Source organism: Callospermophilus lateralis, chromosome 1, assembly GCF_048772815.1.
Source record: "Callospermophilus lateralis isolate mCalLat2 chromosome 1, mCalLat2.hap1, whole genome shotgun sequence".
Taxonomy (NCBI): domain Eukaryota; kingdom Metazoa; phylum Chordata; class Mammalia; order Rodentia; family Sciuridae; genus Callospermophilus; species Callospermophilus lateralis.
In genome coordinates this window covers 210,687,420-210,742,725 of record NC_135305.1, presented here as the reverse complement: position 1 = coordinate 210,742,725, position 55,306 = coordinate 210,687,420, and the positions used below count along the sequence as shown (strand labels likewise).

Genomic DNA, 55,306 nt, shown 5'->3' with positions numbered 1-55,306 from the left:
CATTTCGCAGACTGGCAGACCGAAGCCCAGAGGGGAAGCGACTTGTCTCAGGTGACACGGCTAATTGGGGGGCCGTGGCCATAACAGCCAGCTTGGACACCTGTCTCCAGAACACTGCAGAAGTGGGCAGTACTTGGCACGACAAAAGATGCCCAAGGACCGCCCGGATAGACCACTCCCTCAAGCGCCAGTGGAGGAAGAGAAGACTGTTTTCAGCAATATGATCTTACACTAAAGGACTGGTTTATTCCAAAAATCATGTGCTACCAACTTCTTGTCGACGAGGAGTTGGTTCTCTTTTATTTGTTCTTACTTGGCAAGTTAGAAAGTGGCAACCCAACTTAACTCCAAAGCTGGTGGGTGGGTGTCTGAAATTATCGTTGTGTTCTGGAAAGTAGACAATATGTGTACCCTAGGTGTGGTAGTCTCTGCAAGTGGGGTGGGAGTAGTGGCCTGTGCCAAAGCCCAGGTCTGAGAAAAGGAGATGCTGATGGGTCGTCAACCTCTGTACCCTAATATCCTCCAGCTGTGCCTGTGACCTTTGGTCACAGAATAACATCACATTCTAGGGATACCAGAATGTAAGCCGAGCTTAATTAGCTATAGTGGAGGTAGGAAAGTAGCTAGTTACTCCACAGCATAGCTGTGTCACAATTCCACTGCCATATTTCTGGTTTCTTAATTTTATCCTTTTAAGTTTTTAACAATTTAGTCCTCACAACTCTTCATCCTCCAATAGGAACAAGGGCATAAGAATCGAAAAACTGGCTCAGAGCCATGCAGCTGTTAGATGGGAGCAATCTCACACTGCCCTCAAAGTCATGTCTCCCACTGCCCTTTTCTTGGGGTGGGAATATAGGGTGTGTTCTTCACCAAGCCTTTGTCAGAAATCCCTATTGTTCTGAAACTCTAGTTCTGGGTTGTCTGGTCCTGTGGGCTGGAAGGAATGTGCCAGGATCCCTTAATGTACTCCTGTGCACCTACCTCTCTAAAGGGGTAGCTGTTTGCTCATTTATGAAATCGGTAGATGTTCTAGACCCCCCCCCCAGCCAAATTCTTAGTTGATAGTTTCAGGGACAAATGGGATGAACTGTCATTTTATAATCAAAAGTTATTTTTAAAAATACCAGCGCCAGCCAGGCACTGTGGTGCATACCTGTAGCCCCAGTGACTCAAGAGGCTGAGGCATGAGGATGGCAAATTCAAGGCCTGACATGGCAATTTAGCAAGATCCTGTCTGAAAATTTAAAAAAGGGCTAGGGGGCTGGGGTTGTGACTCAGTGGTAAAGCATTTGCCTAGCATGTGTGAGACACTGGGTTTGATCCTTGGCACCATATAAAAGTAAATGTATTGTGTCCATCTACAATTAAAAAAAAAAAAAAAAAGGCGGGGGGCTGGGGATGTGGGTTCAATCCCCAGTACCACCAAAAAAAAAAAAAAAAAAAAAAAAAGGTACTAAGGCAGCCTCATGCATGCATGAGGAGCTGGCAGCCCAGGACTGGGATGCCTGCACCTCTGGGCCATGCCATGTTAAGAATTAAAAATATTGTGGGATAAAATGATAAACTTGAGCTATGGAGCCTGCTGTAGAGGGATTCTCTGAGGGTTGGGTGAAGTCTGGATGAGACAGGGTAACATTCCCTGATGTTTTGTGGACTGTGCCCCAAGCTAGCAGGTAGCTCTGAAAGAAAGACAAGTAAAAGTCCACTAATGCAGCAGAAAGCTAACAGGCAACTTGAAAACTGTAACCTACTTGCCTTATGAGCCTGCAAGTCTAGATGTGGGACTCCCTGGCTAAGCCATAATCCAGGACAGGGCTGATTAGTGGTGAAGATCCAAATGAGAAACGATTTCCAGACTGGTTGTGCAAATGTTTTTTTTTTTTTTTTTTTTTTTTTTTTATTTCCACATTTATATCACAAGGTGTCCACTTACTGGACCAAATAGCAAAGTTGCTCCCTTCTGTGTCCTGAGAACACAGAAGTCTAGGTACTGTACATTCACTAAGGCTCCTTGTTTTTGCAAATCGCGTTTATGACAAATAACCATAAGGCAAACGAATCTAAAGGAATGGTTATGAGTGTTTCCAGCGTACAGACAGGTCTCCCCTCTTGCCCAGCAGTACAGCTTACACACCAGTAGCACCCGCGGTTACTCTAAGTTGGTTGGTTGGGATTTTTTTTTTTTGGGGGGGGGGGACGCTCCAGAAAGGTGAAATTTTTTAGATATGTGTAGGAAGGAAAAAGAAAAGGGAGAAGGAAAGGAAATTTATTTGGCTGGTGGTCAGAAGGAATAAAGGATGAAAATAAACTCAAGAAAACTTAAATTTCTGCAGCATTTCTTTAAGAACTGGGTTTTAACTGAAACCAGATACAAATGGGTGGATGCCCGTGGAGTGTGGGTTAAGCTAGCTGGCCCTTTGGCCGGCCTGCATGTTGCCAGTGGCTCGCCACAGCCAAGAAGCTTCCAGCGCATGATGGAAAACACTGGCTGGCCAGTGGCTGGGTGGGGTGCGAACACAGGCTGAGGTGCAACCCGCTGTCTCACAGACACTGGGCTAAATCAAAGAACAGAAAATACAGAGATGAGATGCATACGTCTGTCGCTGTCGCTGTGTTAAACGTAACCTCTCCTGTGCCTGCCTGCAACTGAGGTCCCAGTGTTCAGGTGCTGGAGAGTGTCTGCACCTCTTCCGGGATAGGGGACTAACGCTTTTTATAGCTGGTTTGCTATAGAGTTCTGAACTCACTTTGCCGTCCTTCCTTCTGCGCGGTCCTTCCTTTTCAATTTTGTTAGTAAACTGGTAGCAGCATTTCACAAAAGGAGGAGTTTGGAGGGAAGAGCGCAGAGACCGCGTGACTCCCGCCCCCTCCCTCCCACCTGGGCTGGACTTCCCGGGTTGCCAACTGCTGGAGGCAGCTGGGCCCAGCCACCCGCCTGCCCTGGCTACTGCAAGGTGGGAATGCACTTTGTGGCCAACGGGCCTGTCAGTCCAAGCAGACATAAGGCAGAACGTTCAACCGCCCGTCGTCACCGTGCGGGTCGAGTGATATGCACTGCGTCCAGTCATACCAGTTACCCTGTGTGTCCTGACACCCGTTCACCCCTGGCCACTGGTGGGCCTGGATTCTGTCAAGATCGTCCTGTGTTACCTCTCGGCTCAGCCCGGGAAGGTCCGTGGGCGGCCCATGAGGCACCAGCACATGTGGTTGCCTGGCCCCTCGCCTGGTGCTCTCCTCCTGCTTCAGGTATTCAGACATAAAGTGGTGAGCCCCTGGGGTCTGTGCGCCTGATGACGAGAGCAGGCTGCTCTGCCTGCTCAGGTAGGACTGTATGATCTCGTTGCGCGACAGCTCCTTCCAGTTCGTCTGCTCAAAGGGGCTTTGGAGGCTAGCCTTGGCCTCCTGCTTATCCAGTTCTGTCCTAGGTGGCTGCTCTGTGTGCACAGGGCTGTCTGCCCGCACTGGCTCTTTCTGGGTCAGAGGTTTGATCTGTCTTGTCATGGGGTCAAAGGTGAGCTTCCGCTCTTTTAACCGGACAGGCTTGACGCCCGCCTCAGCCATTTGCCCGTCCAAGTTAACTGTGTAGTCTCGAGGTCGGTACCTCTTTTTCTTTTTATTGTCCGAGCCACCGGAGGAAGCAGCATCGCTGTCTGCCTTGGAGGAGTCTGGGGAGAAACCCGCCCGTGACAGGAGGGATTCAGCTGGAAGCAGCCCTGCCTTGCAGCCTGGCCCCACCAGCCGCTGGTGGCCCTCAGACTGCTCCAGCCAGCGCACAGGGCTGTCCGTGCTGGGGAGCAGCTCTAGCCTCCGCACAGGCGGTGTGGATGGCTGGGCCAGTGGAAGTGGTGATGGCACCTGTGTAGCATCGAGCGACTGGGGCCGTGGTGAGGGGCTGGGCACAGAGCCCTTGGGTGCATATGGGCTCCGCTGCCGGGCAAAGGAGCCCTCATGCCGTGAGTTCCGGGGGCTGAAAGAGCAGCGAGGGGGAGCCCTGGGATGGGGAGGGCCTGGAGTCTCGTCCACCCTGTCCAGCTGCTGCAGCACTGAAGCCTTTGTCTGCAAGCAGGGTCCAGGGGACTTGCCCAGGCTTGGGGAGCTGGTATGCGGCCGCACGGCGTTGACAGGGATCTTGCTGCTGTGCTTGTCGTTCTCGCTGGGCTCCAGGCGGCTGCCTTCAGAGCCCGAGTGCCCACTGCCATCCAGGGGGCTGGGGAAGCTCTCTGGGCTCCCACTGATCCCATTGGTGGGGAGTGGGGATGAGTTGTGGACTAGGGAGTCATGAGTAGCTTTGGAAACCTTGGGAGGTGGCCCAGGGTGTCCAAGGTCACGCTGGTCCCCCCGGCGCTTGCGGCTGCCCAGCCTGTCCAACCGTTGCCCAGGCAGCCTCTGGATGTCGTTGCGGTTCTTCAGGTCATGGATGCTCTTGGGTGTGCCAGCCGTCCCCGCCTCCGGCCGGCAGTTGTGGGCACCCCCATTGGCTGAGCCAGCGGCCCCAGCCAGCCCCCGCAGCGCTGCCTCATTTTGGTGCACTGGCTCAATGAGCTTCTGCCAGCTGCGTAGCAGCTTCTTTGCCCGCTTGGCGAGCTCCTCGTTCTTGGTTTTTTTACGGACGTCGTTGATGAGCTTCCCAAGTCGTGTTTCCTATAAACAGAGAGAGTGACATACTTTTAGGAGAGGGACTTCCCCATGAAAAGGGAGCTGATCCAGAGAAGTGCCCCCATCTTTGAAATGACTCCTTCTCCATTGACCCCCAAACTGTCAGCTTCTCAGATGCAAATAGGGATTTCTGGTCCTTTATGATGATATAAATTCTCAAAGACAGTCCTCAGACCTTAGTGTCCCAGGGCCGTAGGCAGATTTCTCAGAAGCAATGTCACAGCCTCCTGGTGCCTGGAAACTCAAGGCCACTGCAAGGATACCTGCCAGGTGAGAACATTCCACAGCCAAGGCAATGGCACAGCAAACCTAGTCTTCAAATGGAGGGCCAGAGACAGTGCCACACTCACTGGAGCCTCCCCATGCACAGGCCAAGGTGTGCAGGGTGTGGAAGGAATAGGGTCAAGGATTAGAAACACCTCATTCGTGCAGTGCTGCGTGGGAAGACAGCACATGGGCACATGACCCCCCTCTGTCCTCTGAAGGCATGTAATTATTGAGGAAAGACAGCTGAGGTTGCCCTTGCTTCCCCATTCTGCCCCCTAGGCTTGGGCTGAGGTACTCACCTCCAGTGCCTCTTTGGTAATGGGGTATCTCTCCAGGCTGGAGATGACTTCCAACACCGCCACCATGTTCCGGATCTGTAAAACATGAGTCATGTGTCAGGCCCCTGTCTTCTCTCTCTTCTAGAAGGCTGGGTAGCCCAGGGCCAGCCCATTTCTGAAGCCTCCTACCTGCTCCCGGGACTAGCATGGCACCCAGTGTTCACCTCCACCCAACTGTCCACTCTTCCAGGGCATGGCATACCTCTGGTGTACACATGTTCACACTTGCCTCCCCTCCACCCAGCTGACACTCGGGATGCTATGAAATGAGGCCTGCTCCTGATATATGAGGTGAACTCTACCTCCTCAGGGGTGTTGGGGCTAAAGAACTCAACAAAATGCACAAATTTTCAAATCAAAAGATCAGCACCCCCCAAAATCAATCAATTTAATGACATTAACAAGGCCTTTAGAGTTCATCTGAACACACCATAAAAAGTAAAACATCACAGGGGCTGGGGTTGTAGCTCAGCGGTAGAGCGCTCGCCTAGCATATGTGAGGTTCTGGGTTCGATCCTCAGCACCACATAAAAATAGATAAATAAAATAAAGGTATTGTGTCCAACTACCACTGGGGGGAAATATATATATATATATACATACACATATATACATATATACATAACATACACACATATATATGTGTATGTAAAATATCACAAACTGGGAGGAGACGGGTCACAAAGCCCCAGCCAGAAGGCATGAACTGGCACCTTTGCATACAAAATAGCCGATGTCAGCTCCAGTGATCCACTTTATCAGGAGAATGCAAACTGAATTCATAAAGAGATACATGCAGACCAGCAGTTATGGTAATGCCAGGTAGTCCTGGGTACCGCACACTTTAGGAAGTGTTGGACTTTACCTGGCAGTGTGGAAAATGCACTCCATCCCTTTTATGATCTTGCTATGAGACAGGTCTGTTCTGAGCAATTTCTGTATATAACTTAATATTTACAACAAGCCCATGGAGCCAGTACTATTATTTTTACTTTGCACAGACAGAGATGACACAGAAACCCCACTGTCTCCAGTGTTCCTGCCTGGTTGTTAACAGCGATCTCACATGCTAGGGAAACTCCTGCTTATAGAAGCCGGGGAACTGACCCAACACAGCAGGTCATAGTAGCCAAATGTAACAAGCAGGTGTCCACCAAGAGTTGAAGGAATACACTACTAAAACAAGCTACAAGTTTCTAGAAGACACATAGGAGAATATCTTTGCAAACCGGAGATAGGCAAATGTTTCTTCGTAGGAGCCCCAAACACTAACTGTCCAAGAAAAAATACAGACAAGCTGGACTTCATCGAAATGAAGAACTTCTGGTTTTAAGACAGTTTGGACACATATTGCCAAAACCTATCTGGTGAAGGATCTGGATGCAGGCCAGCCACTCCCTACCAGCAGCTACAAGGTTTCTGACAGGCTGGCTGGAAACAACCCTATAAAGCCCCCATCTTGCATGAGATTCACACAAAGGACATATTACACCAACCTCTCAAGCATGCCGTGACACTGCGCACAATGCAGTCACACAATACAAGTAAAAGCTACATGAAAAAAAGGCAAAGAAAACTACATCCCACCCAGCCACTGGAGTGTCCCTTGTATTTCCTCCCCAAATATACCATTTAGTAGGCACATATATACACTTATCACACATTTAAAAACCAAAGCAAGCCAGCAATGGCTCTATACCTTGCTTTTTTTCCTCACTTAACATCAGAAACATCCAGCATCAAACAGACCTCTTACTTGGTTCATCTGTGCCTTCCAGCAGGGGGAAGGTTGCACTTTAATGCTGGGGCGGGAGTGGGGACCACAGGCCTCATCCTCTGGCCATCACAAACAAGGCTGCAATCAGCATCTGTGGTAGACTCAATTCCAGGCTAATGCACCAGTAGGCAAAGGAGCAGCAGGCCCCAGGTTTGAGAAGGACGTTCATTCAGCCCCCAGGGAGGCTGCATCAATTACATTCTCACTAGGTGCCAGAACAGGGTGGAGAAGAGGATTTCCCACATCCTGCAAGACTGTGGTGTTAGTTTCTATCACCAGTTTAGCTGCTTGGATAGCACACATTTATCATCTCAGGCTCTGGAGGCCAGAAGTTCAGTCCACGTCTCCCTGGACTAGGATCCTGGTGCTTGCAGCTGTACTCCTTTCTGCAGGCTCTTGGGGGAGAATTCGTTTCCTGCTCCTGAGTGTCAGCAGATGACCATTATTATGGCTGTGGAACTCGGGTCCCTGTTTTGTTGCTATTACCCAATGGCTATTCCCAGCTTCTGGAGGGTACTATATCCCTCAGCTCATGGCCCTCCCTCCATCTTCAAAGCCAGCAAGGGCTGAGGCCTCCTCACATCACAGATCCCTGATCTGCAGGGATGATCCAGGATCAACTCCCTTCCTCCAGTCTATAACCTTAGCCATGTCTGCCTGTGAGGTTGCACAGGCCAGGTTCCAGAGTCTAGCATATGGACATCTTGATGGCCTCATGTTTTCCTGGCTTTCCTAATATTTTGCCCATTTCCCGCTGAAGGCAGAGAATCCATGTCTTCTCTGATGTAAAGTTGCACAGTGACCACAGAGCAAGGACAGTGGCTTCCATGCTGCCAACAGTGCTCTTATAAAGCTGTCCCTCTGCCAATGAGCCAATTCACTCCTTGCTTTTGATGTTCTTGTCTGTGAACACATTCAGACTGCTCTAAAACATCCGCTTCAAGCTTTGTCAAGGGGTGGGGTGACCCAACAGGAGACACAGCTGATTCTGTATTATCCCTAACATGCGATGGGCAGAGATTCAATGCAAGAGAAGACTGGGCAGTGAGGAGGTCAGTTGCAAAGGGCCAACTGCTCCCTGACCCTGGTATTCCTGTACCCATGGGGCTCCTGGGCTTGCCACATGGCCTCGTTTCCAACCCAGTGATCTCACCCTGGTATATTTAGAGCCCTGGGTACCCACATACTCCTGAACCAGCAGTCCTCACAAGAGCGGAATGCTGCCCAGGCCCAGCAAGCCTGGCGGCACAGAGTGTCCTTGTCCTTGAGCAGACATCGTCCTGCTACCAGGCAGGAGGGAGGAGGCACAACACCTGGGCAACTCCAGGGTCTGGCAATGAGTTGGTGCCTCAGAACTCTCTGCTGAACCAACAGCCATCCAGAGAGCCTCCTGGAAGCTGCGTGGGAGCTGGGGGCATGGCGTGAAGGTCGGAAGGCCCTGCCCATGTGCTCATGTGTCCCACAGCTTAGGAGTGCACAGAGGGGCCTTCAGCTTCCAGGAAGCCTTGCAGAAAATCCTTTGTTTTCTATGTCCTTCTGTGGACCCCTTTCTGCACCGCCCCCCACATCTTGCATGAAGGCTACTCACCTGAGGAATCCCTGGAGGAGGGTGAGCCCTTGAGAGCTTGAAGGCAGCTGGTAATACCAACTGTGCTGAGGACAAAGGGTGCAAAGCAAAGGGTGGCTGCTACACCCTGTCCTGCTCTTCCCCCTCTTTGGCTGTGGTGGCAGGAGCTCTGAGTCCTGTGTGGGGAGTACCACCTAGGCATTCCAGGGGCAGTCAATCAGGCCCCCAGGGACCAGGAAAAGGATCTAGTGCAATGGAGTGAGGGCTCCCTATGTCCTAGAGTTCCTACCTGGCCTACCAGGGAGGAGAATGCAGACACAAGACTTTAGAAATCTGACAGCCCCACAGAGCTTTTCACAGCTGATCAGTCTGTCCTAGAGAATGCCTGGCACCCAAACCAGCACTGGGTCCCACAGGAGCAAAATGTGAGCAGGTTCCTCACCTTGGTGCTCCTGCTCAGTCTCAGAAAGGCCAGCAGGATCCTCAGGGTAAGGAGTCACAGGGGGAGGGATGGGGACGCTTGTGGCAAGGGCAGCATTCCAGCAAACAAAGGCCATATGGAGGTCAGAAAAGGATGGGACAAACAAGATGTGTCCCCTGGGCCTCCAAGTTGGGAAGCAGGAAAGAGCTGGAAGGATGGGAAGGGAGGTAATGAGACTACACCAAAACCCTATAGAAGGGATGAACCTGAAGATGCCAGCAGGAAAGAGACACTGGGAGGCAGAACAGACCCAGGGACCTGAACTGGCTGACACAATCTGTCTTCTATCAATTTTCACTACTGTTTAAGGGCTGAATCTGCCATTCCCTCAACAGACCACCCATCCTGGTCCTATTCTGGGTCTTTCCTTGTACCTATCTTTTTGGAAATGTACTGGAGCCTAACCACCACAGAAACTGTTCCTTGCTGCCCTCGAAGGGTGGCATTCTGAAAGTTCTATGGGCTCACTCAGGTCCACATCTCAGGGACAGTTGCAGCCTCGTGCTGTTTTGAGTGGCCTGGCACAACCATGGCCCTTTCTCTTCCTTTAGGATTCAGTCCCCAAATAAACTCTCAACCACCATGCCAAATGGCTTTCCCAAAAGAAGCAGGATTCCCAGGTGAGAGGCTGTAGCTTCTCATTAGGGGTCCTTGGGTAGATGCGGATCTACTTATATCTTCTCGATAAGGCGTGGAGCCAGTCGTTGCCTCTCCTTTCACCAACAGTGGCTACTCCTCCTGCACACTTATTTGCATTGATGTGGCCTCTTAATTGGAGGTAAATATTTGCCTGCCCCTGAAGCCCCTAGTGTGGTAGTATTTGCCCCATGCACTCTGATGCTTGAATGTCTATAGGGGAAAGGCAACCTTGGCAATGGAGTCAGCAGGAGGAGCCAGTAGCAATGGTATCCAGAGTGGAGGAGAGTGACTGTAGAGCCAAGGATGCTCTTGGAAGGGCAGGGAGCACTGGGGGAAGTAGGTGGGAACCCCAACGTACCTGTTCCAAACGCAGGGCAGGAAGTTTTAGCAGTGGGCCCACCTGTGTCCCATAGGCACAAACAGGTACTGCCCAGCTGCCTAGAACATGAATTTGATGCAACTGATTCCTTAACCATCACACCAGGCACTTTGGGATTTAGACTGGAGGTCCAAGAGGCACAATCAGGTACATGTGGGACAATAAAAAAGGGAATGTCAATCCCATCTTTTTTGGAATCTGAGACAGACCAAGTGGGAAGAGCTAGTCTTGGACCTTTGGCACACAGGCCCCCACCACCAGAGTGCCCATACTGAGGGCCCAGTGCTGAAGCCTGAATCCCCAGTCTATGGCATTTTTGGGAGGAGGGAACTAGTGAAAAGAAATGAGGGATAAGGTCAGGGGGGCAAGTCTCTGAAGGAGATAATAGGATGTGGCCCCTCTTTCTTTCTTTGCTTCTTAGCTGCCATGAGGTGAGCAGTTTCTGCCACCACATGCTCCTGTTACAATGTACTGCTTGCCACAAGAACAAAAGCAACAGATCCAACTGATCATAGACTAGAACCTCTGAAACTATAAGCAAAAAAACCCAAAAAAAAAAACAAAAAAAAAAACCTCTCCACCCTAAGGTAATCATCTCAGGTATTACAATAATGAGAAGGTGACTAACAACAATTAAGGGATGCTCCAGGGACACATGCTTGGGGGCAGGCATCCCTCTTCACCCAGGACTGCACAGCTCTTATGTGTTTGTCCTACTGTAGAGAGCCAAGGGTACATACAAAGGTCCTCAGAAAGGATTCTAGAAAAGCTGGCACCTTTCTCCCTAGATAGGTCTTTAAGCCTGTGCTGAAATATCCACTGCTTAACCTACAGCCATTCTGAGGAAGGAAAGGCTGGACATGCACAGACAAAAGCCCAAGTGGGGATGGCACCCTCTGAAGCAGCCTGAGTGTTTAAAGCCATGTGAATGAGTACCCCCACTCCTGCTCAGGCCAGAACCCCCACACACTATGGGGCCATGGGCTGCAACAATAAACCTACGCTCAATTCTAAGAAAACCACTGAAGATACACCATGAATCTTCATTGTGACATGGTTTACACTATTTCCTGAATAGATGATGCAATGTGGACTTTGCTACCAATAATCCACTTGGGTGTGGGTGGTAGGAAGGGGACAGAGGAAACAGTGTTGATCGCCTCTAAGTTTCTATCTATAGAAATAAAGTAGTTACCTTATTCTACTTTTTTAAAAATATTTTTTAGTTATACTTGGATGAGTACCTTTATTTTATTTTTACTTTTATGTGGTACTAAGGACAGAACCCAGTGCCTCACACATGCTAGGCAAGTGCTCTAGCGCTGAGCCACACCCCCAGCCACCACCTTATTCTACTTTTATTAAATTTGAAATTTGCCACAAATAAAGCATGTGAAAAAGCATGCCTATTTCGTAACATTTGGATAGAGATTTCACTGGCTCTAGAAGGAACTGACAGATGTGTAGAGGTGAAATGAGCAAATAACTGTTTCTAGCTCATCACAGTGACTTCAAACTCCCACCATCTGGCACCTATGTGGGGAAGGAAAGACTGAGGGTGGGTAGAATACTGACTTCCTCCACAGTGAGCCTGCATGGAGCCTCCTAAACTCTGCTTCAAGATACATGGTCTATTCCATCTGGTAAGACCCCAGGAGCTTCTCACCAAGCCTTCTGCAGGTTACTGAGCTGTGCTCAAAGACCCAGGGCAAAAACTGCACTCTGCATGCATTCTTGGGGATACAAAGGGGAGCTAGCTACCAAAGGCCCCAGCAGCTTCCCACCAGGGGTCAACTCAGAGGTGTGCCTGACACCTCCCTGTGAGAGAGGCCCACACACAGCCTGAACCAGGAGTGAGCAGTACTTCAACAGTTCCTTTGTGCTGGGAGAGGCCTGGCCTACTCTTGGAGAGAGCCCAGGACAGCCACAGCCAGGTTCTCAAGGCCAAGGGGGAGGAGGGAGGAGTCAGTAAGCAGGGGCAGGGAGAAGGGTGCCCCAGGTTTCTGGCATGAGAGAAGAAGCTCTTACCCGCTTCAAGAGGGTTGCTTGAGGACTAAGGACACTATCATGGGGGGGAGGGGGGGCGCAAGGAAGAGACAGAGAAGAGAGGTGTGTCTGAAGCCAGGAAGAGGGTGCTATGGTCTGGGATGTTTTACAGAGGGGTGTAAGCTAGGACATCCTAACCCGGGAGGGCAGAAACATGGGCCAGAGCCAATAGTAATGCAGGGCAGGCACAGACATTGCTGCATGCCCTGCCCAACTCTGCCAGCAAGAACTCCTGGCTCATCTGTGACCTGCCATCCTCTGGCCACAAATGAGCTGCAAGACAGGCTACTCAGAACTTTCTTTTCAGGCTTCCTCCAAATTCTGGCCTGTGACTATCCTCGGGAACTAAATCACTTTCTAACCTCTCCAGGGTGCAGAAGGCCAGATTTCCCAGAAAAAAAGTGCTTCTACAGGGCGTGTGGAATCATCTTTAAACCAAACCTCTATGGGAAAAATATTTTAATTGGGCCTCATCAGATGCCTATGTCTTTCTTCTGTGAAAGGACAGCTGGGTCTGAGTTCGAAGTTGGGGCTGTGTGGTGAGGCAGCCCTCCCTTTGAGCAGCCTCAGCTGGCCCTATTCAGGGTGTGTGGGCAAACCCCTTGTGGGGGATTTCCAGCCTTAATCTGAAAAAGGAAGCAAGACACTGGGTCTTGGAGTATAAGTGTTCCCTCGGTGTATCACTCCCCTCCCTCCACAGCTCAAAGGTTCCTACCCTGCCTGAAATCCCTGATCTCTCAGGATTGAAGCTGCTATGGTAGCAAAGGGGAAACCCTGTGTCCCCAAGGTCTGGGCAAGGATGGGACCCAGGGGTGGCAAGCCAGGACAGGCCTACCCTAGCTCAACTTGCACACAACCACCACTTGCTGGTGTGGTCATGGAGGTCCAGGTGGACCACACAGTTAGAAGGTGGCAGACTGGGACTTCCCACTGGCCTGATGTAGGCTCTGCCAACCATGCATGGCTGGCCCACCTAGTGTTTTATTAGGTGAGGCTGGGGATGTACCAAATTAGTATGCTGGCTCCTGCACACACACTCATCCCAATCTGCCACAGCAGGAAATGCATGGGTTACAAAGGCCACCTCTGGATGGTCTCATTACTGTTTCTGCCTTTCCCCCAAGGGTGCCCAAGAGCCATAGCCAGGGAGCAGGGACCACAGTCCATATACAAAACTTACCTAAGCCAAAGGCCACAATGATGACACTGAAGCCCAATCCCCACTGGGCTGGCCCAGCAGCAGTCCACAACAAGAGTGGCCTCTCAAGGCTGACAAGGCAGTTCTGCATCCCTCCACCCCTCACTCACTGGCTAGTCGGGTTAGCCACTCTGGGCAGTAAGTGGTATTACTCTGGCAGCCTGAGGGCCCACATCCAGGCAATGCAGCCCCCCAAAACCTCCTCCTTAGGCTCAAAGCAGGTCAGGTCAGCAGCACTTAGTAAGGCCCCAACTGCAAAGTCCCAGGAAAAATGGGATCATTTTTAAACCAACAACATGGACACTGTCATCATTTTTTTTTTTTAAACATAAAATGGTCTAGACAAGAATTTACAAAAACTGCTAGCTCAAAAGACTTTGGAAGTGTTCATCAGCAAGCTGTTCTTCTAAACCAAAACATGCCACAGATGGCACCCAGAAGCAAGCAGTCTGTGAGCCTTCAATGTTCTGAGAATTCTAATGTCATACCCAGCTGAGTCACCTAGCACCCCCTCCCCCACCCAGCAGTGTCATGTTGAGGCCACACGGGTGAATAAAATGGGACTGCTGGTGTGTGCACCTGTCTGTGATTTGGTCCTAGCTGTACCATTTTCAGCAAGTCTTCCCGCTTCTGACACATTCCACACATGTCCCCAAGCAGCTTCTTTCTGTTCCCACACAGTCTTTGCTGCAAGTCCATGCAAGATGTGGCCTATATAAGAGTCTAGCCTGTTCCATCCTCCCTTCTCAGGTCTGGAAGGTACAGTCTCCTGGCTCCATTTTGTCTCACCTGGCAGGAGTAAGAGGAACCCTCCCTTGGGCGGAAGTTGCCCAGTGTTCTCTCAGCTCAGTCTCCTGTAGTCATGCAGGCCCCACAGGCTCGGACTGGTGAAAGCACCTTCTTCCACCAGAACCCCATGGGAGCTTCACACCCATTGGGCAAAGTTTCCCATTCACAGCTTTTTAGAGGAAGAATGATATTAAGGCAGGGAACCCCAAAGCCACAACCACCACTTGCAAAAGCACTTCCCATCATCAGGGTTCACCTGCTTCCTTAGGAGTAGCCATTCATCCAAGTGGCCTGTCACTGTCCACATCTCCTTGACTATCCTGCATTCACAGACCCTGCAACAGCCTGTAGAGCCCCAACAGGCAGAGCATGCCATTGCCTGCTACAACTCAGCCCAGGGGATGGGAAATACAACACAGGGTGGGTGCGGGCAGCACACAGAGCCCTGGCTACGCTCACGTTCACCCAGGAGGAGAAACCCCAGGGCCTGGGACAGTGGCAGGAGCTCCCTTGTGACTGCTGAGAAAGGCTGGTAGTCAGAGCAAGGAAGGAGGGGGTCAGCAGCCACTGAGTCCCCAAACTTTCATTCTCTCCTTTCCATTTTATTTCTGAGCAGTTTCTCCTGACCAACCTACCAAACTAAATTCTTCGAACCTTTGCATCAGGCCAATGGGAATTACAATTCTTGTAATATGGCCCTTTTTGAGAGAACAAAAGCTCCCAAAATGTCATCTATAAATCAATTCATTCTTATGCTGATACAACTGGAAAGAGTAAACCAAGCAGAACTTTTCATTTCTGCCATAGAAGCTGACAGAAGGGTCTTGGTGACCCTGGTGTGTCTGAGGACAGCAGGATGGTGGAGGAAGAGTATCATCTATGGAAGACCGGAAATGACCCAATGCCCAGGGGAGAGGACACATTCAGTGCTTTGTCCACCATGGAAGACACTGAGAACAAGCCAGCTTTCCAAGAACTGACAGAGAACAACCTCCAAGCAACTGCTAAGTAGAAGCAGCGAGGCTTCTGACAGTGTTCCTATGCTACCCACCTAGGACAACCAGGGTGGAGCTAGGCAGATAAAGACCAGATGGTGAGGTCTAAAGCTGCAGCAGGGGACCCACCTGGCCTTCTGTGCTGGCTCAAGACTGGATGCAAGACTGAGCACCAACCTGACCCCAGTTCCTCCTCCAGGAGCCTGGAAAAACCACAAGATGGTGTGTGGGGATCATGAATGGCATGCTGACTACTAATCCAGATGACTTGTGCCTACAGGAGCCAGTCCAGAAAGGTCTGAACCCTTGCCACCAGGCAGCTCTGTGGTCTATAAGATCACTGTGGACAGGGCAGTGCCTAGCAAGAAATCTGGAGGCAGCCTTTGAGGTCTATGGAGAGATTTGAGGCCCATGGATAAGAGACCAAAGGAGAGAGGCCTGCCTGCTTGCCCAACTGGAATATAGTGGGATCCTGGGAACCAGGAGATTGCAGTCACCAAGTGTAGCCACTTGCAACCCGTCACCAAGTGCTAGCTTGCTTTCTCCCCCCACCCCCTTTTTTAGTGGTATTGGGGAATGAACCCAGTATTTTACACATTCTAGGCAAGTGTTCCTTCCATTATTGAGCTACAACTCTCACCTTTTAAATTTTGAGACAGGGCCTTGCTAAGTTGCCCAGGCTGGCCTTAATTTGTGAACTTCCGACCTGTCTGTCTCCCAAGTTGATGGGATTATAGATATATGCCCATCTCGCCAAGGGCTTTCTCAGCCCTGACTGCAGACATGTGCTCCACCAACTCTAGGCCTATCTGGATGTGGGGAATGGGCATAATGGTCGGTCCTAAGGTGTGGGTGGAGGCAACCAGTCAAAACAGAAGCAACAAGAGAGAGACCACCATTGGGCCCTCACACAGACTTCTAAGAACCTGGGGCAGGACCCTGGAACTACCAGGAAGACAAGGACCTGTCCTTCACTAGAGGGGCTTAAGCCCAAATCTTAAAGCGACCACAAATGAAGACCACGACACCACTGGCATGCATGTAAAGGTCACTGTGTTCAAGTAAATGACATGCAATGTCTGGTGGTCTTACTTTCCAGGGCACCCCTCATGGGGTAACCAAGTCTGTTCTAAGCTGGGGGACAAGAACATGCAGAAACTGAGTGGGGTCCCACTTTGGTAAGGTTTATGTGTCAAACCTGAGGGTAAGTAGCAAGGACCTCTAGTGCTCATTTTACAGGCCAGGGATTTGAGTCTCCAAGAGATCCACAAACTTACTCAGGTCCTAAAGGTAATTAAATGACTGCATCTGCTTCAACCAGCAGCAGCCATCACACCGCTGAAGCGGGCTGTGTGAACTCTGAAAGGAGTACTCCAGAGCAGGAAGTGGCAGGACAGCTCTTCAGTTGGTGGTCCCAGGCAGCTCTGAGCCCACCTATGCTGCTGTTCCTTCAGTTACTAAGTGCAGACCATTTTTTGAAAGCTTCCTTCAGCGCTCTTGAGAGGGTGACAAAACACATACATGAATATTTAGGGCAGTGTCTGGCACACTACAGGTACTTAGGAAGGACTGCTTTGATGCAGTCCTCAAAGCCTGTCACAGGACTACACTTGGGAAGGGCTCAGGTCAGGCCACCCCACCCCTATCTGCCCAGTAGTTCCTGAGTTCTATATGGAGCTGGAGGGATGGCAGTGGGCACAGGGGCCTTCTCAGCAGGCATTCCTGCAACAGAAGCCACTGTGCAAAGAACCAAGGACATTATCACCCAGGGAACAGAAGAATGGACACTCATACCTTGAAACATGGGCATATGTGCATCGATGGTCAAATCAGTTGTTGCCAGAAAACCCCAACCAAAAACTGTCCGCACAAGTATATCAGATAATCACTTGCCATCAAGCAAATGAAAACAACATTAAAGATAAATTCCCAAAGAGTGTCCTATGAAAAACCAAGTCACAAAAGAACACATTTATATTGGACTGAAAGCTCAAAAGCAAGTTCTCCACAGTGACAACTGTCAGGGAGTGGCTTCTGGAGATAGAGCTGCTCTTGGACCCAGGTGAGGGTTACAAAGGAGGGTGTTCAATTTATAACACTCATTCAAAGGTAAAACACAACTTTTATGCTCTCCTGGATGGAAGCTGGACTTTACTTCACAGATTACTGAGAAAAGGAATGAGGGAAGCGGCAGCTAGGATGACAAGAACCCTCTGAAGACTCCAAAGAAGGAGCTCATAGTAGCTTAGTATTCCCAAGAGAGGAAGTCAGGGCACCAGTCTGCTGGTCACAGGTTTGTGATCTGCTAACCCTGTGCAGTCAGCACATACCTGCCTCTACCCAGTCAAAGGCTGTTAATTTTCTGGTGACAAAAGGAGGGTAATGGAACAATAATCTTAGGATGAGAAAAAATTGCCTGTCTATACAGGGTAAGAAAACAGTAAAGTAAGGGAGACTAGAAATTAAAGTGGGGAAGCAGATAACATCTGGAAAAAAAAAATCAATGTAACTGACCATATTAAGAGGCTTTTAAAAACAAAAATCCATGATCATTCTAACAGATGCAGAAAGAGCATTTACAAAATTGGACATCTATTCCTGATTTAACAAAACAAACAACAACAAAACAACACTTCAGCAAACTAGGATTAAAAGACTTTCCTCATAAAAGTCCTATAATCCCCATAGCTAACATCAAACTTGATGGTGAATGGCTGGATGTTTTCTCCTAAGAACAGGTACAAGATGAGGCCATCCATACTCGTCACTTCTATTCAGTTTTTCACAGGAGGTTCTAGTCAGTGCGATTAGGTAAAAGAAAGAAGGCATTCAGATTAGAAAGGGGCAAAGAAAACTGTCTTTATTCATTTGTGACAGGACAGTCTACTGAAAATTTTTAAGACTCTACACAAAAGCTACTAGAATGAGTTTTACAAAGTTGTGAGATACAAGATCAATATAACTATTTGTACATGCAAGCAACATTCATTCAAAAGTTTAAATTTTAAAAGTCAGTCCCATACATAATAGCAATTAAAAATGAAGTACTTAGGGATACAATTTAACAAAAGGTACATGAGACATCAACAATGAAAACTTTCAAACATGGCTGAGAGAAAATAAAGAGGGACATCAATGGAGAGAGATACCAATTTAATGGAACAGAAAACTCATTATTATTAAAATGTTAACTCTCCCCTAAGTTTAGTCAATGCAATCCCAATAAAAATTTCAGCAAAATCTTTCACAAAAACCAGTTAGTTCTAAAATTTATACGGAAATATAAAGATCTTAAATAGCCAAAAAACTTCATACAGAAGAAAACTGTAAGATTTAAATTTTTCTGATTTCAATAATTATTATATAATCAGGATAGTGTGATACTGGAGCAAAGACAGATTAAGAGAGAGAGTTCATTAACACACATGGGCAACTGATTCTTGACTAAGGCAATTCAACGTTTTGGGAAAAGATAAGCTTCCAGTAGATCGTGCTGGACCAAGTGGAGAACCACATCCAAATAAAACAAAGCTATACAAAGAATATAAAAACAAGCAACCAAACAAAAATCACTTCCCCTACCTCACAACATATACAAACATCAACACAAAATATAAACTTCAGCATAAGAACATCTAAATGAGAATAAATATGGGAGGATAATCTTAGTGACCTAGGATTTAGCAAAGAACTTCAAAACAATCCACAAAAAGCACAAACCATAAAGGAAAAAATAAACTAGATTTCATCAAAATTTAAAAAAAGTCTTTGCTCTTCAAAAGATGACATTGTTATAAAAATGAAAAGGCAAGCTACAGATTGGAAGGAAATATATGAAATCATACATCTAAGAACAAATTTGTATCTAGATTATATAATAATTAGGCAAAGAAACCAAGGGGGAGAAATAGGCAAACGATATGAGTGTCCATTCAAACCTTTGAATGGACAGCAAACAAGCACTTGAGGAGGGCTGGGGATGCAGCTCAGTGTTAGGTGGCTTGCCCAGTGAGCATCAGGCCCTGGGTCTGATCTCTAGCACAGCAAAAAACAAAGACTGCTTGAAGAGACACTTAATAGTTTAGTCATTAGGAAAATGCAAATTAAAACTACTATGAAATATTATCACATACTTCCAGAATGGCCAAAATTAAAAAGACTGGTGGATCAAATACTAGTGCTGACAAGGATGTAGAGCAACTGGAACTTTCACACACTACTAGTGCAAGTATTAAATGGTATAATTACCTTGGAAGACACTTCAGCAGACTTTCAACTCCAACACCTGATCAACATGTGAATGAATATGTAACATAGCTACATAATGGATTACTATTCAGTAAAGAAAAAGGAGCTTTTTTTTGTAGGGAGGGGGTGCTGGGGATTGAACCCAACAGTGCTTTACCACTGAGCTACATCTCCAGCCCTTTTATTTTTTGTTTTGAGACACGGCCTCACTACATTGCTGAGGCTGGCCTTGACATTGTGATCCTCCTGCCTCAGCCTCTGGAGTTGCTGGGATGACAGGTGAATGCCACTGTGCCCAGCAAAAAAGAAATCATTGACCTACACCAGAACAAGCATGAACCTCAAAATCAATATGCTCAAAGAGACCAGGCCAAGGGGTGGGTGGACATTTTAAATGATTCCACAGACTCCTTAAAAAAAAAAAAAAAAAACTAACTAACCTACAGCAACGGAGAGCAGATCTGCCTCATCTCCACGCAGGAGGAAAGGATTACCAAGGGACAAGAGGAAATTTCTGGAAATGATGGACATGTTCATTTAAAAACTTGATTATGGCAATGGTGTCACAGGTATATTTATGGGTCAAAATTTATCCAACTCTACACTTAAATGTGTAGTTTATTTTATGTTAATTATATTTCAATAAAGCTGTAAAAAAAAAAAAAAAGCAACTGTGAAGGCAGGTAACAGATGCAACAAGGTCTGACGAAAAGGAGGGATGGTAGGCAAAGAGAAAGATGCTTCTTTGTTAGAGAAGAATGAGACCCCACCTGAGCTCAGCCCTCCTGGGGAAGGAGGAGGTCTCCTTTGGGGAAGTTTCTTCTCTCCTCAATAAAAAAAGATGACTGTCACACCTAGGATCCCAGGAGTATCATAGAGACTGAAAAATAAATTCAAGAATGCACATAATGCACTCTCCACTCAGATTAGGTTCCAGAAGGTATCAATAAGCAATAGCTTTTCTTTCTGGAGCATTCTGCATGTCCTCCAAAACACCTGTGTACAAGACAGCTTGCTTATTCTAATTGAGGTTTGGAAAAGTTGCTCCTGGCTTCAAGAGTCAGGCCCTAGCCCTAAGGAGACATTCTGTAGCTGAAGCTGGGCAACAGAGTCTCACAGGCTGTGAAATGAAATGACCATGGACTTATGTACCCTTGCCTGCCTGTCTGTGTGGGGGGGTTCCCTGATACTTCAGCTGGAGACCCAGGAGAAGGAGCCAGCTTCCTATCCTCACAGAAAAGGCCAGCAGCTGCAAACATCTGCAGGAAGTCTTGGGCTAAAGACTGTGCTCTCCCCCAAAACCCTCAGTATGCCTGAAGCCACAACCTACATTCACCCTCCTGACAGTAAAAGAGCCTCAGAGCACCTGATGACAGATTCTGTTCCCTCTTAGTTCAGCACATATTTTTTCCTACAGGAACTTAGCTCTTGAATGACTGAAATCCTGACTCCTTCCCACCAGATACAGCTGACCTATAGCCTCATTATTCTCCGGGTCTGGCCCAGGGATCAGCAGCATCACTGAGGAGCTGCCTAGAAATGCACAATCTTAGCTCTGCCCAGACTTCCTGAACCATCAATTGCACCAGAACCAGCCCTTGAAGGGATTCATATCCACAAAAATGACAAGCAGAAGCTCTTTGAAAGACAGTAGGTTCTGCTCAGCACATGTGCTTGGCCACAACCCTAACAACTGCGAGATTCCAAGGCTCCCCAGTAGTAGCACCACCAGCACCACCTGCAGCACTTTCCTTTCCAGAGCCCAGTGCCTCCCAGGTGTGACCTCATCCAATCACCACGACAACCCTAAACCCCAAGGGATGTGATATGCTCAAATTCACATGCAGTCTGCAGGAAGACTACAGATTCCACAGAGCCCACACTGCCACCCTACAGCCCAGCTGTAGGGGCCCTGTTAATCCTATGCCAAACTCAAGAGTGGGCCCCTCCCAGAGGTGATGTGACAAGATCTAAATGAACCTCTATGGGATAGAAAGCCAGGAAAGGGGTGTGAGTGGTGGGGTGCATGCCATGACCAAACAGCAGTGCCTGCTGTCAGACAATGGCACCTGGCAAGCACAGGCTGAAGGGCTCTCAGCAGCCCCTCCTAGCAGACATTAGCAAATCATACCGTAAAAGCCCTTCTGAACAGGAGCCCAGCAGCAGCAAGCCTCACCAGCTCACCCCTGGCAGCCTGTCTCCTCACTCCTGAATTCCACACCCAGTGGCAGCCCTTTCCGTCATCCATTCAGTTCCAGAGCTCCAGGCCCAAAAGGTACCTCCCTTCTTCTAAGCCAGCAAGCCAGTATTTCTAAATATCATTTCGTTTCAGTTCCATCAAAGACTTGAATGGCTTCTGTGGGCTGAACTGACCACTAGCTACAACACTGGGAGCATTTTCTAAAGAGTCAACACTGTGGTGGTCCCATCTAATTGCCTTGGAACACAAACTGTTCAAAAGGTGGCATCTGTTGGGACATCACTAACTCTTCCATTTTAAATACACAAGTCAACTAAAATTGTTGCACATATACCACCACTCACAGCCCTCACCCCCACCCCCCAGAACTTACTCAAAGTCTGCCTGTAAGTGACTGAAGCAAGACTCTGCAGGTGGGTCACATGAGTGACTGGTACCTACCTACTCACACACCAGCACCAGGCATCGTGTAGAGCCACCACCTATGGCCTAAAAGTCCCCCAATAGCCCTCAGGGATGTAACAGATGCAACAACGTGATGCAAAGGAACCTAACCAGAAGTCACAGGAAATTTCACCAGCACCTCCTTCCCCAGACTGCAAAGGCAGGACGACCAGGCCCCCACCTCAATGTTTGCCAGCAGCCAAGAAAGCCCACCCTTTCCAGCAACAGGTGGGAGGGGAACAAGGGCCAAGGGAGCTGCTAGTGGGTGCTCACATAGAACATAGCCCAGCTGACTCATAAACACACTAGCGCTCTCTTTTTGTCCATTCTCTGCCTACAGTCTGACCTATAAGTGCACAAGACCTAGGTTTTGCTCAAGAGCTTGGAACAATGGCATATAGTAAGGACCTGATCAATACTAACTGATAGAAGGATGGAAAGACAGCTCCCTGTTCTCAGAACATGGGTGAGAACATTCAATATTACAAGCATCTTGGGGAGGTCTCCTGCAAGTCAGGATCTGTAGTCACCAAACATGATTCGTCCCCGGGTGTCTAGATGCCACTCCAAAAGGGCCAGTGATCCTCATGAAGAACATAGCAAAGGGTAATATTTTGGGGTAGACTGTGGGGACACTAGACCTGGCAGAGAGATGTCACCTCTCTTGTCCCAGTAAGGCTGTGGTGGATGGTGGTACAGGCTCTGTTACTTGCTTCAGGCAAATATATATACTCAGCAAGTCCAAATGGCTTTCAGAAGAGTCCTTGTTTTCAAAGCAGTGGTCCTGGAAGTTACCAGGACCACAAAAATTTTCTCCAACTTACCTTCTTGGCAACTCTAAAATTATTCCAAAGGATTACATAAGCAGGGAGAAAGGAAAGCCATGTGAGATTTTTGCAAAACCAACATTAAAACACTGTGGAAACCAAACATCATTAATCTAGCATGGTAACTCAGTGACAGAATTTATCTACAAGGTGGTGGCGCTGTTTGACATGGCAAGGCAAGGAGAGGCCTGTGCCATACAGTGGCTAAGGTGAGGGCATGGTGGAGGACCAGCAAGACTCTCTAAACCATTGCCACCAAGAGTCAAATCAACTGGTCTTTCCCCATCTTCCCCACTGGGAGCTGGGCACCTCTGGAGGTCCTGGGGTAAGTTGGACCACTCAAAGGTAACTGGGCTAGAGTAGACCCATGAGGGTTTCCTGCTCTGGCCCTAAACCACCTGCATCCTACAAGAGGCGAAAAGGCAGCAAAGGAGACCCCAAAAGGTCAGAGCCCCTCCCCCACCCCAGTGGCTGAATGTCAGAGAACTAAACCTACAATGAGATTTGCAATTCCTGTCATCTAATGTCCAAGTCAAGATGGTCTCCAAAATGAGTTCCAGGTGAAGCACTGGCCTGCAGAGGGGGCCACATGCTTTCTTGCTTTCTAGGTAAAATCGGGCAAAGAACACTGAGGAGATTGGGACAAAGAAGCTTTGCTTTTCACTGCTATTTCCTTCTGTAGATCACTTGCTCACAGTACTTCTTCAAAATTTGAAAAACATATTTTAAAAACCTGTTTCTTTAAGACTGCATTGTGGGGCTGGGGATGTGGCTCAAGCGGTAGCGCGCTCGCCTGGCATGCGTGCGGCCCCAGTTCGATCCTCAGCACCACATACAAAACAAAGATGTTGTGTCCGCCGATAGCTAAAAAATAAATATCAAAATTCTCTCTCTCTTTCTCTCTCCCTCTCTCACTCTCTCTTTAAAAAAAAAAAAAAAAAAAGACTGCATTGTTCAAGTTTTCCCCCTTCACTCTACAGGTGGTACCCAACACAGCTGACCACAGCAACAGAAAACAAAACAGTGAGATTAAGGGTAGGAATTGGAATATGTGTTTTTACTATGCCCTACAACATTAAAGAGAAAAAATATCAGGCTGCAGATGTAGCTTAGTGGTAGAACACTTGCAGAGTGTGTATGAGACCCTGGGTTCCATCCCCAGCACTGTACAGGTATTGGTCCTGGTCCTTATCTGTCATTACAGTAGAACAGCTCTGTCCAGGCGACCTGTGACCAAAGCCAGGAAACCCTCAGCCTTGTCTCAATCTCACCTAAGCAGCAGCTCCTCCTTAGACCCCTTCCTCCTGGGTCCCCACTCCGTGGCTGCACTGCCTACACTCAGAGCTCTTCCAGTCCCAGGCCCAGATACTTCCTTTTCTCACTCCATTTTTCTGCTCTTCCTGTGCAGTCCAATCTCAGAAAACTCTAAATCCACATCATAAGCCCAGGTGCCTCATCGGCCACATCTCAAAAGTCAAATCTAGCTGGTGACATTCACATACCTACTTTATGGTTCCCCAACTTTCTAAACAGTAGAATCTGACATGATGCTAATGGAGCACACTGAATAAGTGAGGGCAGGTCCCAGCACCTCGATGGTATGCATGCTCCTTGCCCTCAGTATCTGTGGGGTCTAGCCTGGCCCCTCTGGTCTTTCTCTGCTCTGAGAACATCCACTGAGCCACCACTGTTGTCACATGTGTGCCTTTCCAAACCTCAACAGGCCCAGGAAGCAATGGGAACATCATCCTTTGACAAATGGAGACCAGGAGATTCTGAAGGGAAGACTCCTGAGGTGGCTTTGGGGCCAAAGAATGCCAGACAAATCCTTGAGCAGACACAAGTGCTCACTATGAGCCAAGCTGTGCAGAGAAGTAAGTGGGAGACTAATCCATGTCCCTTACATCCAAGTGACTTCCCTGTCCTACTCCAGAGCCAGTAACAGCTACACAGTTGCAACTGCGCACTGCACCTTCTCCAATTGCTGGGCATCCCCCATTTTTTTTTTTTTTTTTTTTTTGCAGTTCTCCTACTGTAGCCACTACTGGAATGTACATCTTCAAAAATGCTCTCTTCTCATTTTTTTCCCTTAGAAATCAGTTTCTAGGAGTTCAATTTTGCTCCAAGAGCCTAGACAATTTTTGGCAATTGGTACTACCTTAACTGTTTTTGATTCTTAGCCTCCACAGTGTGATGGCTCCAATTCAAAAAGGTCGAAGAAGGGAATCAAATATGTTGTACCCTGCAAAAAGTCCTAGGGAGGTAAGCCTTCCTGCCTGGCAAAGCCATCACCTATAGTGTTCAGGGATGTTCTCTTTGTTATGTAACCCTTCACTGTGCATAATATTAAGGTAGTGTGTCTTCAAACTTGAACATCAGCAGGGAGGGAGAAGACCCAGCACAGATACCGGTAAACAACTTTCCAGGACTGGCACTGAAGCCACGCTGCCTACGCAGCTGACTGTAGCCTCATCCATTGAGAGCACTCATGCACCCCCCACTCCTTGCACAGAGAGAATCAAAGAGAAAACAGGCTGCCTCTCTCCTACCAGCTCTAACTTAGAGATAGGTATGTGCCATCTATCTACCTGGGCAGGGCGAAGACATGCCTGCAGGGACATGATGGCACAAGGTGGGCATGATCCTTGGATTTTATGCAGATCAGCACGTTTGAACCATGAGAGGCAGGAACGGGAGTGATGGGATCAAGGAGTCTCCCTTGTCCTTAGTCCTTGACCTCTGTCTCTTCCCACCTACCTAGCTTCCTAGCCCACGACCCTTGTGCTACATTGCTATAGCTCCAAACCTGAGAATAGCTAGCCATGTGATAGGCCAACCAGAGGCACATCTCAAACCATGTCCCAGGACGATGTCAATAGATGTGCAATTGTTCATCCCATACTGTGCCCAGAGCAAGCTAGCACTTTTCACCCACCTAGTACAGGGTAACAAATGTCAGAAGGTAACCAAACACCCCAGACCCTCTTGTCTCAGACCCCTGAAAAGGACAAGCCTGCTGAACGTGTCCACAGATATGGCCAAGATGATAGTAGTGCCTGGATCTTTCTCCAGAAATGCCGGGTGCTTTTAGGACATTCATATAGCATGGAAGCCACAGCCTAGGATGAATCCCATTTGTTATTCTTATGTCCTTGTGCCCGGTGCAACTGGCTGATGGCCACCATCTCAATTCAGATGAGGAGACAGAAGCTCAGAGAAGGGCTTGCCCAGAGCCAGGTCCAGGTTGAGCAGGAGTTGAACTACTGTCTGTCTGATTCTCCATCCAAGGATTCCCCTGCCACATATGCTAATCCTGCACCCCCAAATGACAAATTCTAAGGCTATCTTGGTAACACCTGCTGGGGGCAAGCAGTTGGCTTATCACTGTTGCTTACCACTGTCCTTGTTAAATAGGCAATATTTTTTTTAGTTGTTGATGGACCTTTATATAGTTACTTACATGTGGTGCTGAGATTCAAACCCAGTGCCTCACACATGCGAAGCAAGCGCTCTACCACTGAGCTACAAACTCCAGCCCCTAAATAGGCAATATTTAAGTTAGATATGGGAAATAACCAATCAAGACACTCACACCTTGGTGAGCATTAAGATCAGTTTCAAAGATGGAAAACATTAAAGGAACTCCCACTCCCACCTGGGCTCAAATTTGCCCTCTCCTATCCTGGTTCCTAGCAGTACTTGACACTGCTGCTTGATGCTTTTCATCCTCATCCACCTACACTGTCACCATGGCATCACATGGAGATATATATGGGTCAGGGATTATGACTTTTTGTTTTAATTCTTTTCACTATTAGATTTAGTCTCAGGAATATTATCCCAGTTCTCAGCTACTGTTGGGATTCATTATATTGGATTTGTTTGTCACTACAGTACATACACATATATTTATACCTGTATTTATTTATATGTGGTGATGAGGATCGAGCCCAATGTCTCATACTTGATAGGCACTGAGCTACAGTCCCAGCCCCCACATGGCTGCTTTCTAAGGCTATTTGCAAACTACTTTCATCATGGCCCCAGGCAGATCTAAGCATGGATCCTCCCTTGGGCTCAGATACCACATAGGTTCTGGTGACACAGCAGGGATGCCCCTGTCTGCCTTCTTTGCAGATGCATCCCTTTGTCTTCATTAACTCACAGCACTTGCTGGTGACATGTTCCACTCCCTTTGCCCTGGGGTTTGGAACTCTATTCCTCTGTCTCCTTAACACAGGAAATAAAATTCACATCATTTGCTACCAGTGACAAGTCATAGTTGTCATTCGCTTGTACACCCTCCTTTTGCCACTGAACTGTGTCTACTGTAGTTAGTCCCTGACAGCCCTCTAGCTTTATGCCCTATCACCTTGGCATTCCATATGGCCACAGACCCTTCAATCTGCAACAAACGAACATTTCACTTCCAACATTGGTACATGAGACAAGCCGTGTTGTGCCCATTGTCTGTAATGGGACAAAGTGTTGGCGAGAAAATGTACTATAATGACAAACAAATCCAATATAATGAGTCCAACAGTAGCTGAGAATTGGGATAATGTTCCTGAGACTATATCTAGCAGTGAAAAGAAAACAAAAAGTTATTTTAAAAAATACAGTATGTTTACTGGGCAGAAGAAAAGTAAGACCAAATCTCTGATCCCAAACTTATCAAGTCTCCCCTACAGATGACACACAGCCTCAGACAGTTCCTGGAAGGACCCTGAAAGACCCTGGAAACCTTGGGAGAGATCACTTCAGGCAAGTGTATCCTATGCCACAGGACTATTTTCTCTTTGTTATCCTTTAAGTTTTTTCCATGTTACTTTTATTCTAAGCTAGAACATTTGGGTTTGGATGATATTTGGCTGGTTGCCCCTGCCCCAAGATCCATTTAAATAAATGCATAGCTATAAAAATAAAATGTGTTCCCCTTTCAAACCCAGAAAGTCCTCTTTATGGTGGGAAACAGTTATCCCTCTAAACCCACCTCCACCCTTGAACCCTTTAGAGAGCTAAAGACTTTGCCCCTCCCAGACAAACCCACACCACACACACACACACACACACACACACACACACATAAAATTGTTGACGTGACTCCAGACATCTCTGGGACCTGCCGGAAGCAGACAAGGAGTACTGGGCAGCAGCTGGAGGGAAGAGCAAGGCCATGCTGCTCCAAACACTTCTTTTTCTTACCCTGAACCCCATGTTACAGGGGCAGTGGGGGAGGCTAGGAAGAAGCCCTGAGGCACTGTTGCCTTCCAGGTGCCCTGTGAGCTCCTGACCAGCAGATTCCCTCACTCCTTTGGGGGCCTTCTCTGGGGGTGGCAGGTGTTCATCTATCCATGATCCCGCTGTGTATCTGATCCTGCACAGGTCACTCAGAACAGTGACTGGGAGTGAGGAATAACAGTCCGCTTGAAAGCCCTCACCAATGTCAAAAGTGATCACTGACCGGGTCCCTGCCCCTGAATTTTGATCTGGCCACAGAATCCACTTTAATTCATAGTTTCACTGAGCCTTGGAATGCAAGGGAAGCCTGACCTCTCCTTTTCATAGTGAAGCCCAGTAATTCTCCTCCAAATGCATGCTAGTCAGTAACATCCAAAGGTAGCCCCACACATCTGGTCAAGAATTTGACACCTGCCTCCACCCTCACCAGTCCCCAGAATTCCTGTCAAAGAAATCCTACCAGGCATAGTGGCCCACACCTATAACCCCAGCTACTTCAGAGACAGAGGTAGAATGATCACAAATTCAAGCCTGGGTAACTTAGCAAATCACACTGTCTCAAAACAAATGGGCTAGGGATATAAATCAATACTTGTCTTGCATGCCTGAAGCCCTTGGTTCAATAACCCTAGTACCACAAACAAAAACAACCCAAGTCTCAGTGCTACGTTCTAAGCCCCTAGGTTGCTCTCTAGAGCCCTTGCCTCCTGCCAGTGGCTTGCAACAGTCTTCCTGGTGCACCTCTAATACTAGCCCCAGCATGAGATGAGGCCTGAGAAGTCCTCTCCCCTAAACTGTTACTTCCCAAAGCTAAGACTGCAAGCCATGCTGTTGTAGAAGCTCTTCTAGAAGATGCAATGAGAAGAAAGGGTTGGTTCTCCACAGCCTTGGTCAGGTCAACTGGGCGCTATTAATATTTTTTAAGAAATTCTATAAACAACTGTGCCTTTTTACAAGTAGCACAAGACAGAGAGGTCACCTAATTTGCCTGAGGTCATACAGCTGGGTTTAGGGCCCAGGCAACCTGGTTCCTAAGCACTAACTCTTTACTACACATGCAGCTACTCTCTCAGCAATCCAGATGGAGCATAGCTGTGGCCTTGAAGGAGCTGCTGGCCTCATTGGGCAGATGTAGATTTAAGTACTTCAAACCATGCAGATGGGAGGGGCTGTGAATGCCCAGGGTATTCTAGGACCTCCGAGAAGGGGACAGAGGGAGTCTTTGAGGAAGTCTGAAGAGTACAGAGTGGGAGTCTATAGGCCAGACTAGGAAGGTGAGGCCATGCCTGGTAGAGGTGGGTAGGCAGCACAAACAACCAGGGGACAGAGCAGCAGAGAGCACCAGGCAGGTTGCAGAGGACACACATGGGCAGGCAAAATAATAGATCAGAGCATACTGAAGGGAGTGACATGGTCAGAGAGCATGCTCTAACTACCTGGGGAAGAACTCCCAGCTGAGGCAAGCACTGCCTGGCCTCAGGGAGTGAGCTCATGAGGACTCAGAGGGGAAGACTCAGTGAAGACCTGTGGGCATGGGGTGGAGAGGACAGAAGTTGCAGCAGGTGTGGAGGATGCAGCTGGTCACTGCTACCCATTAGCTGGACATCAGGGAGTTGCTGTCAGCTCATCCTATTGATGTGTGCTTTCATGTTCACTCATTGTGTGAAGTTCTGAGCACAAAATTCCTCTGGATCACCATTCCAACATTCTGAGACACCAATACACTATTGATCATGAAGGAAAAAAAATCTGGTGCCAAACGGAGAACAGTCTGTGCCCAAAGACATAGAAATATGATCAAAACAGGCCCTTCACTCCTTCTCAGAGTGATCCTGAGAGCTGGGCGACAAAGCCAGCACACCAATAAACAGGACCCAATGTGGCATACCAGGCTTCTCTACCATACCTGCCCGAGGACCACATTTCCCCTTCCCAGGCATCTCCAGGTTCCCCCAGAAACATTCTAGACTCAATTCAAAAACAACAGATATAGGCAGTCCCAATTCTGGGCATGTATTCAAAAGAACTGAAAGCAGACTCCAACAGATATCTGCAAACCCAAGTTCATAGTGGCATTATTCACATGGCTAAAACGTGAATGCAACCTAAGTGTCCATTGATGGATGGTAAACACAGTGTGGACTATCCACACCACAGAATATTATTCAGCCTTTTAAAAAGAAAGAATGTTCTAGCTGGGTGCAGTGGTGCAGGCCAGCATTTCCAGTTACTCAGGAGGTTGAAGAAGGAAGATTGAGAATCTGAGTCCAGCCTTGGCAACTTATTAGCAAGAACCCATTTCAAAAATTTCCTAGGTTTTTTGGTACTGGAGATTGAACTCAGGGGTACTTACCCACTGACCTACTTTCTCAGACTCCCCACCTTTTTCATATTTTTTAATTTAGATACAGGATCTCACTGAGTTGCTTAGGGCCTCACTAAGTTGCTGAAGCCAGCTTTGAACCTGCAATCATCCTGTCTCAGCCTTCCAAGCCACTGGGATTACAAGTATGTGCCAGCCACCTTTTAAAAGTTTTTTTAAAAAGGCTGGGGATGTAGTTCAGTGGTAGTGTATCCCTGGGTTCAATCTCCAGTACCAGAATTAAAAAAAAGAAAGAAAAGAGAAAGAAAGAAAAAGAAAAAGAACATTCTGATACAAACTACAACGTGGGTGAACTGTGAGGCCATTGTGCTAAGTGAAACAAACCAGCCACAGAAGGACAAATCCTGTACGATTCCACTTACATGAGATAACTATAAGAGTCACATTTGTACAGACAGAGTAGAATGAAGGATATCAGGGGCTCTGGGAAGAAGAATGTAGAGTGTTTAATGAGTATAAAATTTTTAACAACATGAAAATAGTTCTGGAGTTGAAAGGTGGTGACAGATGTACAACATTATAAATATATTTAATACTACTAAAGTGAACATTTAAGAACACTTAAAGGGTTAAATTTTATGTGATGTGTTTTACCACAATACAGGACCAAAAAAGGAAAGAAAAAAAAAAAAAAACACGAACAAACACAACAGCATAGCACCCTGGTAGAGGCATGAGCTCAGAGGAGGTCTTTCTGTTAGGGCATTCCTTAGGTATATCCATCAAATCATTCTGCTCCTCTTCTGCGAAGGTGCTACCAGACTAGAGCTGCATATACAAATGGACAGGACAGCCAAAGAAGAGAGGGAAGGGCTGGGTTTAGAACCATGATCTGGAGAAGCTTCTGCTGTGAAGTCCCAAGTAAGTTACCCCTCCTGGATGATCTTCCATGTCTCTATGACAAGCATGGTAATCACTTTCTGATAGGACTGTGGGAGGAATTGATGCCCAAGTATGGTGGCAATCTGTGCAAGGGAAATCATGGAAACTGCCGCAGTCTGGCTGGGCACAAAATCACGAGCCACTCAAGCAGGAACAAACTTTATTTTTTAAACAGCTGCCAATGCCCCATAGGCTCCCGAGAAGATTGCCGACCAACCCATGCAGCGTTCTCCCGGACCCCAACAGGAAGTCCCTCCTCCGGAATTCCCTCCTACCACACTTCCCCAACCAATGGGAACTCTCCAGGAGTCCCGTAGTAGGTGGACAGCAGGAGTCCAATATCCATATGAATGCAGATCTTAACATGATCATATCATCTCAATGGCTTGCTGGCATCACCTTTCAACCAAAAATGCCATGCATCATATTACTTGGCTGTGGCTCTTAGCAGGAAACCACAGCTCTAGAGCTACAGTTAAACCCGACATTCTTAGGAGTGCTTAAGAGCCTTTCTGAAGGTTAAAGCAATGTCAATGGGAGTTACATGTGGGTGGCATGTGGACAGGCACTCTCCTTCAGACCCCAGGTTCAGCCCAACAGGCCTCCTGGAGCCAATGCCAGCCCTATCTGCACATGTCTTCTCATACCTCACCTTAGCTATTCAAAGTAAGGGAATGGACACCAAGGAAGCTGGGGCATCAGGGAAGAGTCTCTGGCCCAGTAGTGCTGAGAGGGCTCACAGATTGGAGTGTGCATTCCATGGGCACAGGCTCTGAGCAGAGCTGTGATGGAAGCCACCCACCCTACCTGCAAGGGACACCCAAGGAAGTTTCACCTGTAGATGTGTCACTGTAAAAACCACCACCCTAAATTTTTACTGCCTGATAGATCTACACACTTGAATACAGAGGCTCCCTTGGATACACCATGTGACATGCACAAGAATAATCACAAAGCATCATTTCATAAGCAAACTTGTAGAAGCCAGCTCCATGATAATGAGCCAGCTCCTGTCATGCAGTACCATATGCTGTGTTAAAAGAGTGTGTGAGACCCCTAACAAGGACCCATGAGGTATAACCAAGACCAGGAGTTGGGACATGCTGAGGGAAATGAGGTAGCTGTAAAATGACTGTCCACATGTCAGAATATATTTAAAAACCACAAATAGCACAAATAGTCGGGCACAGTGGCACATACCTGTAATTCCAATGATTCAGGAGGCTAAGGCATGAGAATCTCAAGTTCGAGAACAGCCTGGGAAACTTAGCAAAACCCAATCTCAAAATGAAAATTAAAGATTAGAGATGTAGTTAGGTGGTAAAGCACTCTGGGCTCAATCTCCAGTCCCCCTGCCTCACACACAATCACCCCATGTTCTAGAAAACATACTCCATACATACAACAAGGGTCCTTTCTAGAGGGACAGAAGACACTGTACTAGGGGGCCTTACCCTAACTTAAAACTTTTTTTTTGTACCAGAGATTGAACTCGGGGGCATTTAACCACTAAGCAACATCCCCAGCTCTCTTTTTCATACTTTATTTAGAGACAGGGTCGCGCTGAGTTGTTTAGGGCCTTGCTGAATTGTTGAGGCTGGCTTTGAACTCAGCATCCTCCTGCCTCAGCCTCTTGAGCTGCTGAGATTACAGGCATGTGCCATCGTACCCGGCTAATAGTTTGATTTTTATAGGAGGATTATTTACTGCTTGTGTGCTGAAAAATCATCAAGAATGAAGGGAAAGAAAGCATTTTGGGCAGAGAATACGGTTAGGCAAGCCCAAGAGTATACGCCACACCTGGATGCACAGGTGGGGCTCTTCAAGGACTGTCAGTCACCTTGAGTGGTTCCTGCCCACTCCCACAACAGTTCTAAGGAAAGACTGCCCACAGGGACATAGCTTTCAAACAGAGGCACTAGGCTGTGGAAGGTGATGGTAGACCTGGTTTGCTGGGTCACACCTACTTCTATCTGTTGTCCTGGGTAACTCATTCAGCCAAAAAAGTGTCCTGATCTAAACAATAAGATGTTCGGTCACCCTGATTATAAGAGTCAGGGAGTCACTCACAGCTACTGTGCCCTCCCATTTATCCATTCCCAGGAGACACACTGGACTACCACTGTAATGATACAGTCCCAAAACAACTCTGGGGTGAGGATGTGTGTGTGTGTGTGTCTGTGTGTGATTTTAAAATGCAGAAACAGACTCAGGAATTAATGTCTACTCAAAGTAACAGCTCACATCATCAGGATGGGGAGTTTGGAAATATGTATCTGCCCCAGGACTCTTCTGAACTCATCTGCTCCCTGGAAAGGAGGTAAGAGGACAACCCTCCCATCATGGATGACAGAACCAATACCAACCATCAGGGGTCAAGGGTGGGGATGGGCTGGAGATAAGTGATGGCCTTTTCAGCAGGAAGAGGGAGGTTTTTTTAAGTGATAGAAATATCTTGACTGTGGTTGTCACACAAGTCAATGAATTCGTCAGAATGAATCAAAATGCTATTTGGAATATCATCATAAAGTATAAGACAGATGTCAGTTCTTCACTTGATGAGGGACTTTCCTTGCAAAAAGCACAATTGAAATAGGTACGTTTTTATTGTATGCAAATTATACTTCTATAAGACAACTGTTTAATGGGAGTAGACAGAATCAGGAAAGCATAGGAGGAAAATCCCAATAGTTTGAGATGCCAGTATAGTGGGCAAAATGTTAGTGAGAAGCCCAGGCTGTCCCCAGACTGAGATGAAATCTGAAGAGAAAGAAAAGACCCTGAAAAGGCAAAACGGACAAAGACAGACAAAGAGGGAGCCATGGGGTGGAGGGCACAGGACCCATATGCCACCTATGATGGCTGATGTCCGTAAGAACTTCTGGGGGGCAGGCAGGTGGGCTACGCTGTCCATCTATCTCCCTACTGACACTCATCAAAAGCAGCAGGAGAGGAGACAGGCAGAGTTATCTTGCCAGGAGGGGGGAGTCCCCAAGTTGCTCAGACCAGGCTGTACCAAGGGAAAGGCAAAGAGAGGTTCAAATGAATGGCAGGCAAGAAGCCACCAGCATGATGCGAAGCAGAAGAAAGGGGCAGGTGAAAGATGCTGAGGATGAAGGGTACTGGCAGGCAGATTCTAGAAAAGCTAAAGAATTTATGCTGCATATCCCAGTTGACAAAAAAGCTGACTAAAACAATGTGACTTCAGAATCACCCACAAACAAGGGAAATAAAATAATAAATGGTGATATGAAGTGTCGGGGGGCAGAGAAGAATTTATGCTCTAAATGGAAGCCCCTCAGAAATGAGCAGCCAATGGCTGCAGAACACCCAACCAGTCAAAAAGCACTTTTCCACATGTATCTTCTTATGAACTGATGGCTACAAGGAGCTGAAGCTCTGTATCACTGTGTATGGATGTGTATTTGTGGAAAATCCATCATTCAGACAGACCAGTTTTCCCCCTTCCCTCAAAATTCAGGTCTGCCAAGGGACTGGGCATCAGATCACTAGCAATAACCAAAGCCAACCTGCAGCTCCACGTCTCCTAGAGCAAATCATCTAGAATCCACACACCCAGGCCTACTTAAGGCCATGTGAAATGAGCCTTGTAGCCACTGTGACTCCTGACTTTCCAGAGACTTGGCCCCATGAAGGGCATAGACAGGAAAAAGCAACCAGAAGATGCAATGGATGGGTATGTGCTTTCTTTTTTTAGGGGAAAGAGCAAACATAGCATTAGCCATGCTGAAACCTAGTAAATATTTTTATGACCCAGTGGTGAAGTTTTAGCAAGACTGACTACTGCAATCTGGGAGGAAAAAGCAGGCCAGAAGATGGAGCTGCTCAAGTTTCCCAGGGGGAGGGTGACCAGCACACACCTAGAGGGTCACTGGTTTCCAGAATCAATAAAACCTTCGTAGATGGAAGTCCACCTGGAACTGCTATAGCCAGAGCACAGAAACGAGAATTTAATCATACGGAGATTCCTCAGAAAACTTGAAATGGAACCACTATCTGACCCAGCTAACCCACTCCTCAGTCTATACCCAAAGGACTTAAAATCAGCATATTATAGTAATGCAGCCACATCAATGTTCACAGCAGCTCAATTCACAATAGCTATACAGTGGAAGCAATCTAAATGCCCCTCAATAGATGTATAGATAAAGAAACTGTGGTATATAAACACAATGGAATATTACTCAGCATTAAAAGAGAATAAAATTATGGCATTTGCAGGTAAATGGATGGAGCTGGAGAATATCATGCCAAGTGAAGTAAGCCAATCCCCCAAAACCAAAGGCGAAATTCTCTCTAATAATTGGATGCCAATTCATAACGGGAAGCCGGAGGCATGGAAAAATAGAGGAACTGTGATCAGGCAAAGGGGAGGCAGGGTGGGGAGGGTGCATGGAGGCAGGAAGGATGGTAGAATAAGATGGGACATCATTACCCTAGGTACACGTATGACTAGAGTCCAGGCAGGTGAGGCTCCAGGCCTGGACCATATCTCTGGCTGCACACATACCAAATGCTTCTGCTTTTCTAGAGCTGCTGTGCTCTTCACCAGCCAAACCAGCATGGGCAGAGACTTAACCCAGGTGTGTGCTGGAGCTGATTCCCATCAGTCCCCTCTGAGAGCTCCTGGTAACAATTTTGGGAAATTTGGGAACCATTATTAAAAATTAAATGACATAAATGTAAAATAAACACAAAACAAAGGAGACACATAACTCAAAGCTTAGCATTTCTTGCTTATTTTACCATATTTACCTTGGTTTTTAAGGTTATTCATGACATTTGCATTGGTATAGAGAAAATGGTATGCCACAGAGTAACTCCAACTCCACAATCATGAGACTGTGTTAGTGCCATGAAATCAGGTGGGAGTATTTACACCATGAAAATGGGCAAACACTGAAGTCAGGGCTTGACTTTATGACTTCTGGACCAAAGAGTTTGCAAACTTCTAAGCCATATCCATAACGATGTATTTGTTTACTCTTTAAAAATCTGTATATTGTTTACTGAGGTAATATTCACATTAACATAATATTAACCACACAAAATTTTATTGGAACAGTCATGTTCATTAGTTTTCATATTGTCCATGGACACTTCTATGCTACAAAAATAGAGATGAGACATAGACGTTTTTGCTGTATGGCCTGCAAAGCTGAAAATATTCACTATCTGGCCCTTCACAGAAAAAGTTTGCCAATTTCTGGGATTTAGACTTAAAAGTGATAGAGGAAGTGTTGTTAATAATGAAGACTAAACCTAAGTATATCGTGCCTGAGGCTGTTATGCTGAAAATAACACAAATGAAATATCCTTATAATATATGAAAATTAATACACAATTCAGAATAGCTATCATCTGACTCGTTAATATAAACAAAACATCCATTCACAGTCATTACCTCAGACTACACTCATAAGTTGACAGAAAAAGCTCAGCAAAAACAAAAGCAGTTGGTAAGGAACAACTGGCTGTGTAGAATTAACAATAAAGGAATGTCATATAACCACTATTATTTGTAGACTATATGTTACCCATCCTCTAACAGTAAAATCTACAAAATGATGTGTACACATTGGATTTCTGTATCTATGAGTACACATTCAAGTAAGTGTGAATTCAACCAATGTCAGATTGAAAATATCTGAAAAAATTTTTCATCTGTAAATATATGCAAATTTTTTGATGATTATTTCTTAAACATAACACAACTATTTTCATAGCATTTAAATTATGTTATAAAGTCACCTAGAAATGAAGAATAGAGAGAATGTGTGTAGGTTATATGTAAATACTATGCCATTTTATAAGACTTTCATATCTGTGGATCTTAGTATACATGGGGAGTCTGGAACCAATTGAAGGGATAACGCATACATATATTTGTGCATACTTTTTTTCTTTTGAGCTTTTTTTTCATGGAGCATAACTTGTCAAGCATGCACCATCACACCACTGCCCACACCGAAGTATATGCATCATGTAATTTAAAACTTCATTATTTTGAAGTGCTTGAAATAAAAATTTGAATAAAATTAAAATCATTTGCATTACTGTATTTCAACAATAAACATAAATGAAAAGAGGGAAGAATCTTGATTCTTTACATGTGCCAACTCATAAGTTTTAAAATGTTTATTAAAAAGGCTGTTTTATTACCTCCTCATGCAAACAAAATTTCTTCACATCAAATCTCAAAATCAAGCAAAACAAATAAAGAAAACAAGTTTTGCATCCTAACATATAATAGTGTTCATGAACATAAAATACTCTTCTTTAAAAAAAAAAAAAATCAATGTTATTTCAATAATGCTATTCAAGTACAAGCCCAGTATTTTATATGTTCTCTAATACTTTGTAATGTATATATATATTTGGGGGAGTACTGGGGATTGAACTCAGACACTCAGTCACTGAGCCACATCCCCAGACCTATTTTGTATTTTATTTAGAGACAGGAGTTGCTTAGGTGCCTTACTTTTGCTGAGGCTGGTTTTGAACACCTGATCCTCCTGCCCGGGCCTCTTGAGCCACTGGGATTATAGGCATGTGCCACCGCACCCTGCTCTTATAATTTATACTGAAGAAATGTTAATGCATGTGTTTTTTCCTATCACTCCCATCTCCACTTGATCCAGTACACTGTGCAGGCACCATCATTTCCTGTGTATGTCATTCCATGAAAGAGGACAGAAGCAGTATCGGACTTTGAACATGGGTGGCTGGGAGAGGCCTGAAGGAGCTGCCATCACAGAGCAGGAGGGAGGGGGATTCAAATTAAGATGAGAAAAGAAGTGTGTGTCCAAATTCTGAAGGATCTGCAGATAACGACAATAAGGAGCAGTGGAGACTGTTCTAAGGGTATGGAAAACCAAGGAAGGATGAAAATTGACAGAGTCCTGCCATTTAGTTATTGGTCCCAGCAGGAGATAGCTAAAAGCTTGAGGACAGAGAACACACGCTTTGGTGGCAAGTTGCTGGGACTTCAGGTGGGCTGAATGACCAAGGACTGAGGAAGGCAGGAAGCAGGAATGACCCAGGGTGTGTGGCTCCGCTGCCTAAAATGGAGAGAACCCAGGAGTCCAAGTCCATCCTCTGAGAACAAAGAACCTGTCTGGTAAATTTGACTAGAATCAAGCATGCACACCACTGCTCTGTACCCTCTGAAAATGCACCAGAGAGGAAATAATCCTATCCACAGGCTATGGCACACAGAGATCTGCAATTCGCTCCACGGCAGATTGCTCTCAATAATTCTCAAGTGCTCTTCAGGTGAACCAGTCTACTTTTATTTTCTTTTTCTTCTATTTTTTTTTTTAAACAGTTCAATCAAAAGGACAATGTACTAGGGGAGGAGGGAACCAAACAACAACCCAGCTGGTCCCTACTGCTTCAACTAACACATATGCTTTGTATTTCACCCCCAGTCTCATTTTTTGCCTATTCAGATGCCTTGCCTATCAAAACTGCCCCCCCCAACCCCGTCGTATGGCACGGCCTGTCCATTTTTCTAGATAGCCTTCAAAGTCATCCCTCACGGCTCTATGCCATTCAATTCTGTGGATGTACCATGTTCCTTAAGCTTCTCTCACGCCACTTAATTAATAACATGAATAACGGTTATTATCCAATTATATCCATCAACATTATTATTAGTATCACATCTATAAGTAAACTTCCAGGAGTAAAATTACTGGGTCAAAGAACATGAACATGTCTATGCCTCTTGCTACATAAATAGTTTCCAAAAGGGTGACAGTAGCTCTGAACTCCTACCAGCAGGGTAGCATGGGGGTAAGTGGGTAGGGTAGGAGATGGGTTGGGAGATACAAAATAGCCATGGGCTGGCTAAGGTCCAGTCTTGATTACCTGCCAAAGTCATTCTTCCCACATGTTTAAGTACAAAGCATATTTTCTGAGTATTAATTATATAAACATTTTTCTGTCCATGGTCTCTGAAATCTTGTGATAATATTAATTCTGAGCATGTTCTCCACATGAGGACACTGCTTTATAAAAGCCATTTCACACATGCAAATTTCTAGTTTGATCATCCCTGTCTGTAACTGCAGCACAGAGATTTGGAAAAGTCTAGGCGTGGTTTAAACCTGACTGTGAGTTTCAACCTAAGAATCTCTTCCAAAGAAAGTGTGCATTTCCTTCCTTGAGAGTTTGATTTTGCTCCACAACCCAAGTCTTCCTGATTTCCCCACAGGGAGCTTTTAGAAATGAATAAAAATTATGCAACTGTTGGGTAACTATTCATTGCTGATACTAAAGGAAAAGACTACCATTGAGAAAGAACAGCATCTTTGAAAATTAAATATTTACATTCTCTTCCTGGGGAAAAGTGAGGAAGGGGCTTATACATGCCTATGTGATAGCATGAAATTTCCCTTGGGACACTGTTTACTTTGGTGGGATAGGAATTCTCCTTCCTTTACAGAAGACAATGCTGATGTGCAAATATTTGATGTGATTTGTCCAAGGGCACACAGCTGAGAGACAAGAACAGAGATCCATACCGAGGTCTAACTCTGAAACTCTGCACATTACATATTTTTCTTTTTTTTTTCCCCTGTCCATCTTCTTTTATTTGGGGACTTTCAGTTGGTGCTAAGCCCCATTCACCAACCTACACTTAAGGGATAAGAAGATTCTCTTCTTCCCCACAAGACCAAATGGCTGGAGCCAACATGTCTCAGAGGACCCATCATCTCAGAGAAACCATGTCTAGCTGGGGAGGGAACAGCAGACCCTCTGCATACTCATGTCAGTCCAAGTACAACCTCCTCCCAACTTCTCAAGTGGAAAAACACTGCATGCCTCAAGTTCTGCACAAAGCACAGATAACTAAGGCCCTAGAAGTGCACTGTCCAACTCAGGGAGAGGGGGAAGACAGTAGCTTTACATGTACCCTCTTCTCTCTGCAGTGGGCATCAGTGGTGCCTCACTATGAAAGCAAAGGCTTTCAGAGCAGACAGAGCTGGGTCAGTTCCTAGCTGTGCAGTGGTCAGTCACTTTACCTCACCAAACCGCAGTGTCTTTATTTATAAAATGGGCTAACTCCTAGTAGAGAGAGAGAGAGAGAGAGTTGTTATTGTCCTCATTACCATTTCTGTCATGGTCAAAAGATAAAATTCTCACAGAGTGATATCTCTAATAAAGATTTACATCAAGGATGTTAGGCACTTTGTTCATTACATGGGATTGGTCACTAGATTTAATAAGATCCAGGCCTCCCAGGCTTGGGAACAGAACTCCATCCTGCAGATCTATTAATCACTGATGAGGTTATTCTGCCATGGATCATTGCAACTGAATGACATTGAGGAAGACAGGGAGACAATACCAGTTCCCCCATGAGTTGAGTGACTACACAGAAGCCAGGCATTGTGACATGCACTCAAAACATCTTACGCTAGCAGGTGACAACACCATCAGCTCCATGTCACAAATAAAGAGACTCAGGCTTGGAGACATTAAGTGATGCATTCCAAGATCACCTAGGTGGAAGCAACTGAGGAGGACCAGAAGCTTCCTTCCATGCTGGGGTTTGGAACCCTTTTCCAAGGGTAATTCCTAGCCTGAGGAAAAGGAAGAAGCATGTTCATGCCCATACTTCACCAAGACACCAGGTCCTGCCCACAGCCTCAGGAATACCCAGACACAATTGAACTGGGCAACATACACAGGACAGGCTCACTGCTTACATGGATTTCACGTCAGAGGTTCTGAGAGATCCAATGCACCACGGGAGGAACACAAAGGCTGAAGTCTGGAGAGTGCCAAGTAGCCATTACAGGAATGGTGAGCATCCTCCAGGGACCTGCCAAGTCCAGTCATCCCAACTCAACACTCGTGAGCCGAGTGGTTGCCCTGCCCAGGATCCATTAAACCTTAATTCTTACACAAAACCTAACTCATTCTTCCCAAGTTAGGCATGACTTGGTTCCTCTATAGCTTAAAGTAAGAGATGAACATGTATCTACCGATAAACTGGTTACTGACCCTAACAGAATGCATGGGCTCACTGTGCACCAGCAAGAAAAGAACCAACCCGAGCCTTGCCTTCAAGGAGAATTGGGGAAGGGGTACAATGTGTATGCCAAACAGGTTAAGACAGTGCTGTTGATAGCTTTCTCTGGATAGTTGACACTGAAGGAAAAGAAGGAAAAAGGGAAAGGAAAGTGGAAGAGAAGGAGGGAGGGTGAGCAATTAGGTGGTGGCACATGAGCAAGTCAGTATCTAATGAGCTCCTGAACGTGGCTGGAACAGGAGGGAAGAAAGAGGCTGTCTGCGCCAGAGCCTGGGGAATAACGTGCTTGAATGATTCTATCCAGACTCTTGGCTGCAACCAACTGAAAAGCCAGCTTAACTGGGAATAAATGACAAAGGAAGACAGGGGCTCACTTATTTTAAAGTTCAGGCAGAGCTTACCTCTGACTAGATGGGTCACAGGGATTTAACACTCCCCACCTTCTGGGTTGGACTGACTCCTGAGTCAGCTGTCTCCAAGCAGCAGACCCCAGTGGCAAATAGCTGACATCCTTTCCCATTTAGGTATCCCCCAACTCCACCAGCAAAGTGCTACAATTTTCACAGGGTCACAGATCCATCCCTAAATCAATCACTGACTAGGAAGATGCAGCCCCATGATTGACTACATTACTAACTATCCAATGGCACAAACTGGAGGGAGGGTAGTTCTTAGGAAAACCAAGATGGCATACACCAGGAAGGCAAAAGGAACTGGCTAGGCTGCTTACCCCCATCCCTGTGCATTATTAGCTACCACAGATGTCAGTACCGAATACACGTTAGGAAAGGTACCACACTCTGTTCTCAACAGCCTTCTTAAATTGGAGTATTTACATCCTCCTGAGAAAACAAAGGCAGCAAACCTAACCTTATCCAAGATTCCAGAATGAATAATAGAGTCAAGATTCCAATTCAGTTCTGTCCAAGTCTTCTACCAAAGAGAAAGACTATCTACCCCACCATAAGGCGCATGCAGTGGTGCAAGCCTGTCATCTCAGAGACTTAAGAGTTGCCCTGGAAACTTAGCAAGACCCTGTCTCAAAATAAAAAATAAAAAGCGTGGGAATATAGCTCAGTGGTAAAGCACCCCTGGGTTTATTCCTCAGAAATGCAACACACAAACACACACACACACACACACACACACACTCTTACTTTTCCATTATATACCATTTAGAAAGATCTGAGACTATCCAGTGAAGAACAGGACCCCATCAGAGGAAGTGAAACACTCCAATCTGGGTTTGCAGACACTATGTCTGACACTGGCAGAGAAGAGGTATAAAGGGAAGGACATGGACTACCTTCAGTTCTGTGCCCTCTCTGCAAGATCCAGCTTGAAGGAAAGGGGAAGCACAGGATGGCTATAGGATGACCCACAGCTTTGTGGATAAGCATGATGGACACAGACCAACATGCTGAGGGCAGGAGTAAGAAAGGCACACTCAATTTGAAGTGAGCTGCTTGAATGCCCAACATGGGATGCATTGCTGGAAAGCCTATTACCAGGCGCCATGGAGCCAGGACTCTGAGAGCACCTGGAGAAAGCCTCTCAGGTCCAAGGAGGATGCAGAGTAGTGCTGGGCAAGGCAAAATCTCAGAGGGAAATAGACATCACTGGAAGCGGGTGTGGCAAGAACTGTAAGGCCAATGCGCAAGATGCAAAGGACCAGGGGTCGAGTACCACTCATTAGGCTGCATCATTGCTACTTAGTTGGTTCAGCACCAACCCCACTGCAAGCACAGAATCAGGAAGACAACTTAAGAGTGACAAACACAGAGCCAAGCATGGTGGGGCACGCCTGTAATCCCAGCAGCTCAGGAGACTGAGGCAGGAGGATTGTGAGTTCAAAGCCAGCCTCAGCAACAGCGAGGCACTAAGCAACTCAGTGAGACTCTGTCTCTAAATAAAATACAAAATGGGGCTGGGGATGTTGCTCAGTGGTTGACTATCTGAGTTCAATCTCTGGTACCCCCCCCACAAAAAAAGTGAAAAAGGAAAAAGAGGCAAACTGGTGCCTGAGGACAATTCATCTGATAAAGTAAATGATGCCACTTCCTATTTCCCAACTTAGTGGAGTCCACTGCGCAGACAGAGAAAACCTTGTCAGCTGTGTTAACACAGAAGTGGCATCCCCAGAAAAAGAAGCAGGCACCTACCCAGCCACACCCCCTAACTCCTCAAGAGGATGGCAGCATGCTCAGAGAGGTAATGCTCAAGTCTTCTACTGTAGCATCTGCTGCAAATACAACCTGTCAAATGCACCAGATTGCTGGATATGCCCCAATCCCTTCCCACCAGAATTCTCACCCTTTCCATGCTACTGTCTGTGGTTGCCTGGGAGCACCTACTGTTTGCCTGCATAGCAGACCCTGCTTCTTCTGGAAACTTTCCAAGAATACTGCTACTTTCTTACAAGGACCCCCTCAAACCCCCTCCAAGCTAAGGTAGAGTGCTGTCCAGGAGTTTCAACATGAGAGTTTTTTCTCTACAATTGCTTAGCCTTCAGGTCAGAACCTAGAGCTGCTGTCTCTTATATTATGTGGTTCTCTCTCTCTCTTTCTCTCTCTCTCTCTCTCTCTCTCTCTCTCTCTCTCTCTCACACACACACACACACACACACACACACACACACAAACACCTGAAGACAAAATAGACCAGTTTTTTTTCCCCCACCTCAATTTCAATCCCAAATAGCATTTTGGGAAATGGTTACACGCATTTGCAGAAAACTTGCAAACACTGGAAAAGCAAAGCTATGCCCTTCAGGATGAAGTTGGGCTCCTACACCCAATGGCTTATTTCTCTCTCGTCACCATTTTCAAAATGTGAACTTAGATGCCTGAAAAGACACTCCTTTAAAACAGAAGTGATGGTGTAGTACCCATTCACACACCTTTTTCTGAAAGACCAGCCTAACAGTCAACATGTGGCGCACTTCTGTCACTGCTAGCCTGCCAACATTTAAGAAAAGGGGGAACAGTCCCTACCTTTATGTGCTCATTAACCTAAGGGAAGAAGCCAGGCCCAGAAATTTAGATAGCAGCTTCTGGCTACCCAGGATCATCAGCGGGAGGGGACACACAAGAGGAAATGGGTAGACAATCAGACCCAACCAGACCTCCTGGGCCTCAACCAGAGCCCATTAAGTCTGGATAAGCTATAGCTCTTGCCTAGTTTACCCCATGTCCTGGTGGGGGGCAGGTTTGGAGGCTCATGTCACCTGACCATGCCTACTATAGTACCTCCCCAAACAGGCCAATTTTAGGCAGTTCTTAAGCCTCAGGAGAGATTGTCAGTCAAGGTGAAAACACCCTGCAAGACACTTCTCAGTCCATGATGAGTTGCAATTCTGCAACCCAAAAGCATCTGTGTTAAGACAAATTAACAAAAAGGTACCCAAGGGTGACTACAGGCAAATTCAGTCTGCAGTTCACTTGGAACAGAAGCGCTGAGACATCCACAGTGTGACCAAACACCAACCAAACCACCCTGTCACTTAACCCAGACCTTACATTTCATTTGCTCCTATTTTGCCTTCTTGACGCAACTCCTCCAGGTCCAAGCACTGGGCCCAACTATCTACTGTCGATATCACATTGGAAAAATGATTAAATCAGCACCCACCCAGGGATATCAGCTCCAATATCCCATCAACTGCTAATAGGACCTTTAGGGCTCTCAGGGACAACCCCCTTAGCTAATTTAATCAAAGCCCAGCGAAGGCACAAGGGGCCTTCTGGGAAGGAGTCAGGAAGATGTTTAATGAGGATGCAGAACAACCTGAGATCAGGTCTCTGAGATCCTTGTGTCTAATCTATCCCACATAGCACAGGGCTATGCGACTGAATGAGCCACAGAATTAGTAAAGGAAGTGAAGACAGATGCTTTGCCTGCAACCAGCTAACCAAATGCCAAAGAAACAATGTGAGCCTATCAGCCAAAAGGGTAAACTGTTCTTATTTGATATACCTACACATCAGTACCACAGGCTCCTCGATGGCTTTCCTTCACATCAGCAGCTCAGGTTGAAGTGGCCACATCTTCCCTTCCAACGAGAACCATCAAGTAAGTGGCTACTCAGTGAGTCCATTGTGACTGGAGGTATGGGTAGGGAACAGAAAAACATGCTATCTATACTGAAGGTCCTACCACCAGGGCCACCAGGACATGGGAAAGGACTGCCAGGCCACTGAGTAGTGTCCTTGTATGGGCCCCAGTCACAAGTGCCTGAGTCCTATCAGTAACTCTCCAAATGCTGGTGTTTGCAGAGTCAAGGCCAGCCACAACCAACCACCTACAAAATCACATTGCATACAGCACAGGAGTCACCCTGCAGTAACCATGGATGTGGCCTGGAGAAAGCAACATCCCACATTCCGGCCTTAGCAAATGAAAACACAGTGTGTGTTCAGAAATCTCGTGTTTTGTCACAAGAGCGAAAAAGGGGGCCAAGGACAGAAGGTAGAGGTAGGACCCCTTAGCCCCCATCCTTTGGCAGTACTGGGGATGGAACCCTGGGCCTTGCATATGCTAGCTTGCAAGTCTTCTACCACTGAGCCACACCCCAGCCTCGAGGCAGCATTTGAACAGTAACTCCAGGGACCGTAGACTGGCAGGGAACTTGGCTCAAAGACCATCTTCTCTGTCAGGGGTAAAAGGCCAGTCAAGAGTCAAAAAGGAAAAACACCTCACACCACTTTCTCAGCTAGTTTAAGAGGAAGCACAGAATTTTTCATGGACAATTTGAATGTCTCTTCAAAACCCAAAGAGCTACAAAATCCAAAACTTTCTGAGCACCACAACAAGACTTAAAATTTTTGAATTTTGCATCTTTTCAGATTTCCAGGTGTTTCTGTTGTTGCATTCATGGCAACCAATAGACAATGTAAAATTCCAAAATCTGAAAAACTCCCAAGATAGAGAAACACTTCTATTCTCAAGCATTTTGGATAAGGAATACTCAATCTATTCAACTTTCCTTCTAGCTTGGTTTAAAATGTCCCATAGATGAATCTGGTATAAGGATCTGGCCCAGGCAGGAAAGTGGACTACTTGCACTCCATGTACCCACAGACATCTCACAGGTGACATGGGAGGCAGTCAGTAGGTGGGCCAAATTCCAATCCCAGGTTGAATCCTTCTAGCCCTATGTCCAGTGAACCTTTTTCCTTATCAGTGCCTGCCTCCCATTTTTATATTTTGAATGCACATGAAGTACTGAATACTGCCAACACCTAGGACCTGCTCAGTTAGCAAAGATAAGCCTTTTCCAGGCCAGCCTCATTCACATCGAGATCAATAAGCACATGAGTATACACATGCTGTGGAAGTTCTACACATTTGGGGAGTAACTCATGCTCCATTATTAAGAAGCCTGCAATTCCATGGAAAATGATATTGACAAGACCTGTAGTCAAGCAGGCATGGCAGCACATGCTAATGGTAGTCTCAGCGATTTGGCTGAGGCAAAAAATTGACTTAAGCCTAGGAGTTTCAGGCCAACCTGGGCAATACATGAGACCCCATCTATACACCTGCCCCCAGCAACACAATAAACATCTGTTGTGTCAGCAGGAATATTGAATTGTGTACTTATAGAGACTGAACTTGGGGCCTTGCACATGCTAGGCAAGAACTCTACTACTGAGCTATATCCTCAGGTCTTTTTGAGACAAGCCACGCAGTACCAGATTTAGACTCAGTGATTCTGTCCCTCATCTGTGACAACATTGCTCCCTAGTCCCTAAAATGAAGATGGAACACCTCTCTTTAGGAATGAAGAACCAATCAGATGTTACACAGGCACATAACAAATACCCAATAAAAGATAGCTGTCTACCTTACTTTACAACTGCTGCTGCCCAGCAGAGGAAACCAATGATAGCACACGGGACTCCATGCCTACCTGATGAGTTCAGAGGGAACCTTCTGATAAGTCACTTAAAGCTTTCCAAGATTCATTTGCCTCCAATGGATGAATACAGGAAACTCTGTCGAAGTCCATGTAGCATTCAGAGGCCTTTAACCCCATCTGCCCAGCAGTCCTTGAGAAGTAAATCCCCAGAGGGCAGCTGGCACATCATCTACCATGATTCTTCACCTTTTAACAGGCTCTATACAGAACCACACAATCTCTGGGAACCCAGAAGGCCCCAGAGTTCAAGGTTCTAGAGGGAGGTCCCTCCTCATCTGGTGGCCTTGGAATGTCTGAAGCCAGCTCTGACAATAATCTGGGATGTCCCCAAGTGCAGAGGGGCTTTCCTTGCAAAAATTCCCTCCTTCCCCACCCTAGGTTTATCCCTAAGAGCCACTCAGAGGGTACAACAGCACATCAAATACTGCAAACCTTAGGGCCCGCTATTTGGGAAGCTGAGGCAGGAGGATCATTTGAGTTCAGGACTAGCAAGGGCAACAAAGAGATCTTGTCTCACAAAGCAAAAACATCAAAAACCCCCAAACCAACACCTCAAATCCATCCCAGGCCCTTCACATTTTCTTGGGGGAAGATGCCTCAGTTGGACTCACAGAGCTTGACATTTGTGAGCTCTCCATTCCATGGCTAAGAGGACTACTCGATGAAATGCCAGCTATTCCTTCCAGTTCTGTTTCCCTCATATCACAGACAAACCAAGAGATGATTACCTCCACCAGCATATAGAACTTCTCATTCTGAACTCACAAATGATGGAACATTCCAGAAAGCCATTTGAGGCTCTTTAGAATGCAGAATTATGTTCAAAGACAACACAGGAAAAACCATTCCATTTAGACTCAGGAGCTACACACCTGTCAGGCTGTCCCTGTCCCCACACTATCTCACAACGTTCACACACTCTTATTTCTACCCTCCTCCCTGTGAGGCTCCAGGTCCATAGAGGACAGGGTCTGGGGTCTTCAGGTCTGCATCTTCCACACTCAGCATCACAGTCACTTGCTAGAAGTCTATTCAACTACTGAGCCATCCTTTTTAGTTTTACTGCACTTCTCCATAAATAGCGTATATCCTTTGGTGATGCAGAGAACTCCATGGCCTGAAATTCACCGGGAAATACTTTTAAACAGCACATAGAACACTGGTAGGTTTTCCTTACTCAGGAAATGCCCCCCCCGCCATTTCACCGGATCACCACACTGGCTCTACACATATGCCCCAAGAGTGAAAGGAGTGATTTCAGAAGGGTGCTCCAAGCACGGATGCTAGCAAGGCTACCCTGAAAAAGCACTGCCTCAGTTGCCAACTGCCAAACCACAAACTCAGTCACCCATTCTGACAACTAGCACTGGGCCCCAAAGGAACCAGGTAGACTCAGGGCAGCCCACCCTCATGAATAAAAAGAAGAAGCATGACACAGGACCTGGCTTCCAAAAGGAGGAGACAGGGAGCAGGCAGGAGGCCCCCACCACTGAGCCACAGTCTTCTAGAGGTCAAACTGTAGCCCATTCTAGATAATCTTCACAAGGACAGATAAGAACAGCAGCCCCCTGAGCCTAACCCTGAAATTGACACCATTGAGGTGTGCATCTTGAGCCCAGGAGTCAAGGTAATTATTGGTTCCTTTTTATATCTGTATCCAGGACAAACTTTCCTTTCCACAGGCTGGTCTTGGGATAGTCCTCTAGGCCTCTGGGACCTCTAGCCAAGGCAAAATACTCAGAAATTTCCATGAGAATAGGCTGTTAAGTCCACCTTTTCAGGGACAGAATGAGTCACAAACAAGGACTTACACCTGTTTCCCAAGCCACACTTGTTACTTCCCTATTTCCTGAAGTCCTAAACAGCACACTGCTCTTCTAACACACGCAGCCATGGTATAGAAAGCAAAGACAGGAATGTCTTGAATTTGGGAAACTGGGGAGATCAGGCAGAATTCTCATGCCTAGGTTTCATGTCCTCTAATATGCTTAAGAAGTCAGAATCAACAGTCTTCAATTTTATAGTTTATATGATTTCTTTTTTGGGCAGGATGGATAGCATTTTAGGTTAACATTAAAAATGCTATTGCTGGACCTGGAGTGGTGGTTCATGTTAATTCCTGCAACTTGGAAGGCTGAGGCGGGAGGAGGTTTTAGGCCAACTTCAGCAACTTAGTGAGATCTTGTCTTAAAATTAAGAAAAAAAAAAAAAAGGTGTGTGGATGGGTGGGGGATGCTGGGGATGTGGCTCAGTGGTTAAGTACCCTTGTGTTCAATCCTTGATACCAAAAAAAAAAAAAAAAAAAAAAAAAAGCTATTGCCGGACATGGTGATATACCCCCTGTAATACCAGCAACTGGGGAAGGTAAAGCAGGTGGATTCCAAGTTCAAGACCAGCCAGGGCAACTGTCTCAAAATAAAAAATTAAAAGGGAATATAGCTCAGTGGTAAAAGCACTGCTGGGTTTAATCCCCAGTACCAGGAACAAAGAAAGGAATTAATTTAAAAGTGCTATTCTTCTTCTTCTTCTTCTTCTTTTTTTTTTTTGGTGGTATAAGGATTGAACCCAGGGGCGCTTTATCACTGAGCCACATCCCCAGACCTTTTTTATATTTTATATAGGGTATTACTTAGGGTGTAAGTTGCTAAGGCTGGCTTTGAACTTGTGATCGTCCTGCCTCTGCCTATTGAGCCACTGGGATTACAGGTAAGTACCCCTGCACCTGGCAAAAGTGCTATCATCCTGAAGCACAAAGTAAAGCAAGAACACAAGACTCATGAAAAATCTCACATTGGTCACCATGATACCGCTCAGGACACTCTATGACAAAGATCTTAAGATGCTCAAAAGATAGGTTACCTAGTATCCTCATCCTTCTAGATCTATCACAGGTAAATCTAATTCAAGTTCTAATCTCATATAGGTCTTCCTTACTCAGCAAATACACCCAGCCCCTGAAATCACTACATCAGATCAACACGTGTGCCCTCACAGTGAAAAGGAGCAGTATGGAAAGGGTGCTCGAAAGGCACTAGCACCCTATCAGGGCCACTGTGAAAATGCACTGCCTCCCCACTTTTCTTACCAGCTCAGAATGCTGCCCCCCACCATGTCTCTTCTTTTTTCCATCTCTCAACAGCAGCATGATAGTGTTTAGGGTCACAAACATTGTTATTTAATAATTCTGGGTAAGTCCCTAACTTTGAATTGGTCACCTCGTTTTGAGCCAGTTACCTGATGTTAAGAAACAACAGCAACTTGTCCTCTTGTGGTCATAGGAGACACTCATTGAATGGCCCCTAATATTACTATAATGTTGGCTTCCACACTTGCCAAGGGGGGAGACTGGTTTTACTCCATCTCCCTTTGTAGGACTGTTGGGAGGAAGCAGAACACTCTTGCTAAGATGCCATACAAATTAATGTAAAGTGCCCACTTCTCTTTAGAAATCTGTGATTTGAGAAAGTTCACACAATACACCTTATACAGTTATTTAAAACAAACAAAAAAAACTCTAGAATGATTCAAGCCAGCCTCTGTTACCACTTCCAGAATCCGATCCTGGGTCTGGAATAAGTACACTAGTTCCAGTCCTACTCTGCAGACAAGGAACCCGCAGGGCATCTGAGACAAGCAATGTCTTAACCTTCAGATTCCTAGGTAGGAAAATGACCCTTCTTGCAAGTCTTTGCAGAGCCCCTTGCTTACCTCCTTTTAGTTACTGATCCCTGCAGGCTATGAGGAATAAAGGAGCTTCTGAGATTTCCTGCTCCAGAGCCTGACAGTAGGGAAGCAACAACATTGATACCAAAAGCTGTGCAAGTCCCTCTTCTCAGCAGAACCTTCTCTGGTCTCTCACTGCTCTAAACAGAGAGACAAACACCTGCATCTAGCAACCCTGCCCTGTGCTCTCTTAGCTGTTCAAGGGTATGCAGTATACCCTCCACTGTCTCTGTCCAGCCATTCCTTGAAAAGCTAAGTCTTTCAACCATAACATGACATCTATGTTCCCCAGTTTTACAGATTTCCAGTCACCTGTGAGTCTTTCATTCTCCCCAAGTTCTGCATTAGAATATTCCACAAGTAGACTTCAGACACACAGCAGTCACCAGGACTTTTTGGGAAAATGGAGACTCAGATATAGCTCCTAGTATTAGGGCCAAGAAGGCTCCTAGTGTTCAGTCAGTTGAACTAGCAATGCAGAACACAAGCCTAATGCTTCCACTCTGGAAGAAGACAAGAAAAGAAACATCTCTAAGGAATCTGCATTCTATCAGGAAGACAAGGCCTGGATTTTTATGAAATAATGAGCATCTGATGCAAATGGGAACCTAATCACCTGCCAAAGAGACTTCATGGGGGGCTGTCATTTCTGTGCAAAAGTTAGACACACTACTCAACTTCACCCACAATGCACAAAAATTAAGGGGAACAAGTAAAAGCACATTGCTCTTCAGAGAGATTTTCAACACCCTGGATTAACACACACAGCTAAACGTAAGGCTCTAATTATTCTGAAAAACTCTTAGATGGCTTTTGGAAAGGAGAGTGGAGGATTTACTGTATTAGAGAATGGGCAAAAATTACAAACTCTGAGTCAACTGCTATAGAAATTCAAATACTCCAGAGAATAAAATTTAGAACAAAAAGGCAGCTTCTTCCTGAGACTCCTTCAGCAAGGAGATGGTCAGTAAGTGACATTATTTTCTGTACTTAACTTTTCAGATACTTATGGATATTAGTGGCCCAACACTGATTTTTCAAGCAACAGCTAGGATTGTTAACCATAATTGCATGCCCATAAAGGTAAGCATTACATGACACAATTCTCTGTTGCTTCTCTCAGAAGAGATTTAATTTTAGTGTTGGCTCTTCAACACTGTCCCCGTTTTTGTTTTTTTTTTTTTTTTTTCCCTTCTTCCTTTTCTCCGTGAACATTTTAAATATGTGTCAATTACCCTGTGCTGGAGTTCATAAGTGGGCAAGGCCGAGAAGAGAACTGTGTGCTAGCACTCTTTTCTCACTGAGCCTAAAGAAATCCAAGAGAAACTGCAGAGAAAGACACTCTGGGCTCTTGGGTCTCCTCTGCCAACAACCATGGACAATCCAAACTCTCTGACCTCCTACCGTTCACTCAAAGTCATGCTCCTGTCAAATGGCACTTAACTCTCTTCACAGATGGTCCTACAATGGCAGCACTTAAAGGAGGCACTTTCCTCACTTCTCACAAAGAAACAATTTCCCAATTCCATCTACCACCCTTAGGTTAGTAGAGTCTGACCCACATTTATCATTAGAGTCCCCCAATTAAGCCATATGACACGGGAATTCCATACCACGAGACATATCCATGGATCTATACGAATTTAACATTTTTGTACATGCAAAGACACAGGAAATTAAGGTTTGTTTCTTCCTCCCCCTCTCCCTTTCCAACTCTAGGGACCCTTTAGGTTAGAGTCTTACACAACACTAAAATCCCTGAGGTCACTGCTTCACCTAATCTATAACATCATGACTGCATGTCAAAGTATCTTCAGATCCCAAGGCTCTCCTAGTTGGCATTAAGGGTCGGTGCTAATGTTTCAGGTCTCACAGTCTCAAAAAAAGAAGCAAGCACATGAAATTCAAGAAATCACACTGCTGGCTCCAGGAAAGAAGCAAAAGTCACCAAGTCTCCTTTCCCACGTCACTTGTTTCATCCCTTAATATTTCAATCTTGGAATTGCAGCAGCACCAGTTACTGCAAAAAGGACCTTCCAGAAGGTTTTATATAGCCTGTGCCTACTCCACCCCCAAAGTCATAACAAAAATGTCTGTAACATTTGTTAAGACAATTACCATCAAGTCAATCTTAATGGGGCCTGAAGACGAGGAATAAGAGAATTACTAAGATACAGCAACCATGACCTTACAAAGATCATAACCCCTCAATTTCTACCAAGACTGAACAAATCAAAGTGAATTATTCCAAAAACACAAGAGTAAAGCACACTGCTAAGAATAATCAGCAAACTCATGTAAAGGAAAAGCAAAAGCTCGTCTAGTGAGAGAAACCTGAGTTACCTGGCAAGGCCCAAGACAATTTTTTCTTCCATCTCCAGCATGTTAAAAAGTGATCTCAATGGCCACTTCCTGGTCTCCAAGTAAATGCCTGGATACCACTGCATCTTCCTATTGCCCTGCTCCTGCCACAGGGAAAAAATGGCACCTATTGCCAACAAAACCTTGGAGAAAGTATGAAAACATGCTAAGTTTTCCCCTGCACAATTGGAAGGAAGAGGGAGAGGTACTTCTATAAACAGTAACCTTAGCAATGGGGCACCTGAGAAAGTGACCCCCTGGAGTTAACCCTGAAGGTCCACAAACCACCAAGCTAAGACCCCAAGGTGGGGTAAGAAACGATGGAAGCAGAGTTCTTGGGTGAATGGGAGAGAGAACAATCATCTCTAATTCACCACCAAAAAGCCAACCTCTGGCTTGGTCAGGGACCCAATGAGCACTCAGGCCCAGAAAGACAACAGGAAGGATACCACCCGCCACAGAATCATCTTTCTTAGGTAGTGACCTCAAGAGGGATTTGGCAAAGGTATGTCTAGTCCCAGAACGGAGGAGGAGGTCTCTCTCAAGGGGCCCTGGGCGCCCAGCTAGGGGCAGAGCAGGCGGGTGTTCCCTCCGAAGTCAAGAAGGTGCTTCTAGTCGGGAAAAGAGAAAAAGGACTTCCCTGACCACCCAGAAAGCCGAGACACGGGAGGCACAGGCTCCCCGAGTCATACCCCGGACACCAGTTGCTTCGCAGTCTTCCTTCCTCCCCTCCCCCCCGCCGGGAAGGCTTCCCGGGGGTCTCAGGTCCCGGGGGTAGGGCAAGGCAAGTGAGCTCCGTCAGGAGCAACCAGGGTCGTAGAGCTGAAGCAGAAGGAAAGGAAAAGCTCTGGCCTCAGTCTTTATCTGCCCCCTTCGCTGAGGCCGCACGGAAGCCTCGGCCTCACGTATCGAGAGTCGCCGGGTTACCCGACTTGCCCTGGGCCCGGGCCTGGGGAGCGAGAGACCGGGATGGCAGCGCCTTTCGGAGGGAGAGGGGCTCAAGGCGAGTCCCCTGAAGCCCTACGGGCGAGGGGCACGGGGAGGGGGAGGGTCCCGGGCCCACGCGGCCTCCGTCCCGGCTTGCGCGGTGGGTACTTACGTTGCTCTGGGAGTCGATGGCCTGCAGCAGCCGGTCCCTGATCTGCTGCGGAGACGCCGGAGCCGCTGTCATTGCCTGGGCGAGGCGGGGGGGGAGCGGCCGGGCCAGCGGGCGGGCGGGCTGAGGCGGGGGACGGGGGTCACTCACTCTCCGGCCTCCGGGAGCGGAGCCGCATGTTCCCCGCGGCGCCGGGGTAGGTGGGGGCGCGCGGGGTGGCGGAGAGGGGAGCCGGGGCCGGGGGTCGGGCCCGGGCCGCCGCCGCCACCGAAGGAGGAGGAGGAGCCGCCGGAGCCGCCGCCGCCGCTGCCGCCGCCTCGAGAACCAAACTCCAGTGAGCTGCCCCCGCGCGGAGCACTCTGGGTAACCCGCGCCGCACGCAGCGTCGGCGCCACGCTGAGGAAGTTGGGAGATAGGGCGGGCGGAGACGCCAGGCCTGGGCGGGGCCGCACACGCGCCACGCCCCTCTCTTCCGCGCACGCGCGCGCAGGCGCATTGGCCCAGCCGCGCCGCCCCGCTCCGCCGCCCGGTCAAGGGAGCCGTTGGGAGGCGGTTGGGCGGGACAACGGCCACTGCCCGGAGGCCCCACCCCTGTCTGGGCTAGGTGGGCGGAGCTTTCCGACACAAACGCGCGCGCGGAGCGCTTAAACCCAGACCCTCCAGGAGGCCGCCTGAGGTACGTGGGGAGGAAAATTCCTCCTCGCGAGAGCGAACCTTCTCAGTGTGTGAGTTGCGGGGCGAGAATCGTGCAAGAGAGAAGCTGCTAAATTTTCCGAGCCCGGG

At 46.8% G+C, this 55,306-nt stretch overlaps 1 protein-coding gene across 1 annotated transcript; it reads right to left on the bottom strand.

Annotated features, from left to right (window-relative positions):
• Positions 1 to 1,898: 1,898 nt before the first annotated feature.
• Med26 (mediator complex subunit 26) lies at positions 1,899 to 54,838 on the bottom strand. The gene is made up of 3 exons (XM_076846598.2): positions 54,527 to 54,838; positions 5,226 to 5,300; positions 1,899 to 4,644 (listed from the first exon to the last, which is right to left on the bottom strand). The coding sequence occupies exons 1-3, from the start codon at positions 54,596 to 54,598 to the stop codon at positions 2,989 to 2,991; spliced, it is 1,803 nt and encodes a 600-aa protein (XP_076702713.1). The 5' UTR covers positions 54,599 to 54,838; the 3' UTR covers positions 1,899 to 2,988.
• Between the last annotated feature and the right edge of the window lie 468 nt (positions 54,839 to 55,306).

Excerpts from the sequence above, each read along its gene's own strand:
- Med26 (XM_076846598.2), bottom strand. The coding sequence starts at position 54,598 with ATGACAGCGGCTCCGGCGTCTCCGCAGCAGATCAGGGACCGGCTGCTG. Across the intron at positions 5,301-54,526 it reads CCATCGACTCCCAGAGCAAC|ATCCGGAACATGGTGGCGGT; the intron begins GTAAGTACCCAC and ends CATGTTTTACAG. Across the intron at positions 4,645-5,225 it reads TTACCAAAGAGGCACTGGAG|GAAACACGACTTGGGAAGCT; the intron begins GTGAGTACCTCA and ends CTCTGTTTATAG.